General features: G+C 34.2%; 8 protein-coding genes and 1 non-coding gene across 18 annotated transcripts; 4 read left to right on the top strand and 5 right to left on the bottom strand.

The window, feature by feature from the left end:
* The first annotated feature begins 29880 nt into the window (after positions 1 to 29880).
* LOC105763243 (LRR receptor-like serine/threonine-protein kinase FLS2) lies at positions 29881 to 31575 on the top strand. Its single transcript, XM_012581386.2, has one exon. The coding sequence runs from the start codon at positions 30024 to 30026 to the stop codon at positions 31383 to 31385; it is 1362 nt and encodes a 453-aa protein (XP_012436840.1). The 5' UTR covers positions 29881 to 30023; the 3' UTR covers positions 31386 to 31575.
* A 923-nt stretch (positions 31576 to 32498) lies between these two features.
* LOC105763242 (probable leucine-rich repeat receptor-like protein kinase At1g35710) lies at positions 32499 to 34498 on the top strand. Its single transcript, XM_012581384.2, has one exon. The coding sequence runs from the start codon at positions 32515 to 32517 to the stop codon at positions 34420 to 34422; it is 1908 nt and encodes a 635-aa protein (XP_012436838.2). The 5' UTR covers positions 32499 to 32514; the 3' UTR covers positions 34423 to 34498.
* Positions 34499 to 35499: 1001 nt separating this feature from the next.
* On the bottom strand, positions 35500 to 36309 carry LOC105761972 (glycine-rich cell wall structural protein 2). The gene has a single exon (XM_052625185.1). The coding sequence runs from the start codon at positions 36307 to 36309 to the stop codon at positions 35500 to 35502; it is 810 nt and encodes a 269-aa protein (XP_052481145.1).
* A 10700-nt stretch (positions 36310 to 47009) lies between these two features.
* Positions 47010 to 49519, bottom strand: LOC105763240 (protein FMP32, mitochondrial). 3 transcript variants are annotated; one of them, XM_012581382.2, is made up of 8 exons: positions 49010 to 49517; positions 48778 to 48909; positions 48563 to 48622; positions 47835 to 47911; positions 47673 to 47729; positions 47523 to 47589; positions 47359 to 47422; positions 47010 to 47194 (listed from the first exon to the last, which is right to left on the bottom strand). In XM_012581382.2, the coding sequence occupies exons 1-8, from the start codon at positions 49241 to 49243 to the stop codon at positions 47181 to 47183; spliced, it is 705 nt and encodes a 234-aa protein (XP_012436836.1). In that variant the 5' UTR covers positions 49244 to 49517; the 3' UTR covers positions 47010 to 47180. The 3 variants fall into 3 exon arrangements, with proteins under 3 accessions (XP_012436836.1, XP_012436835.1, XP_012436837.1); XM_012581381.2 differs by having other exon boundaries at positions 47010 to 47422; positions 49010 to 49506; XM_012581383.2 differs by lacking the exon at positions 48778 to 48909 and having other exon boundaries at positions 47010 to 47422; positions 49010 to 49519.
* A 5-nt stretch (positions 49520 to 49524) lies between these two features.
* LOC105763239 (probable pectinesterase 53) lies at positions 49525 to 52414 on the bottom strand. 3 transcript variants are annotated; one of them, XM_052625158.1, is made up of 5 exons: positions 51870 to 52414; positions 51589 to 51778; positions 50996 to 51438; positions 50708 to 50896; positions 49525 to 49667 (listed from the first exon to the last, which is right to left on the bottom strand). In XM_052625158.1, the coding sequence occupies exons 1-4, from the start codon at positions 52169 to 52171 to the stop codon at positions 50746 to 50748; spliced, it is 1086 nt and encodes a 361-aa protein (XP_052481118.1). In that variant the 5' UTR covers positions 52172 to 52414; the 3' UTR covers positions 49525 to 49667; positions 50708 to 50745. The 3 variants fall into 3 exon arrangements, with proteins under 3 accessions (XP_052481118.1, XP_052481117.1, XP_012436834.1); XM_052625157.1 differs by lacking the exon at positions 49525 to 49667 and adding an exon at positions 50261 to 50580 and having other exon boundaries at positions 51870 to 52413; XM_012581380.2 differs by lacking the exon at positions 49525 to 49667 and having other exon boundaries at positions 50261 to 50896; positions 51870 to 52411.
* A 2217-nt stretch (positions 52415 to 54631) lies between these two features.
* On the bottom strand, positions 54632 to 54704 carry TRNAE-CUC (transfer RNA glutamic acid (anticodon CUC)). The gene has a single exon. It is a non-coding gene; the product is annotated as a tRNA-Glu (tRNA).
* A 71-nt stretch (positions 54705 to 54775) lies between these two features.
* LOC105763237 (protein CHAPERONE-LIKE PROTEIN OF POR1, chloroplastic) lies at positions 54776 to 57500 on the top strand. Of its 5 annotated transcripts, none has more exons than XM_012581377.2 (5): positions 54776 to 54870; positions 55369 to 55528; positions 55618 to 55712; positions 56338 to 56782; positions 57113 to 57500. In XM_012581377.2, the coding sequence occupies exons 2-5, from the start codon at positions 55383 to 55385 to the stop codon at positions 57267 to 57269; spliced, it is 843 nt and encodes a 280-aa protein (XP_012436831.1). In that variant the 5' UTR covers positions 54776 to 54870; positions 55369 to 55382; the 3' UTR covers positions 57270 to 57500. The 5 variants fall into 5 exon arrangements, with proteins under 5 accessions (XP_012436831.1, XP_012436829.1, XP_012436828.1 ...); XM_012581375.2 differs by having other exon boundaries at positions 56332 to 56782; XM_012581374.2 differs by having other exon boundaries at positions 55618 to 55715; positions 56332 to 56782.
* Positions 57501 to 58567: 1067 nt separating this feature from the next.
* Positions 58568 to 60591, top strand: LOC105763236 (fructose-bisphosphate aldolase 1, chloroplastic). The gene is made up of 6 exons (XM_012581370.2): positions 58568 to 58932; positions 59054 to 59323; positions 59416 to 59525; positions 59696 to 59786; positions 59873 to 60142; positions 60229 to 60591. Exons 1-6 carry the CDS (start codon positions 58762 to 58764, stop codon positions 60505 to 60507), a joined length of 1191 nt encoding a protein of 396 aa, XP_012436824.1. The 5' UTR covers positions 58568 to 58761; the 3' UTR covers positions 60508 to 60591.
* A 152-nt stretch (positions 60592 to 60743) lies between these two features.
* Positions 60744 to 63359, bottom strand: LOC105763238 (B-box zinc finger protein 19). 2 transcript variants are annotated; one of them, XM_012581378.2, is made up of 5 exons: positions 62959 to 63359; positions 62360 to 62456; positions 62125 to 62240; positions 61811 to 62029; positions 60744 to 61116 (listed from the first exon to the last, which is right to left on the bottom strand). In XM_012581378.2, the coding sequence occupies exons 1-5, from the start codon at positions 63049 to 63051 to the stop codon at positions 60970 to 60972; spliced, it is 672 nt and encodes a 223-aa protein (XP_012436832.1). In that variant the 5' UTR covers positions 63052 to 63359; the 3' UTR covers positions 60744 to 60969. The 2 variants fall into 2 exon arrangements, with proteins under 2 accessions (XP_012436832.1, XP_012436833.1); XM_012581379.2 differs by lacking the exon at positions 60744 to 61116 and adding an exon at positions 61157 to 61704 and having other exon boundaries at positions 62959 to 63346.
* Positions 63360 to 70409: the final 7050 nt, after the last annotated feature.

The raw sequence follows: 70409 nt of genomic DNA, 5'->3' as shown, positions 1-70409 counted from the left end.
GAGTTATATAGCTTCTCCTTTCAATTAAAGGCGTTGGGACATAAAATCCTTTGCAAATCAGTGCCCCCACTTGTTAAGTTAAAGTGAAGCACCAAATTCAGTATAGAAGTTATTACCCTTTAAATTCTAGGAGTGGTGATGAATGTGGAAGGTCCATTTTCACTCCCGTGGCCCATGTTTTGTCCACCAATTCCTGTATTTGTAAAAATACAACCGATGTTGATACACAGAATGGGTTGGTTGATGATGGTTTATACGATAACTGTGATTGTGTAGAGGTTGTGAGAGAAGATGGAAGTTCTAGGGAGATTTGGGCAGAGTATCTCCTTGTAGAAGGTCCTTTGCTTGTACAGTCCATAATCTAGGAAGTGAGTCCTTTGGACAGGTGTCTCTGTGAGGAAGCCTGGAGAGTGATATCTTTCCAAGAAAGTAAGAGATATCACTAGAATACTGATAATAAAGAGATTGGGATAGTGAATTTTTAGTGGGGACTAAAATAAATTTTAGTAAAAATATTAGAACTAAGTGCAAATTGACCATACATGAAAAATGGTGGAAAATAATTTAATTATTTCATGTAAAAATAACTTTGAAATTTTATTTATATTTAAAGATGAAAAATTAGATTGGATTTAGACTGTAACTTTACCATTAAGTGAAAAAAAGGACTTAATTCTAATTATACTTTATATAAGTAATAATTACAGTAGGACACATAAGTATGGGTGAATGTACCTATAAGGTCCCTCTATTATAGGTACTAGATCAAACTAGTCCTCTATTATTAAATAGATGATATTGCATCAAATTGGCATGTTTATGTGGTTTATTTTGATAAATATTTGGGCACGATGCTATTAATTTTGGTGTTTATTGTCTAATCTCTATGTAGGTGAAGCTAATGTCTAAATGTAGAGAACAAGTGAAGATATAAAGTCACTAGGAAGATTTGGGCATTGAAATAGTAATTTAATTTTTATTATTTCTATTTAAATATTATTTGTAAAGATATTTATTAGAAATTTATTTAGGATTAAATTTTATCTCTTAAATTTTATTTACATAAATATTTAGTTTTATCTTCAAAAGATCTTTTAGGAGTAAATGACTAAGAAAAAATTCAGCTTAAAAACTGAAATTTAGAAAAACAGTCTTTTACTATGGAAAAATTGCCCTAGTCATATTTTTCTTTTGATTTGGATTTAACGAGAATTAGGGGTGAGTAAAATTTGATTCGATTGAAAAAGCTCAATAAAAATTCAATTTTTGAATTAAATAGTTCGAGCTATCTGAGTTAATCAAGTTATTCGAATTAACTCGAATAAAAAATTAAGTTTTTCAATTTAACTCGAATATGAATTAAACAATTCGAGTTATCCGAAAATCAGAATAAGAAAAGACAAAACTACATCGTTTTGATAAATGTTTACTTTTTTTAAAGTTAAAAGTTAAAACCAGTTAAAAGACAAAACTATGTCATTTTGATAAATGTTTACTCATTAAGTTAAAAGGCAAAACCATTATATTGTTTATGTAGTTAAATAATCTTATATTTCGTCTACTAGTTAAATAATCGGTCCTTGTAAACGCAATATTGAGTATTAATAATAGGATTCGTTAACTCAACTCAACTTGACTCACAATTTTTTGACTCGACTCAATTCGATTCGATTAGAAAAAAATTCAAATTGAGTTCGGTTGCTAAAATAGAATTCATTAACTCGACTATCTCAAAAAATTTTGACTCGATTTGACTCAGCTCGATCGAATACTCACCCCTAACGCCAACATTTTGTTCATTTTATTTTTTTAATATTATTTTGATTTTAGATTATGAGTAATGAAATTATTTATATTCTAGCTAAAGGTGAATCGAATTTTGGTGTTTGAGTTGTGAGATTTGAAATCATACTTAACTCTTTTATTTAGATATTCGTTTTTTCTTCATTTCAAGAGATAGGTAGGATTATTTTATAGTATTATTTTTAACATTGTTTCAAAAAGGATTCCTTAGACAATTTTGGAAATAATATACAATAGATACAAATAATTCGACATCAAATTTTTCTACTGAGAAATAAATAAGCGTGGCTCGATTGGAAGTGTAGTTGGGTGATGCTATGAGATGAGTGATCTAATTTAAATGATCCATGTAGTTGAGATCATTAATTAGAGTTAGATTTTTCTAGTTCGCAAGGCTACCAATCAAATAAATCGTGGAAGCTGCTTTTACGATTGTTCGGTTGGTAAGGGTTAATCGACTGATTTTATGATTAATTTACGATTAAGAAAGAATTGATGGTTGAAGTTGTTCTTGGATTACTATAATCGACTTACCAATGAGTGAAAAGACATCCATAGTTGTGATCAATTATGAAACTGAGGCCCACATAGTATCAAGGCTGGAACATTAATCAATTTGGTTTATTTTATTTAATTTCAGAATTACTATTTATTTATTGTTTTTCGTTTTTATTTATTTAATTTCTTTATACTTTAATCCCCTCTTTGTTTTACACAGGATTGCAAGTTTTGCGGGTGTGAAATTGTCTATGAAGCAAATTGGTTGTGAGAAATTCGAATATTATTAGATCAATTCTTGTGGGATCAATCCTACACTCTATATTCTATTTTTAGGCATAGGATTTATTTTTAGTGGATTCAACACCATCAATAGATCAATTTAATATTTATACTATTAAAAGAATCAAATAAGACCAAATTAAAACAAACTTACTATTTATTCTTAAAAAAGGCATGACAATTATTTTTTCATTTATAGTTCAACTCTAAAAAATATATTTCATATGGGGATTATAAGAAGTTTTCGAACATGATTATGTTATAAAATAAATGGCATTTTAAATAGTAAATGGTAACACTTTTAATTTGGCCTTATTTAATTCTTTTAATACTACAAAGATTAAATTGATCCATTTAATAATAGATAGACTAATTTGATTCAATTTCCATAACAAAGGGACTTGTTGTAACAGCCTGTTTTTCAATGGTGAAAACCCCATTTTTCGATAATCAAGTCCGTAAATATTATATTTAATATTTATGAGGTTGGTATGAAGTTTAACGAGAGGTTGTCCTTTAATTTTGTTAATTTGATAGTTAATTAATTTACAAGTATAAAGACCCTAAAGCCAATGGTGTCGGAATGGTGGTTTTGTAACCCCATTTCCAATAATCGAGTCCATAAATATTAATATTTAATATTTAAAAGGTTAGATTAAAGTTTAATTAAAATTTGACTCATTAATTTTGTCATTTTGATAGTTAATTAAGGTACAAAGACTAAATTGTAAAAGTGGTAAAAGTTAATCGCTATGGAGTTTTAATTAATTGAAGGCTCAACTAAGCAATTGAACCAATTTCTATTATTCCAAGAAGATAGTTGACATACATTAAAATTGATTAAACTTAATTAAGATTAATCATTAAGGTTAATTAAGTTATTTTTAGTTAATTATTAAATTAATCAAAGTATTTAAAGAAAAATAAAGCTTATATTTTTTTATTCTTCCCCCTCCACCGTACAAAACCAAAGAAAGACTTAAGATGCCATTGCTAAGCTTCAAACCATTTGGCCTTTCAAAATTTGGTAGGTATACAAGTTTGTTTTTTTTTTTTTTTTTTGTAATTTTTATGTTTTGAGGTTTCGGAAGTTTGATTTAGTTAATCCGTGTACCAATTTATTAAATTGTTAAAATTCCTAAAAGTTTTCATTGATGTTTTCTTGAAGTTTTTAGTGTTAATTTTTTAGATTTTAATCTTAGATATGAAAAAGGACTAGTTTGTAAAATTTAATTGTTAGTTTTTGAATATAGGGACTAAAGTGTGTAAAATTTAAAATGATGTTAAATTTCTATAATTATAGATAATATAGGGATGTATAATGATTTAATTGAAAATGATTGTAAATCGAAGCTCAAATTTGAAAGTTATAGCTATTTTGATTTTAAGGACTAAATTGAATAAAATGAAAATTGTAGGAGATTTCAAAAATGAAATTTAATTAATATATGATTACATTAGGTTTCTATAAGGTATTTGGAATTGCTAAATTAATTTGAATAATTGTGTAGATCCGGATTTGGATCAAATCGTTGATAATTACGGAAAAGGCAAAGTTGCATATTAGTCCTCAATATATCGTTAATTGCTGGTTTTTCTGATAAGTCCATATGGTATGAGTGTATTTAAATTTTATATAATTTAATTATGAATTTGTGTATGTTAGATAATAATTTTAAATTATTTGCAATTTGATATAAAATATGAGATACTGAGCTAAATCGTAAAGAAATGATAAATTGAATATGATGAATTGGAATCTAATATATTTAATGAATTGATAGATGATTATGACTGATCGAATCATATTGATATTGACTTGATTTTTTAAAGGGATGGAAGATTAAATTGAATATAGTGTAACTTGGTGAAATTATGAAATTGGCTTGGAATTGAGACGAATCATGCTATGCTATGTATGAAATGATATCTTGATTGATGAATTGATAATAATGAGATCAATAGAATGAGAATCAAACTTATAATGAAATTAGATCTCTGTTTAGCACTTCTGTGCTCTATATTTAGCACTTCAATGCCTCTTATTGCACTTTAACGTCTTTGTTCAGCACTACGATGCTTTTTGGTGTGATGCAGTTACCTGTGTATCCGAATTGGTTTACTAGAGTTCATTGGACTAAATGGTTAATGCAAATTATGAATCGATAACAAAATGGTATGAGTTTGTTTACTAAATTTCAGCAGGTAATACGAATAGCACAGAATGAAATCAAATTCACAGTTGTCCATTAAAATTAATGACTTTATTTTTTTCTTTTTTAGTTATCTTTGCCATGTAAAATTATTAAGAATTCATAAAAATTTAGAAAAATATTTTAAATTTATTAAGAGTTTTAGAAAAAAATTTATTTTTTGGTACTTTTCATGTCTGTTTTACGGTTCATATTTGGGGGTTCGTATTTGTCCCTCTATCGTCTCCAAGGATCAAACCTCGTTCTCTGCTTAGAAGTACAATGTGTCTTGCCATTGCACCCAACATTGATGGTTAGAAAAAATAATTAAAATAATAAAATATAAAAATTATTATAATATATAAAAATATAGATAATTCATTAAAAAATATAGAAAAAATTTAAAAAATATTAAACTTTATAAGATATAATCTCCACCACATGTTATGTCGTGGTTATGACACGTGGCAAAAAAAGATAAAATATGATTATAATTAGTAAAAATGATAAAATTTATAAAAAATAAAATTATTAAAATATATAAAAATAAATATTATTAAACTTTTTATAAAAATTTAAAATTACAAAAATATTAAAATATAAAAGCCTGAGTAATTTTGAATTTTCTATATATATGAAGAAAATAAACAAGTAATCATAATTTAAAGAAATAAAATATAAATTGAAATAGTCCACTAAACCTTTTATTCTCATATTTATCCATGGCTGACTCTTTTTTTTCTTTTTTCTTTTTGGTCATTGATTCAATAATGAATTTACTTGTGGGGAGACAGCTATTGATTACAGGACTATTCTCATAAAGTATGCCTATCAGAGAAACATCAGTTTTTATTGATAATACCACCCACTCCCTTGCTTACGCAGGGGATTCATAATATTTTTCAATAATTAATTGTTTTTATTGTTTTCAATTGAATAGTGAAAAAAAAAAATACTAAATCGACTCGCACGTAAACCTATAGATTAAGAGTTTGTTTAACTGTGTTTTTGAAAAACACTTCTAACTTCAAAGCACGGTTAAACAAATATTATTTGTGAGAAAATTTTAACTCCTAAAAGCCCGTTAAATACATTATTTAAAATTTTATAAGAAAATATATTAAATTTGTAATTTTATTTGTAGAATTAAAAAGCTTTAATGGAAATTGATAGGATAATAAATCAAAACAAACAAATAAAATAATGGTAAATTATTAAAATAGTCACTTTTGTTTACCTCAGGTTACATTTTAGTTATTTATATTTGAAATATTACGTTTTAGTCACTCACGTTAACATATTGTAACATTTTAGTCATTGAGCCGTTAATTACCGTTAACGGTGTAGCGGTAAGCTGACGTGGCATGTTAAATAATTATTTCAAACAAAACTTTTAAGTTAAAGTACACAATCGGTCTCCATATATTTTTTTGTATTGAGCAATTTAATTATTTTCTTTTATGTTCTTTTAACTTTTTTTCTTTTCTTTTTATTCTCATCTGCTTCTCCTCTATTTTTTAATGTAGTTTTTCTATATTTTCCATATGTTAAAACTAAAGGGAAGAAGAAAAAGAAAATAAGGAAAAAAATTGTTCAAAAAATAAAAGTATAGGGACTAGTTTTAACAAATGGAAAACATAGAAAAACTACGTGCGTTAAAAGAAATGGAGAAGGGAGGAAAATGGAGGAGAAGTATAAGAGAATGGAAAATAAAGAAATAAAAAGAAAGTTAAAAACATAAAAAAAAATTGCTCAAAACGAAAAATATGAGGACCAATTGTATACTTTAACCTAAATTTTTGTTTAAAATGATGATTTAACGTGTCACGTTAGCTTACCATTACACCATTAACAACAATTAACGGCTCGGTGACTAAAATGTAATATTTCAAACATAAGTCACTAAAATATAACTTGAGATAAATAAAAGTGGCTATTTTAATAGTTTGCCCATAGGTAAATTAAATATGGTTTTGAAAGTAGATGCACAAACAAAATCATTTAAATACTTGATTGAAATAAAATTTAAAATAATTATTTAAAAAATTATGTTATGTCAGCCTTAAATCAATATGCAAGTCAACATTCAAACTAACCACCTTAAATACATTATTTAACAATATAATAAAATGTTCTCTTCATGTAAATTTTATAAAATAAATACATATTATTTTAGAAAAAAAACATGAACACAAATATACAATTTTTTTCATCCTTCTTGTTTATGTGTATTATCCTTTTTAGAAAAATAAATATATCACAATAATTCAAACCCTTCTTGTTTATGTGTATTATCCTTTTTTTCATCACATTCATAAGAGTTAAGTAATATTAAAGAAGGTATTAAATTAGAAGAAAAACGTATAAAGAAATCTTGGACTTTTGGTGTTTTTAACAAATTTTTTATTTATTTTCAATTTTAATAAATTTTGATATTTTATATTTTTATAATTTTTCTATTTTCCTATATTTTTCTATTTTTATTAATTTTAATCATTTTAATCGATTTTTTCACACGTGTCATAATCACGTCATGACATGTGACAGAGATAACAACTTTAAATCTAATTTTTATATTTTTAATAAATTTAAATTTTTATATTTTTCTTTAGTTTTATGAGTTTTTATTTATTTTAATAAAAAATTTATCATTTTCAGTCATGTGTAACAACCATAGCATGACACGTGGGGGAGATAACCGGAAAAAAAAGAAAAAAAAAACCCAAGAGCCACTCAAGTTAAAATTAATGGTCAAAGGGGTTTTTTTTTATGCATTTTGACAGTTCAAATACCTAATTGAGTGCAAAAAAAATGCTTAATTACTTTCTTTTTGAAAAGTTAGAAGGTTTTTTACACCTTTATGTTAGAAAATATAGACATCACATATATTATAATAGTAATTACATATTATTTACTAGCATAAAATATTAGACCAAATTAAAAGTAATCTAATTTAGTTAAGGTTTATTGTGCTTTAGTTATTAAATAAAGTTTGGGACAAATATGTGTAGATGCTCTAGTAACTAATTTCTAATTAATGGTAGGTGATTAGAAATTAAAGTTAATGTGCAAAAGTTGTATATTAGGCTTATGGTTCCCAAATTACACATACGTAACTTTTATAATATCTCATCTTTAGAAAAGAGAGAGTCATATTCTCTGAATTGATTGTGTGCTAATTTGGAAGATTAAAACCATAAGATCGAAATTTTTAATAAATCAATGGATTCAGGTACGGTTTCGCATTTAGTTTTGTTTTTGATAATTTGAAATGATAGATCCTGGTTAATAAAGTTCTATATCAAATCTTGTTTTTACCATTCTTAGAAGTGGTACCCGAGCTTCATTATGTTGAATCATTAAGAATAAATTGATTCTTTATTATTTTTGAATTGATTCGTTTTTCAAATTTTATGGTTATGATATTTCGATTATATACTTTGTTGAATCTTTTGAGATTCTTTATAAAATTTTTAGGTTTTGATCCTTTAAATTAAAGTTTTAGTGTTTTATAAATATAAATTGGTTTAATATTTGTATATGTTATTCAAGGATCAAAGTTTATAATTTATGCGGTTTTTGATTAACTTTTTAATCTGTCGTCCAATTGCTCTGCCTATTTTAATTCATCTTGAATTCATGTCATCTCATATTGGAACTTTAAATTATCGGATATGTGATCAATTTCATGTATATATGACATTTATACAATTCACATATACAACATTAAATTCAAACATATAAATATATATAATTTAGTTACACGAACTTACCTCGACAATGTTCGTGCACACAAAAGTTACTAATCCACTACTTTTTCTTTTCCTCGATTTAACTTCGTATTTTGTTTTTCCGGATCTATACGAGTAAATTTAACTCAATTTAATAAATTTCATATTCAATTCAATCCAATTCACATCTTAGGCAAAATTACCATTTTGCCTCTATACTTTTAATTAATGATGATTTCGTCCCTAGGCTCGGAAAATAAAATTCATGCAATTTAACCCTTATTCCAAGCCTAACCGATTTTTACATATAACAATAACAACCCATGTATTTCATAAAATTCAGAATTTTTTCATGAATTTTACATTACAATTTAGTCCCTAAATCACAATATCATCAAAATTCCCTTAACAAAAACTGTTTATCTACCAACAACCTTTCATTTTTTACCATAAACTTCATAATTCATGCATACTCATCCATGGAAAAACTTAAATACTTTGATAAATTTACAAATTAATCTCCGTGATAGCTAAAGTAAGCTATTACGATTTGAAATATAAAATTACTAAAAAGCGAGACAAGATTACTTACCCAATTAAGCCAAATAAGCTTACTTAAGTTCTTTTCTCTTAGCTAGGGTTTCCATGTATTTTGATTTGGGAAAGATGATAATATGATGATATTTTCATTATTTTAATACTTATCATCTTTTATTATTTTTCTTTACAATTTAATCATTTTCTTTATTTAATTTTTCATAGATGAATCATTATTCTTATCTACTAACTTCACTTAATGGTCTATTTGTTGCGGAAGCGACGATAATATTAATAACAATATTATCAGAAATATTTAGATAATTATTATGCCAACAATTATACTAAGAAAATTCCCAGTTAAATTGGAGGGGTCACAAATGGTCATGCTTAAAACCCAACAACTAGACAGAACTCACTTAGATATTTATAGCAATAATAACTAAATAAATATAACCAACATAAAGCTATTAAATATAAGCAAACAAATAAGAAATAAAATACCAGAGATTTAACGAGGTTCGGCCAATTTAGCTTACGTCCTCGGACACTACCAAATTAATATTTCTTCTAGAAATATTACAAAGGAGAAGATTTTGGGATGATAAAACCAAAGGGGGAGGGGTTCTATATATAACAAACCAAACCCCCTCCCTTTCTATCTTTTCCTAATGTGGGATATTGCCAATATTCAACAAATCTCCACCTTGGCGATATTCCACATCTTCGAACATCTTCTCATAACACAAACTTCAATAGTGTCTTCAAATTTGCGCCAAACGACGCCATATCAAATGTGTCGAACATTGATCAAGTCTAAACAATGTTCAAACTTGGCCCTTGTAACCACCTTAGTCAACATATCTGCAGGATTCCCCGTAGTGTGAATCTTTTGGAGAAATATCTCCTCTTCTTCGAGAATTTCCCGCACAAAGTGATAGCGAACGTCTATGTGCTTCGTTCGTGCATGAAAGACTTGATTCTTTGCTAAATGAATAGCACTCTGACTGTCAGAATATACCTCAAGTTGTTTCTGACTAACTTCCAAGTCTTTAAGCAATCCGTGAAGCCAAATTGCTTCCTTCACAGCCTCTGTAATTGCCATATACTCTGCCTCTGTTGTAGACAAGGCCACCGTGGACTGTAAGGTAGATTTCCAACTAACTGGAGCTTTTGCTAAAGTAAACAAATAGCCAGTTGTAGACCGTCGCTTATCCAAATCACCTGCATAATTAGAATCACAATATCCAACTATGCATTGACCAAGTGATTCATCTCGCTTGAAAGCCAATCCAACATCTATGGTATTTTGGAGATACCGCAGAATCCATTTCACAGCTTGCCAATGACCCCTGCCCGGATCATGCATGTACCTGCTAACAACACTAACAGCCTGTGAAATATCTGGTCTAGTACATACCATTGCATACATCAAGCTTCCAACTGCATTTGCATATGGGACTTTTGCCATGTACTCTCGTTCTTCCTTAGTCGTTGGAGATAACTGGTTACTCAGTTTAAAATGAGGAGCAAGTGGGGTACTTACAGGTTTTGAACCTTCAGACATACCAAAACGTTGTAGTACCTTCTCCAAATACTGTTTTTGTGACAGCCAAAGTTTGCCCCTCTTTCTATTCCGAGTTATTTCCATGCCGAGAATCTTCTTGGCTTCCCTTAAATCCTTTATCTCAAACTCTTTACTCAACTGAGCCTTCAGTCTATCAATCTCCATTTGGCTCTTTGCTGCAATCAGCATATCATCAACATACAAGAGTAAGTAGATGTAGGAACTATCTTGAAGCTTGCGCAAATACACACAATGATCGTATTTGCTTATTCTGTACTTCTGGTCCTTCATGAACCTGTCAAATCGTTTGTACCATTGTCTCGGAGATTGTTTCAATCCGTACAACGATTTGCTAAGTTTACAAACCCAATTTTCTTTACCAGCAACCCTGTATCCATCTGGCTGAGTCATATAGATTTCCTCCTTCAAATCACCGTGTAGAAACGCGGTCTTCACATCAAGTTGAGCTAGCTCCAAATTGAACTGCATTACCAAGGCCAACAAAATTCTAATGGGGGAATGTTTAACAACTGGAGAAAATACCTCATTATAGTCAATTCCCTCCTTCTGAGCATAGCCTTTAGCCACCAACCTTGCCTTGTAACGAACATCTTCTTTGTCAGGAAATCCTTCTTTCTTTGCAAATACCCATTTGCAACCAATCGCCTTTTTCCCTTTTGGTAGTTGTGCCAACTTCCACGTCTTGTTTTTCTCTAGAGATTGCATTTCCTCTTCCATTGCACCTAACCATCTATTATTCTCTAAACCTTGAATGGCTTCAGTGTAAGTGGATGGAATATTATCAACAACTGGAAGTGCATAAGCTACCATGTCAGTGAAACGAGCAGGTTTCTGAATTTCTCGTCTCTGCCTTCTGACTGCAATTGGCTCTGATTGCTGTTGAGGTTCTTGGGTAGAACCCTCTTTCTCATCTGACTCTGCATCTGCCAATGAAGAATCACTAGTGGTACCTTCTGCTGGAATTACCACACTCTGCTCAAACTCCACCTGCTGCGGAGTACACTCCACCTGCTGCGAAGTACTACTCACTCCTTCTGGATTTACCTTATTCAACATGGCAGATTCATGAAAGGTAACATCCCTACTGATTATCGTCTTCTTTGCCTCTAGACACCACAAACGATATCCCTTAACACCAGCATTGAAGCCCATGAATAGAGCCTTCTTTGCTCTTGGATCTAACTTTGATTCTTTCACATGATAATATGCAATAGAACCAAAATGCAAAGGTGTCATAATCGAGAGTGTGTTTTCCATACCATTTCTCCAAAGGAGTCTTGCCATTTATAGCAGATGATGGCAAATGATTGATGAGATGTTGAGCGTACGTCACAGCCTCAGTCCAAAACTTTCTATCTAATCCAGCATTAGATAACATACATCGAACTTTCTCCACAAGCGTTCGATTCATACGCTCTGCCACCCCATTCTGTTGCGGTATTCCACCTACGGTGAAGTGCCTTACTATGCCATAATCTTGGCATATCTTCAGGAATGGATCGCTTTTATATTCTCCACCGTTGTCTGATCAGAGAACCTTAATCTTCCTTCCTATCTGATTTTCAACTTTAGTTTTCCACTTAAGGAAAACTTCAAGCACCTCATCTTTGTTCTTCATAGGAAACACCCAAACTCGTCTGGAAAAATCATCAATAAAGGTGACAAAATAACGTCTTCCTCCAAGTGATGGAGTCTTGGATGGTCCCCATACATCAGAATGCACATAATCCAGAATACCTTTAGTATTGTGAATCCCAGTGCCAAATTTCACCCTTCGTTGTTTTCCCAGAACACAATGCTCGCAAAATTCAAGTTTGCAAGTCTTTGTACCTTTCAATAATCCTTGCTTGGCTAGAGTTTGCAAGGATTTTTCACCAGCATGGCCCAAACGCATATGCCACAGCTGTGTTGCCTCACCGTCCTTCTTGGTACTCAAAATTGCTGCTGCTGTTGTCCCGACCACTGTACTACCTTGGTAGTAATACATATTATTCTTTCTTATGCCTTTCAACATCACCAATGCTCCTGAAGTTGCTTTAAGAACTCCATCTCGTATTGTCACAACTAGGCCTTTAGATTCTAACGACCCCAAAGAGATGAGATTCTTCTTCAACTTTGGGACATATCGTACATCCCGCAAAATTCTAGTAGATCCATCATGACTCCTCAGTTTAATTGAACCTATCCCGGTTATTTTACATGTGTTATCATTACCCACGTAAACAACCCCTTCATCTAGTTTTTGAAATTCAAAGAACCATTCCCGAATGGGACACATATGATAGGAACAACCAGAATCCATGATCCACTCATCTGCATGTAATGTTGAAGATGTCATACTAAGAGAAAAGTCTGACTCTGCTTCATTATTGCATTCTGCAACATTTGCATCTTGCGGAGTCTTCCCTTTTTTCTTCAATTTTGGACAATCTTTCTTCCAATGTCCTTTTTCTTTGCAAAAAGAACATTCATCTTTGGCAACAGCTCGACCTTTGGACTTTCTTCTCTTCCCCTTAGACTGACTTTGCTGACGACCTCTTGTTACAAATGCTTCCACTGCTGCTTCACCTGAACCTTTCAACTTATCCTTTCGGCGTAGTTCATAGCTATACAATGCAGCAGTTACTTCATTGAAAGTTACTTCCGATTTTCCATGAAGTAGAGTAGTTTCAAGGTACTCAAACTCCTCAGGAAACGATCCCAAAAACATTAACGCCAAGTCTTCGTCTTCAAAAGTCACATCCAAATTCAACAAATCAGCCACCAGCTGATTAAAATTGGTAATGTGCTCGTTTATCGTGGTACCAGGAACATAATTGAAACGAAACAGTCTTTTCTTCATATGCAACTTATTTTAACTGTTCTTCTTCAAGAATTTCTCCTCCAATGCTTTCCACAATTTACTTGCAGAAGTCTCTTTACTGAATGTATACTTCTGCTCTCTGGAAAGACATGATCGAATTGTACCACATGCCAATCGGTTGATGGTCTTCCATTCTTTATCATCAACCCTTTCTGGTTTTTCTTCCTCAATGGCAATATCTAGACCCTGTTGAAAGAGGGCATCTAGAAGCTCACTTTGCCACATGCCGAAATGACCTGTTCCATCAAAAATTTCCACTACAAATCTCGTATTTACAGTTCCAATCCTCGGCAAAATGTACGAAGTGGAAGTTGTTGATATGGATGGTTTTTCTTCTGTCATTTTTTCCATAGCTTCTACTTAATAGCCACCAAATGCAGAATACCCACAAGCTTTAGGAAATGTTTCTGATGTGTAAGATCGACTAAGTCGCAAACACGAGCATACTACAAAACCTTGGCTCGGATACCAATTGTTATGAGCGGCGATAATATTAATAACAATATTATCAGAAATATTTAGATAATTATTATGCCAACAATTATACTAAGAAAATTCCCAGTTAAATTGGAGGGGTCACAAATGGTCATGCTTAAAACCCAACAACTAGACAGAACTCACTTAGATATTTATAGCAATAATAACTAAATAAATATAACCAACATAAAGCTATTAAATATAAGCAAACAAATAAGAAATAAAATACCAGAGATTTAACGAGGTTCGGCCAATTTAGCTTACGTCCTCGGACACTACCAAATTAATATTTCTTCTAGAAATATTACAAAGGAGAAGATTTTGGGATGATAAAACCAAAGGGGGAGGGGTTCTATATATAACAAACCAAACCCCCTCCCTTTCTATCTTTTCCTAATGTGGGATATTGCCAATATTCAACACTATTTGCTATATAAGGACCTCTAATTTTGAATTCCATAGCTATTTATACTTATAGCAACTAGAACTCAACTTTTACATTTCATGCAATTTGGTCATTTTATCAATTAAACATGTAATTGGTAAAATTTTCTTAACGAAATTTTTATACGACATTCCTATCATAATACAGACCATGCAAAATTATTAAAATAATTTTCTTTCTGGACTCAGATTTGTGGTCCCGAAACCATTGTTTCGATTTTACTGAAAATGGGTTGTTACAATTCTCCCCCTTAAAAAAATTCCGTCCTCGAAAATCTTACCGGTAAAGAGGTTTAGATATTGCTTCCTCATTGTTTCCTCCGGTTCCCAGGTAGCTTCTTCTATTCCGTGTCGTTGCCGGTGGACTTTTACTAAAGCTACATTTTTATTTCTTAACTCTTTCGTCTCACGTGCCAAAATTTTAATCGGTTCTTCACTATAAGTCATATCAAACTAAATCTCCACCTCTTTCGGGGAGATAACATGTGAAGGGTCTAATCGATACCGTCGTAATATAGACACATGAAAAACATTGTGAATTCTGTCAAGTTCTGGTGGTAGAGCTAATCAGTATGCAACAGGCCCAATTCTCTTAGTGATTTCATATGGCCCGATAAATCGTGGACTCAGTTTTCCTTTATGGCCAAATCGAAAAACTTTCTTCCAAGGTAAAACTTTCAAAAATACCTTGTTGCCAACTTGGAATTCTATTTCTTTTCATTTAAGATCCGCATAAGATTTCTCACGATCAGAGGCTGCTTTTAAGCTATCCCGAATCACTTTAACTTTTTCTTCGATTTCACGAATCAAATCAACTCCATATTTCTTTTTCTCACTGAGTTTAGTCCAATAAAATGGAGTTCTACATTTATGACCATACAGAGCTTCGTACGGTGCCATCTTAATGCTCATTTGATAACTGTTATTATATGCAAGTTCGACTAGCAGTAAATACTTTTTGCAATTACCTTCGAATTCCAAAATACAGCATCGAAGCATATCTTCAAGAATCTAAATTACACGCTCTGACTGCCCATCCGTCTTAGGATGAAATGCAGTACTGAAATGTAATTGCGTACCCAAAGCCTCTTGTAACTTGTTTTAGAATCGGGATGTGAACCGTGGAACTCTATCAGAAATAATAGAGACTGGAACTCCATGTAGTCTGACAATTTCTGAAACGTACAACTCTGTTAATCTATCCAGGGAGAATTCCATATGTACCGGAATAAAATATGCAGACTTTATCAAACGATCAACGATTACCTAGATAACATCTTTCTTTTTTGGAGATAGGGGCAATCCCAACACAAATTCCATAGTAACTCTTTCCCAATTCCACTTCGGTATCATCACTGGCTGTAGCAAACCCGAAGGTACTTGATGTTTAGCTTTAACTTGCTGACATATCAAACATCTAGATACAAATTCAGAGATATCACGTTTCATTCTTGGCCACCAGTACATCTTTTTCAAATCATTATACATTTTATTACTCCCCGGATGCACAGACATAGCACCACTGTGAGCTTCATATAAAATTTTCTGTACAACTTCTGAATTCTTTGGAATACAAACTCTACCTCTGAATAACAGATAGTCATCAAGTCTAATCTGAAATTCTGAATCAGAATTCGGTTCACACTGTACCCGTTTAGCTTGTAAATCATTATCACTTTTCTGAGCTTCATAGATTTGCTGTAGAAATGTCGACTTAGCTTTCAACTCGGCTAAAATTGAACCATCATCTAACAATGATAATCGGGTATTCATTGCTTGCAAAGTAGACAAAGAATTTCTACTCAGAGTATTTGCAACCACATTTGCTTTCCCCAGATGATAATCGAGAATCAGGTCATAATCTTTTAACAATTCAAGCCAGTTATGTTATCTCAGATTTAAATCTTTTTGAGACATCAAATATTTCAAATTTTTATGATTGGTGAATATGTGACACTTTTCACTGAACAAATAGTGTCGCCAAATTTTTAACACAAATACAATAGCTGCCAAATCTAAATCATGTATCGGGTAATTCTTTTCATGTGACTTAAGCTGTCTAGAAGCATAAGCTATTACTTTAACTTCTTGCATCAAAACACAACCTAAGCCATTCAATGATGCATCATTGTAAATCACAAATTCCTTACCCGATTCAGGTTGAACCAGAATGGTGCTTCGGTCAACAGGGCTTTTAATCGATCAAAGCTTTGCTGACATTTATCAGACCATTCAAACTTCACATTTTTTTGTAATAGTCATGTCATTGGCGAAGCTATCATCAAAAACCCTTGTACAAATCTCCGATAATAACTAGCCAATCCCAAAAAACTTTTGACTTCAAACACATTTTTTGGTGGTTTCCAGTTAACAATTGCTGAAATTTTCTTTGGATCCACCCTGATGCCTTCAACAGATACTATATGTCCCAGATACGGTCTGAAAATTCTATTCATTAAATCCATAAATACCATAGGTGCATTTGTTAAGCCAAATGACATCACAAGAAATTCATAATGCCCGTACCTAGTTCTGAAGGCTGTTTTTGGTACATCCGAGTCTTTCTCGTAACTGATAATAATCGGAACGTAGATCAATCTTTGAAAACACTGTGGCACCTTTCAACTGATTCAATATGAGGCAGTGGATACTTTTTCTTGATTGTGACTTATTTGAGCTATTTGTAATCAATACATAACCTCAATGACCCATCTTTATTCTTTACAAATAAAACCGGTGCACCCCAAGGTTATGAACTAGGTCGTGCAAAACCTCTGTCAATTAGTTCTTGCAACTGTGCTTTTAACTCTTTTAATTCTGTAGAGTCATTCAGTACGGTGTTATGGATATCGGTGTTGTCCCCGGAACAAGATCTATAGAAAATTCTGCTTCTCTAATCGGCGGTAATTTGGGTAACTCTTCCGGAAACACATCAGGATATTTACAAACAACTGGCACTGATTTAATCTTCGATTCAGATACTTTAGTGTCCAACACATAGGCAAGATAAAAATCATACCCTTTTCTGACATATTTCTGTGCTGACATGGCTGATATCACATTAGACAACCCAATCGACTTATAAAATTCAATATATAACAATTCACCATTCTGACATTTCAATACAATATGCTTTTGTTTACAATTTACCACGGCATCACGTTAAGTTAACCAATCCATGCCCAAAATCACATCAAACTCATCAAATGGCAATAACATCAAGTCAGCCGAAAAACAGTAACTCTGTATCATTAATGGGCAATTCTTACAAATTTTATCCACCAACACATACTGGCCTAGGGGGTTTGAAACTTTAACCACGAATTCAGTGGACTCGATAGGTAAATTTTTATTATTCACTAAATTTGTAAAAATATATAAATGTGTTAAATCAGAATCAATTAAAGCAATTATATCAGTATCAAGAAGAGCAAAAGTACCACTAATAACATTGGGTGCAAAAGCATCCTAACGTGCACGAATAGCATATGTTCTTGCTGGTGTTCGTGCCTCATATTTGACAGTTGGATCTTTTATTGTACCTCAACTTCCACTCACATTACTAGGGTTACATGGTGGTCTACCTCTTGTAGCTGTATTGCACGACTTTGAAGTTTGAGCAGTATCTTATTCAACTTTCTGCGGACAATCTCTAAAATAGTGGTCATAGGAACCACATCTGAAACAAGCTCCTCTCTTCAAAATATAATTTATTACAATAATTGCATCTGGATTTGGTATTTCTAGCATTGTCTTACTTGCTACAGATGTAGCCTGAGATCTTGGACTAGAGCGTTGAATACCTTTATCTCTTCTAGAATACCCCGCGGAGGTAGTAAAATGATTAATATTTTTTTATTTCTTTGAGGGTAATTGATATGACTTTCTCGTAAGTCTTTTACTTGAAGTTCGGGTTTCAATCTCAGCTTATCTTTTCTCTTTACTAAGCTCTTCAGCTTTATAAGCCCAGTCAACCAGTATAATAAATTCTTTTAGTTCAAGAATCTCAACTAATAGTTTTATGTCTTCATTCAATCCTTCAAACTGCTTACATATTGTGATTTCAATCGGGATACATTCTCTGGCATACTTACTTAGTCTGACAAATTCTTGTTCGTACTCAGATACTGTCATGTAGGCCTGTTTAAGTTCTAGGAATTCTTTTCGCTTCGGATCAAGAAACCTTTGGCTAATATACTTCTTTCAAAATTTTGTTTGGAAAAATTCCTATGTAACCTTTTTTTTGGTACAACAGAAATCAGTGTATTCCACCATTGGTAAGCTGAATCTTTTAATAGTGATACAACACATTTTAGACATTCATCTGGTGTACAAGACAAATCATCCAGAACCTTGTTAGTGTTTTCTAACCAAAACTCAACTCTTTCAGGATCATCTTTGATTGTAGCTCTGAATTTTTCAACACCATATTTATGGATTTTATCAACAGGAGGCTTACCAACCCTAACAAGTTCTGTATCTTGTGGCATATCGGGAACCAGTTGAGAAACAGGAGGGGGTGGAGGTTGTTGCATAATCAGATTGGTTCTTACAAATTTTGTAAACCACTCATTCCTCATTTGGAAGAAGGCTTCTTTTACCTCTCCTCCTCGACCCTCAGATACGGGCATTCTACTACTAGATGTTACCCTTTGTACTGAAGCTTGAGCATTACTCTTAGCTTCTTCGGATTCAGCTCGGTTGGACGATATTACTATATGAAAAACATGTTTAAAATTGTTAGAAGATATCACACTATCATAGGTTATATAATGACATGTATAACTAGACTCGTACATGCTACGTTAGTCCAAGAATTGACTAAACTTGGGTCTGATACCAATATATGTAACATACCTAACCCATATCTGTCGCCAGAACAAGGTTAGGAGCATTACCGGAATAAACAGATCAAATACAGACATTTCATACCATTGAACATTTAAGTCAGATATTATTCATAAAGTCCCTTATATGAGCCCTCGAGGCCCAAAACATAGATTAGAAACAAGTCGGGACTAAACTGGGTACTCAAAGAATTTTTTGCAAAATCTCAAAATTTTTTCAAAGTGCAGGGGACACACGCTCGTGTGGTCAGGCCGTGTGGCTCACACGGCCAAGAGACACGCTCGTGTTTCAGGCCATGTGGATATTCAAATAGGGCACATGGCCGTGTCCCAGCCCGTTTGCATACCCGTGTAACTCTTTGATTGGGTCACACGGCCAAGCCACGCACCCGTGTGCTACGCCGTGTGAACAATTTAATTTGCATTAATTAGATGCAGGGGTCACACAGCTGAGACACATGCCCCGTGTCTCTGCCCGTGTGGACAAAATAAGTTCATTTCTAAGCCTTATTCCTCACCTAAATTTACCTTCCACCTTCATAAACACTTAAATATATTCTCCATCCAATACAATACATCTAAATTAAGCCAATATCAAGTCTTATACATGATATATTACTTCTTAAATCCATATATCCAAACTTACCTATTTGACCAAAAATATATATAGACATACTTATAAACTGTACTATCAATTAACCATACTAAACACTCATTTATGTATATATATCAAAACACATTCATCACAAGCCATTCCAATGGCTAATTACAACCAAAACATTTATATGCCAACATTGGCCAAGTTAACCTATACATGCCATTATAACCAAAGTTAATTTACTAAATGTAACAACCCGTTTTCAATGAAATTGGAACAGTGATTTCGGGACAACAAATTCAAGTCCAGAAGGAAAATTATTTTAATAATATTGCATGGTCTATATTATGATAGGGATGTCGTATGAAAAATTTCGTTAAGAAAATTTTACCGATTACATGTTTAATTGATAAAAGACCAAATTACATGAAATGCAAAAGTTGGGTTCTTGTAGCTATAAGTACAAATAGCTATGAAATTCAAAAATTTGAGGTCCTTATATGGTAATAAAACGTTAAGAGAAGTTGTTAGATAATAATGATGATTCATCCATGGAAAATTAAATAAAGAAAATGACTAAATTGGAAATTATAAATAATAAAAGATGACAAATGATTACAAAAAAAAAATATCATCATATTATCATCTTTCCCAAATCAAAATACATGGAAACCCTAGCTAAGAGAAGAGAACTCAAGCAAGCTTATTTGGCTTAATTGGGTAAGTAATCTTGTCCCATTTTTAGTAATTTTTATGTTTTTGATATCGTAAAAGCTTAATTTAGCTATCTCGAGGATTAATTTGTAAAGATATCAAAGTATTAGGGTTCTGCCATGAATGAATATAGTTGAATTATGAAGTTTTATGGTAGAAAATGGAAGATTGTTGATAGATAAATAACTTTTGTTAAGGGAATTTTGATGAAATTGTGTTTTAGGGACTAAATTGTAAAGATGTAAAATTCATGGGAAAATTTTGAATTTTATGAAATACATGGGCTGTTATTGTTATATGTAAAATTGGCTAGGCTTGGAATAAAGATTAAATTGCATGAATTTCATTTTCCAAGCCTAAGGATGAAATCATCATTAATTAAAAGTTTAGGGCAAAATGGTAATTTTTCCTAATATGTGAATTAGATTGAATTGAATATGAATTTTATTAAATTGATATTAAATTCATTCATATAGATCCGGATAGACCAAATGCGAAATTAAATCGAGGAAAGGAAAAAGTATCAGATTAGTATATTACGATTCATGAACTCTTGTCAAGGTAAGTTCGTGTAAATAATTTATATATATTTTTTATGTTTGAATTTAATGTTGTATATGTAAACTGTATAAATGTTATATATGTATGAAATTGACCACATATCCTACAATACCCGATAAATGATAAAAAGTCCTGCTTGGATAAAGGAGATTGAATGATAAATGGTTCCCGAATTGGTTGTGGTCCTGTATATGTTGCAGACACACCACAGCTTCAAAGAGCGTCCTGATATTAGCAGTCATGAGCATCCCAATATATGACCCTCTCGAGCTTCCCGTTACATGGTTATTGCGAGCTTCTTGTTAATAGTTCTTCATAGCATCCCGATTGGTTGCGATTTTGCATGTGCTGTAGACACACCATAACTCTTATGAGCGTCCCGATATATGGCTCTTCGTGAGCTTCCGCATTAAAGGCTCTTTGTGAGCTTCCTAATTAATGGCTCTCTGGAGCTTCCCGAAATGGCTCGCTTGAACTTCCCGATATATGACTATCCGGAGCTTCACAATAGATGGCTCTTCAGAGCTTCCCGTTATTGGCTCGCATGAGCTTCCTAAATATAGCTCTTATGAGCTTCTTGTCATATTGCTCAGATAAGCTTCCCGTTACATGGCTCACATGAGCTTCCCGTTATATGGCTCGAGAGAGAGCTTCCTGTTTATGTGCTCATATAAGCATTCCCGAATATGAATTGAATGTTTATAGTTTTGTACACTTTATGTGTAGTACCCTTATATCCATCGATAATTTAAATGATTCAATGGGTAAAGTTACAATATGAGAGGATGTGAATTTAAGATGAATTATTATGAGATATACTTGAAATACAAAGACATAGTGTATAAATATTTATGGACACTTGAAGTGGTAAATACATGTATGTGGAAATTGATTATTGATGGGCTCATTCATGTTTCTTGATATTTATGTGAATTACATGACTAACAAGCTCGATGAGGATTTGTGTTTAGGTAATTTAACCAAATTGTTTGGATACATTTTGTATGCTTACCTTAAATGTAAATGAATGGTAAGTTAATTTTCCGTTATACGAACTTACTAAGCATTAAATGCTTACTCTGTTTTATTTCCTCTGTCTTATAGTACTAGGAGGCTTGTTAGGTTGGAAGCTTGGCAGAGATCACTCACACTATCCACTGGCCCATTTCGGTACAAATATGAAACTAATTTTTTGGTTATAATGGCATGTATAGGTTAACTTGGCCAATGTTGGCATATAAATATTTTGGTTGTAATTAGCCATTTGAATGGCCTATGTTTGGTATGTTTTGATATGTCAATAGTTTTAATATGTTTGATGTGTGCTTGAAATGGTTGAATCATGAAAATCATATAAGTATATTGGATATTGGTTCATGAATGTATAGTTGGTAAAATATGCCTAAATGAATTAGGTTATTTGGTAAGTTTCGACACTTGGTTATATGTATTATTATGTCATGCATAAGACTTGATTTAGGTTTGATTGAAGATCTTAAATTGGCCTGTGAATATGATTAAATGTTAATGTAGGTGGAAGACAAATTTGGATGAGAAATATGGCTTGGAAATGGCCCTATTTCGTCTACATGAGCAGTGACACGGGCATATGTCTTAGCCGTGTGTGACGCACGGTCTAGCACATGGGAATGTTTTCTGGCTGTGTGTCTCCTGCATCTTAAAATTTCAAAATAGAATGCTCAGAATTGATAACACAGCCTGGCATACGGGCGTGTGGCTTGGTCGTGTGACCCTTGCACCTAATTAATGAAAATTATTATGTTCACACGGCCTAGCACACGGGCGTGTGACTCCAGTCAGAGAGTTACACGGGTATGGACACGGGCTGGGACACGGCCGTGTGCCTTACTTCGAATGCCCACACGGCCTGACCACACGAGCGTTTGTCCCTTGTAATTTGGAAAAAAATTTGAGATTTTACGAAAAATTCTCTAATTACCTAATTTAGTCCCAACTTGTTTCTGATGTATGTTTTGGGCCTCAAGGGCTCATATAAGGGACTTTATGAATAATATCTGACATGAATGTTAAATAATATGAAATGTCTGTATTTGATTTATTTATTCTGGTAATGCTCTGTAACCTTGTTCCGGCGACGGATATGGGTTAGGGGTATTACACTAAATATATCGAGATGAGCCGATGGATAGTGTGATGATATCTCTGCCAAGCTTCTGACCCAATGAGCTTCCAAATTACTATAGAACAAAGGAAAATAAAACAGAGTAAGCATTTAATGCTTAGTAAGTTCATATAACATGAATTTAACTTACCAACTAATTCACATTTAAGGTAAGCAAATAAACATGCTCAAACCAATTTGGCCAATTGCCTAGCAAATATCGTCATCAAATATGTTAGTCATGTAATTCACATAAATACAAAGAAACATGAATCAACTCATTAATATTCAATTTTCTCATACATGTATTTATCACTTCAAGTGTCCATGAACATATATATATATCATATCTTTGTATTTCAAGTATTTCTCATAGTAATTCATCTTGAATTCATGTCATCTCATATATGAACTTTACCCGTTGAATCATTTAAAAATATCGATGGATACAAGGGAAATACACAAGAAGTGTACAGAACTGTAAACCGTCAATTCATATTCGGGAATGCTCATATGAGCATATAAACGGGAAGCTCTCTCTCGAGCCATATAAGGGGAAGCTTATCCGAGCTGTATAAGGGGAAGCTCATCAGAGCCATATTCAAGAAGCTCATGCAAGCCAATAACGGGTAGCTCCGTAGAGCCATTTATCAGGAAGCTCCGGATAGCCATATATCGGGAAGTTCAAGCGAGCCATATTGGGAAGCTTAGGAGAGCCATTAATTAGGAAGCTCACAAAGAGCCTTTCATCGGAAAGCTCATGAAGAGCCATATAACGAGACGCTTATAAGAGCTGTGGTGTGCCTACAACACATGCAGAATCATAACCAATCGGGATGCTCTGAAGAGCTATTAATTGGAAGCTCGCAAGAACCATATAACGGGAAGCTCGAGAGGGTCATATATCGAGATGCTCATGAGAGCTAATAACTGGACACTCTTTTGAGCTGTGGTGTGTCCACAACATATGTCGGACCACAACCAATTCGGGAACCCTATATCCATCGAATTTCATTTATTCAAACAAGACTTATTATTTATCAGGCATTTTCGGATACGTGATCAATTTCATGTATATATGACATTTATAAAATTCACATATACAACATTAAATTCAAACATATAAATATATATAATTTAGTTACACGAACTTACCTCGACAATGTTCGTGCACACAAAAGTTACTAATCCGCTACTTTCTCTTTTCCTTTATTTAACTCCGTATTTTTCCTTTCCGGATCTAAACGAGTAAATTAAAATCAATTTAATACAATTCATATTCAATTCAATCCAATTCACATCTTAGGCAAAATAACCATTTTACCCCTATACTTTTAATTAATGACGATTTCATCCCTAGGCTCGAAAAATGAAATTCATGCAATTTAACCCTTATTCCAAGCCTAACTGATTTTTACATATAAGAATAACAGCCCATGTATTTCATAAAATTCAAAATTTTTCCATGATTTTTACATCTTTACAATTTAGTCCCTAAATCACAAAATCATCAAAATTCCCTTAACAAAAGTCGTTTATCTATCAAAAACCTTTCATTTTTTACCATAAAACTTCATAATTCATGCATACTCATCAATGTCAAAACTTAAATACTTTGATAACTTTACAAATTAATCCCCGTGATAGCTAAATTAAGCTATTACGATCTCGGAAATATAAAAATTACTAAAAACGAGACAAGATTACTTACCCAATTAAGCCAAATAAGCTTGCTTAAGTTCTCTTCTCTTAGCTAGGATTTCTATGTATTTTTATTTGGGAAAGATGATAATATAATGATATTTTCATTATTTTTATACTTATCATCTTTAATTATTTTTTCTTTCCAATTTAATCATTTTCTTTATTTAATTTTCCATGGATGAATCATCATTCTTAGCTACTAACTTCTCTTAATGGTCTATTTGCCATATAAAGACCTCTAATTTTGAATTCCATAGCTATTTGATACTTATAGCTATTCGAACTTGACTTTTACATTTCATGCAATTTGGTCCTTTTATCAATTAAACATGTAATCAGTAAAATTTCCTTAACGAATTTTTCATACGACATTCCTATCATAATACAAACCATGTAAAATTATTAAAATAATTTTCCTTCTAAACTCGGATTTGTGGTCCCGAAACTACTGTTCTGATTTTACTAAAAATGGGATGTTACATTGATATTCAGAAATGGGGTTCCAAAATCTCCATTTTCGACACCATTGAAAAATAGGCTGTTACAGGATCATTGAATATTTTATGTCTCTACGGAGACCCTGATGTGGTGGAGGGATGCATATATATATAAGTATGTATTTTATGCCTACAGGCTTTGCACTTTGGTGCCCTAGTGTGTTGTAGTTTAAGCTCTTATGAGCTATCTAGTGTGGTGTAGTTTACCCATGTATCCGAGCTAGTTTTACTAGGGTTTCATCGGGCATAACATTATTATTGAATGGGAAAACTTAAAAATGTAACAAAATAGATATATAATAGAATATGGTACTGAAATGAATACAAATTAGTTGATAGATTCCAGAAAAGGGAATTGAATTGTTTGTAAACAGTTAAATGATGCAAAATGGAATTTGGATTGAATGCTATAATATTGAGATTATGAATGTGTAAGTCATGAATTGGTAATGTTAGTTAAGGGTCATTAGATAGGTTTTGATATATGTAATTGAATTTGATCCTTTATAATGCCATAATGGTTGAATTGGTTTACCACTTGATATATGTACACATTCATATAAAATGGTTATGTAGTGTGTTGCAATATGGAGCATGTATTAGTAGATATTAGATTTATATGCATCTTGTTATATTTATATTGTTATATTATGTTACATTACCTTAGATATTATCTAATGACCCCTTAACTAACATTACCAATTCATATAAAATGGTTATGTAGTGTGTTGCAATATGGAGCATGTCTTAGTAGATATTGGATTTATGTGCATCTTGTTATATTTATATTGTTATATTATGTTATATTATCTTAGATCACGAAAGTACCACTGAGCCTTGTTGTTCAACGTACTGTTTATTTTCTCTATGCACATGTTTAGGTACTCCTCGAAGCCATGGAAATTGAAGTTAGCATCTAGACCGTCATTTTCGATTCAACTAAGTTTGTATAACTCATTTCATTTTGGTCAAATGGAATGTACTTAGGTTTTACTTTGTTCAAATGATACAAATGGTCAATTTTTAGAATTGGTAATGTAAATGGATGAAATGGTTGATAGTTATGCTTGAAAATGGTGTTGATGTTTTTGGACATTAGTTGTTAAATAGGTTGAATACATGTTAAATGATCAATTTAGGCATTGAGGGCATCCATCAATGTTATATTCTATTTGGGTAATGTATAAAATTGAACCTTCTGGAAAATAGGGGCCACGTCGCGATGTTATGTGCCGCCACAAAGAAGAACCTCTAACGTCACAATGTCAACCTGACATTTTGCAAACTTTACAATTTGGTCCCAATGCAACCTTGGGTTAGCAAAAGAGCTTTTGTAAGCTCATCTAAGACCCGAAATGATCCTGTAATGTATTATTCTCACATGTCACTCGTATTTAAATGTTTAATAGTTTGAATTGAATATAATTGGTCATGGTTGCTTTGACAACGAATGTGACATTTTGTATCTCAGAGTAGACAATTTAATTAGGTGTGGGGTGTTAGATTTCTTCTTCTTCGACTATAAATAGAGAAGGCGGCAACCTCTATTACATGGAATTATTAGACTAGAGGATGATTTCGAGCGACTCGAAGCTCTTGTTTTACTTGAGAATTTTGTTCGAGTATTACTTATTGTTGTTGGTAAAGTTGTTCTTGTTGTTGCATGCACTCCAAAATTAATTTCATTTGTTGTTACAATTTGATAACTTACTAAGGTTAAATTGGGATTTTGCATAATTTAGTTTTGTACATTTTTATATTTTGGTGTAGGATAAGGGTAAATCCCAGGTGGTGGTGAAAATAGTCGATTTTGGTAGGGTAGTTTGTAGGGATATTCTTATTGGTTTGATCCATGTTAATTCACTTCATCGCATCAATTGCTAATAAATATAATGGATTTGAATAATTGATGACAGTCTACACAATGACTTTGTAGAGAGTCATGTAAGATGATTGTGAGCGATTATAAGGGAATAGGAAGGTTAAGGAATTGTAGGCCTTTAGCACGTTGTTTGTATGTGATAGAGATGCTAAATGTATTTTTCAAGGATTCTCATATAGCATGGATGTGACTTGATGCACGCATAGATGGGTTAAAAATTAATCAATTAACTTTACCAAAGCCGTCATTTTCAAGTATGAAAGATCAATCGATTTGTGATGAATTTTTAGATGGGATCTAAATATTTCTAGGTTGAGATGTCTTCTGGCTGATAAAAGAGTCATCTCTTAGCTTTGAAATGCGCTTTGAATCATATCATTTTGACTTTGAGAGCTCAATATATGGTTGTTTTAGTGAAGATAGCAAAAGCAAAATTTCTATACATGAATAAAACATGAATTTTGAGTTTTATATGATGGATCAACTTTTAAATCATACTGGGTTCAATTTTAAGACTTTATTTTGGTAATTTATAAGCCTAATAATGTATTTATTAAGTCTTATAGTTTTTGGATTCACTTATTTAGAACTTTTAATATTTTAGATTAATAAGAGTTTGACTAGGTCTAAAGAGGTTTATGTTACTTGCATTGCGAGATAATTGATTTTGACTAGGTCTAAAGAGGTTTATGTTACTTGCATTTCGAGATAATTGACTAAGTCTTGGGAGGTTTAGTAATTACTTAAGGTTCAAGTAGAACTTAGACATGCTTATAAAAAACTAAGCATGACCAACCATCTTAATATGTATTATGCTTGATTTTTTATTGATAAAATACTCCAAGGGAGATTTTCTTACAAGACTAGTTTAGGGTTTAGGATTTTGATAGAACTTTTGCTTCAAATTTTCAAGATTGTAGAGAAGGTTTATCGCAACTTCAGCTTAACTAATTCAAGTCAATTGAGAGAGCTGGTAAAAAGCCAATATAATTTTTATTGATGCAAATTCACCAAAGGAGGTTAAGCTATATATTCAACTATTTGTCATCAACACCAATCATATCCTTTCTTCTTCTCATCAATCCATCTATCATCTTTTGTTTATTTTCTTTAATTCTTTAATTCTCTCTAATTCTTATTTGAATCTAAAAATTTAGTGTAGAAGTTACTATTACAAAAAGTTGCAAGAAGCCACTATCGCTTTTTGGTTATTCAGTGTAGTTTTGTCTATGGTAACGTAGTTTAATTGATGATCACGTTTATATTTGCTTTTGCGTAGGCAATCAAATAAGAAGGTGCTATGTTAGTTGTGAGGACTATATAGTAGAGATAAGAACTCTTTATGCTCAAGACTTATCGGAATCGTCTTAAATAATGTTTTTAGATCCATGGAGAAAACTCTTATTTGCCTGTAACGCGGTCACTCTAGTGTTATGTGATGAGATGGAGTCATAATATACCTTACTAGGTGTCAAATAAAGGCTTAAGGTGGCGTAAGAGTGGGATTAGGTGTCATTGTTGGATGAGGACAAATCGTCTCTTCCATGCATAGCCATACACGGGTGGGAAGAGGAAACTCTTAAAAGAAATGAAAAATGGGGCTGCTTTATCTTGCTACCTACTCATCCAAACAGCTGCAACGTGGAAGCTAACTTCTTGGTGCGACCATTGGCTTCAAAACTAGCTGCACTTGTCGAATGATTGTGTTGTTAATTGAGCTTCCTCTACCGTTGCTGGGGTGGTAATCAGCTATATAAAATGGGGACTCCTACTAAAATGCTATCTCATCTTTAAAATCGATTTCAGAGTTTTAAATTTGGACTCTTTTCCAAGTTGACTTACTGCTAAATCGTGTTTCAAAGGATCTATGGACGACTGCTCTTAAAAGCTACTTATGGTTGTTTCGAGAGACGCTGCTCATAAACTCTTTGATGTCGTATGATTATTCAAGGAGTAGTGGATGCGTTAAATGATTTTATAAGGTATAAGAGTATGTGAGAACATCATTAAAATTTTGTAGAAGGATTTGGCAATTAAATTATGAAAGGAATTGTTGATAGTCTAAGCTCTAAAAAATTCTGGACTCAAGGGATTGCATGGTAGCATGCAAATTAATAAAAAAAAAATCTTAATTTTCGGTTTATATGTTTAAATTAAATATTAATTCTTTAAAAAGCATTTAAATTTTATATTTATTTAAATACTATTTAATTTATTTTTACTATTCGTCTAAAATAAATATTTTAATTTCTCCACGATATTCTTTAATAACAATAGAGACCACCATATATAAATATATGATATATGATAATGTAACATTGCAGTAATATATGAACAAATCTGTCGTCAAACCTCACGATTATAATAATTCAAGGCAATATGAAAAGCTTTTCCAAGAAAAAAAAATTCAACAAAAACCCTTTCCGTATATTGAACGAAAACAGGATTAGCTTCCCCGTCTCGTTCTATCAGTTGGCTAAATCATTCAAATGATCCAAATTTAAATACACTCTGACAATTTCCCGTGAATCCACTCACTAAAAGTTACTCTGTTTTTCTTCCCAGAGTGGCAGAAACGTACTCCAAAACCCATCTTTCTCTTGTCTCCTTATTTTCTTCCTCTACTCTCTCTCTGTCTCTCTCAAATCATTTTGCTTTTCTTATGAACGGCCCTCGTTCACTGGGCTTCTCACCCTCTCTTTTGCACTTTGAAATGAACTTCCCTTTCACTTCCCAATCCCATTGTGAAATAAAAATGGCTACTTCAAAATTCTTTCTATCTTCTCTTCTTCTGTTACTTTTTGTTCATGGAGTTTTGCCAAGAGCAGAATCCAAGACGTACTGGGGAGATGTTGATGCCTTGAAACAACTCAAAAATGGAGTCCAGCCTAATTCTGTGAGTCCGGGTTCTTGCTTGGGTTCTTGGGATTTCACATTCGACCCATGTGACAGCCTCTTCAGTGAAAGATTCACCTGCGGTTTCAGGTGCGACCTTACAGTTTCTGGGTTGAGCCGAGTCACGGAGGTTACTCTCGACTCTGCTGCTTATACCGGTTCTCTCTCTTCCATTTCCTGGAACCTCCCTTACTTGCAAACCCTTGACCTCTCCAACAATTTCTTCTCCGGCAGGATTCCAGGCTCACTCTCCAACTTGACTCGGTTAACTCGGCTGGGTCTTTCAAGGAATGCATTTTCCGGTGAGGTACCAGCCTCGATTGGGTCCTTGTCTACTCTTGAAGAACTCTACCTCGATAACAACAACCTACAAGGTCCTATCCCCCCGACTTTTAATGGTCTTGGTAGCTTGAAAAGGCTCGAATTTCAATCAAACAACATCTCTGGTGAGTTACCCGAGTTGGGTTCACTCAAAAACCTGTACTTACTTGATGCAAGCAACAATGTCATTTCTGGGTATTTGCCTACAACGCTGCCACCTTTTTTAGTCCAAATTTCCATGAGGAACAACATGATTGAAGGCACAATCCCTCCAAGTCTTAAATATTTGAACCTTCTGCAAGTATTAGACCTGAGTCACAACAAACTCACCGGCTCAGTCCCTTATTTCCTCTTTAACCACCCATCTCTTCAACAACTCACTCTCGCATTCAACTCCTTTGATTCTTTACAAGCTCCCTCTAATCTAGGCACCCAAAGTGAGCTTATTGCTGTTGACTTGAGCAATAACGAGCTCCAAGGCTGGTTACCTCCTTTCTTGCCATTAATGCCAAAGCTGTCAGCTTTATCCATGGAAAACAACAAGTTTTCGGGTATGATCCCTATCCAATACGCATTGAGAGCGGCTCTGCCTGCCTCCGGAATTGCCCCGTTTGCAAGACTGTTGCTTGGGGGGAACTACTTGTTCGGACCAATTCCAGGGCCATTGCTGGTACTCAAACCAGACACTGCAAATGTCAGCCTTGCTGACAACTGCTTGATCAGGTGCCCATCGCGTTTCTTTTTCTGCCAAGGTGCTGACCAGAAATCTTTAATGGAATGCAAGAGTTTTGGTTCTGTAATCCCTTGAATCATGTTATTTCAGCAATGTTTTTAGTTGCAACATCCATGTGTGTCTTTCTTGGCTAAAATTCTTTCTCTATTGTTCTTAGTTTGGGCTTGTTAGTTTTCAGTTTGTTAGTGGGAAATCTAAAAGAAAATCTTTGTTTTCACATAAATTGTAATAATTTTGTATATTTTCAATATTTTGATTTTGCTCACATGGTCTTGGGCGTGGGGGTATACGCTCGTAAACAATATAGTACTTGGGTCCTACTTGTCCTTTGAGGCTCATCAGATAGGTCCAGATAATTGCCAACCTTATTCGGTTTATTTTAGGTAACGCTTGACCCAATTAAAGGACTTATTGCACCAATTAGTGGCTTGGATTGATAAATTTGATAACTTGAACTCTATGTTTTGTAAGAATAATCTGCCTTTTCGTATGAACAAAGATATGCTTTCTTATCATATCCCATGACTGTAGAGAAATGAATGACCTGAAAGGCACAGTTCAAAGTACATGTCCAGACAATTTTTCCCCCTCGCTTGTATTTACAGCTATGAAATACAGAATCAATGAAGCGGTGGGTATATATCACCTGTTGAAATTTGCATGAGTTGTGATACCATTAATGCTTTACATGAATGGAGCCCGCGAATATTATTACGCTTTCAGGTCCCGCTCCCATGTAAAAATGAGAGTACTGTTAACTATTCATTGGTCGAAAGTGGGATCAAACTTATCATGTCTGCAAACACAGTGCAATAATTTTTACTGGTTCCCTAATTCAAAAGCTAAGCCGATGGTCATCAATCATCATGCTTCACTGCTTCAGTTCATAGACAAATACAAAGGATGCTAAAAAATATAATTAAGTATTTACTTTGATTCATTTGTTGCTTGAACATTAAGATCCAAAATTTTATCACAGCCGCCTCTTCCAGGTTGGCCAATAGGCTTATATTGTATGCAGCTGGCTGGAAATTCCCCATATAGGCTAATATCCGTTAATATTAACTTAATGAAAGCCGGATTAATCACATGGCAGCACTGTTTTCAATATCTGGCAACTTGCCTTCAAATGAATATATAATAAGATTCGACTTTCAGGTTTATGATTTCATAGTCATCAATGGAGATTTCATTTCATAACAATATGTTTTCTCTACTTCTTTTGCTCTTACCGTCACTATCTTTCTCACCATCTGCCTGGGCGGCCTGCAATGCAGTGGACAAAGAAGCATTACTGGGATTCAAGCGCACCATCACAGCTGACCCTTCACGATTATTGCAATCATGGATATCATCAACTGATTGCTGCACATCCTGGAAAGGTGTCGCTTGCAATTCTGTGGGAAGAGTGGTCAATGTCACACGGTCGGGCCTTGTTTCGGATGACGACGACCTTTTGGATACATTCATGAATGGAACTTTGTCTCCCTCCCTTGGGAACCTATCCTATCTTCAACTTCTTGACCTTAGCAATCTCAAAAACTTGAATGGACCAATTCCACCGGAATTCGGCAAGTTAAGGCGTCTTACTCATCTTTTTCTCAATTCAAACCAGCTTACAGGGTCGATACCGGCGACATTCAAGCACTTATCTCGGCTGGAAAGGCTTTTCCTCAACAACAACCATATTTCTGGTATTATACCTTTCTCTGTTATTGGATCCTTAACAGCACTCACCGAACTTGGTCTTTCGGAAAACCAATTGAGAGGATCAATTCCAGCAACAATAGGGAAGTTGGTATTATTGACAAAGCTTGATCTTCATGCTAACAATATTTCTGGCAGTTTGCCTACAACTATAGGCAAGCTTAAGAGCCTCAAATATCTGGACTTATCCCAAAACACGATAAAAGGCAGCATTCCTAAATCCATAGGAGGACTTTCAGCATTAGTACTCCTAGATCTCAATCAAAACCAGATTACAGGAAGCATCCCTTCATCGATTTCGGGGCTCATCTCTCTTCAGTTTTGCCGCATATCAGAAAACAAGATGACAGGAAGTTTACCTCCATCCATTGGCCACCTCCCAAGCATTCAGAGGCTAATCCTTGAGAACAACAAGCTAACTGGGAAATTACCAGCTACAATGGGCCACCTTGTCACTCTTACTGAATTATTCTTATCGAATAATCGTATTACCAGCAAGATTCCTTCTAGTTTCAGCAATTTGCAAAACCTTCAAACATTAGATTTATCTAGAAACCATCTCTCTGGTGAACTTCCTACAGAGCTGGCCAAGTTGCAGAACTTACAGACATTGGATCTGTCGTTTAATCCTCTTGGACTAGTTAGCATACCAAAATGGTTTGCTAAATTGAAACTTTTTCGGCTTATGTTGGCGAAAACTGGGATTAGAGGGTCTCTTCCGAGGTGGTTATCTTCTACATCCATTTCTACGCTAGATTTATCAGATAATGCTCTGACAGGGAAACTACCGCGTTGGATTGGGAATATGACCAGCCTTTCTTTACTTAATTTATCAAATAACGGTCTTCACTCATCAATCCCAGCTGAATTCAAGAATCTTAGGCGTCTAATGGACCTTGATCTTCATTCAAACAAGTTCTCTGGTAACCTGGATACAATTTTCTCCAAAGGAACTGATGACCCTATAGGCCATTACAACTCTATTGATCTATCTGACAATATGTTCGCTGGTCCTATTAATGACTCCGTTCTACAGAGCTCTGCAATGGATTCTATTACATCGCTTGTTCTGTCATATAATCTGCTAAAAGGGTCAATACCAAAATCCATAAGGAAGTTGAGTGAGCTGAGAATCTTGAAGATGGTAAGCAATGGCCTTTCAGGGAAGATACCAGTGGAGCTTGGTGATGCCATGGGATTGACCACAATTTTGCTTTCGAGGAACAATCTCATGGGGAGCATCCCAGGGAAGGTGATCAATTTGAATGAGCTCAAGGAATTTGACGTGTCGCATAATCAATTAAGAGGGGAAATTCCTCCCCATAAAGCCATAATCCCTGTATCTTCATTTATTGGTAATCCTGGATTGTGTGGAGCCCCTCTTCCACCTTGTGAACGTTCATAGTATTTTTCATAAACAAATTTATAATAACATGGATATTTTCAATGGAAGTATTATGGTGTTTCTCAATAATATGGATATTTTCAATGGAAGTATTATTGTTCCTCCATTTCTTTCCTCATCATCTTACACGACTAGACTATCATTACTTTCGGATGTGAATGTTAGAAATCAATACGAGTCTAACATGATTTTTTTCAACTTTTTTCTTTTTTTAATTTGATCCTAGTCCCATTTCCATGTTAAGATATTTATCTAAACTAGATTTTCAAAAGATGAACAATTAGTACAAGAAGACAAGGGAAAGAAAAGTGTTAAGAGTTTTAATTTTATATGGAAGCAGTGCTGTGAAATTGTAATCTCATGCTTGTTTTGTAGGGTCAAAGAATGGAGAAAAGCTGTTTTGTAACGGCTACAGCTCTCACTAAAGACTTTAAAATGGGCAGGTTCATTAGGCATGCTTGGTTCACTAACTGCAGACACTTCAGTCCAGACTATTACCAATAGAGCAACGGACAGATCTTAGGATTTAAACAAATGGTCTGTAATCATAAACATGAAGACAAATGTCTTCTAACGAAGCCAATATAGTCAGAGCTAACATGGCTACTTCTAAAGGCTACATGAAACTGAGATACTGAGTACTGACAGACCACTTTTTAACTGCTCCCACTTGGAGGGCCAACATTTCCACTGACATGGAAATAATATAACAATACAAGGAGATCAAAGTGTTGCAGGGCTTCCCTGTGTTGAATACAGAAATGGGCCAAGGCCATTTGAGAGGCCTAAACAGACCATGTATTGCAGAAAATTTTCATTAAGCTCTAAAATGAATATTGCATCATGGTGCATACTATATCAAAGGATACTGAATACAATTGAAACTTTTTGATCGTCTTTCCTCCCTTGAACACAACTTTTTATTTAGTCTCTACATGTAGAGAGCTTGAACACGGATGAGATTAAGCAGGGAAAAGCATGATTATTTTGATACCTAAAATGCATCACTGATGGAGAAATAATTTAGAAGTTGGGAGAAGCTGAGCGATAGTTGTCAGAATGCAAGGCAAATTCCATTTAATGTGCATGGTTTGGCTTCAGTATGGGAGAACTAGTCCGCCCTCCAAATGATTTTTTTGACCCACCACATCCCCAAATCCAGCATCTACCCTGGTTGCCACCTCCCCAACCCCAGCCTCCTCCTCCACCACCGCCACCTCCTCCTCCTCCATTCCCACCACCTCCCCCCCCACCACCGTTGCCTCCACCCCCTCCTCCTCCTCCTCCTCCACCATTCCCACTCCCTCCCCCGCCTCCTCCACCTCCCCCACCACCATTGCCTCCACCACCTCCTCCTCCTCCACCATTCCCACCCCCTCCCCCGCCTCCTCCCCCTCCATTTCCTCCGCCCCATCCTTGACCATGACCATTGCCGTTTCCTCCGCCACCTCCTCCCCCACTGCCTCCACCACCTCCACCACCTCCACCACCATTTCCGTCACCTCCGCCACCTCCCCCTCCATTGCCCCTACCTTTTCTTTTCCAGTGTGGTTTTCCTTTTCCTCTACCATTGCTATTGCCACTGCCACCTCCAGCATTTCCCCCACCACCGCCGCCGCCACCACCAGTGTCTCCTCCTTTCCCTCCACTGTGAACATTACCGTTGCTTTGGACAAAAATTTCTTGAGAAAAATTCGTGCCTTTTTCTTGTACATTATCAATAAAAGCATGGTTCTCACTTGAGACCATATTGCTGGAACTAGCATTGGACCACCCAGGAACCCCATTGTCTCTCTCAAACCCATCCATTCCATCAACGCTACATGGGCTGATCATCAACACCACCGCAAGTAGAACCAAACCCCTTACTTCTCTGGTTACTTCCATTCTCGGTCTCAACTTGAGAATGCAAGAATTCACCCCCTCCAATCCTTTTATATATTCTTTGATTGTTATGGTAAAACAAGCAAAACTACAGCTTGGAACAGTCCCCACACGAACAAACTTGAAGTTACCAATACCGAACAGCACCTTCAAAAAGGCTGCAAAAGTGGGACAAAGAGATGAAACTATTCCTTGAATCGCAATATGTCCCCACGCTATCCATTTTCCCCTGGCTAATGCAGGCTTTAAGCATACACCGACTCCAATTTAAGCACTCTGCTCTCTTGATCTTGTTTAACAACGCTATGACTCCATATTATTTTAAACTGATACAACAATAAAAAAAAGCATATGTTTTCTTGTCAAGCAACCGTGAACTTCAAGGACATCCTTTGAAATGGTGATTTTAGTTCCCAAAAAGAAACTAAAGACTAGGCATGCACGATAAGCCCTTCTTGAACATTCCAATTCTGAATATGCCGAAACACTATTAAATTGCTTTAGCGACTCTTAACGTATGAGATCATCCAAGTGACTTTATTTAAAATAATCATACGCTCGCAGCCGGCAGGCACTGAAATAGTAGAGAAATTGTTTTCATGGTGACCTACCAGGATTATGGCATAAACCAGCAGACAGCTCAGTTTAACGAGACGAGTTTATATTATAATCTTAAAAGATGAGGATATTTAATTGAAGAATACATCAGAATAGTGGAGGTAGCTTGAGCAATGCCCTAAACATATCCGGTGTGAGGTAGGAAAGGAAGATCATGGCTTTTGCTTGACGAATGAAATTTGGGGTAGTAGTGGTGGCCATGTGCGGCTGAGAAAGATAACATGCAGATTGGAGAGGCCATTCCAAATTTAAGTTTAATTTAGTACTTGTATTCTTGAGGATGTATAAGTGTAAACTTGGTGAAGTGCAATCCAGATAGATAAGGTCCACTAAGGATAATTTATTATTATTATTATTTTGGTCTAAACTAAGTATAATGGTTATGAAACATAGACCCCATGTAATTGAAATTTCCCATTGCTTCAAGTAACTATTTATCATTGTTATTATTAGATCGTTTATGGTTTATATTTAGGGTTTGTAGTATTTTTTTATGATTTTATCTTTAATATTTAAACTCATAATAATAATGTAACTTTTCACCGTACGATATTATTATTATTTAATTCATGCTTAATGTGTTTAAATCAGAGGGAAAAAGTCCCTGTTTAAGAGTAGATGTAGCATAATTGAGCGGAGTTGCATGCAATCCTAAAAATAGGACAACTTAAATCTATCGGATTAGAGTTAAATCGAATAGGGGAATCCATAGATCGAGTTAATGCAATAATAGGGGTTTTAATTAGAAAGAAATTTCAATTAGTCAACCTAGAGTCAGTTGCTCTTAGTCTTGAAAGGTATAGTAGCATAATGTAGGGATTTCTACGGATCAAGATACCAAGTGAATAAATCATTTAATTCAAATTCATAATGATAGATGAAGTCTAGGTGGATTTTGCTTGAGGACAAGCAAACGCTTAAGTGTGGGGATATTTGATAAGTGATAACACTAACATGTTTTAATCTCGCTCTTAATGCATTTTTGGATGATTATCTATGAAAATTGGTGAATTTTATGCTCCTAATACTTTAAATTCATGTTTCTATACTTAAGAGAGCATTTGGGAGCAAAATGAGCGAGAAACGAGCGAAAGTTGGATAATTTGAGCAGATTGCAAGAGCCACACGGGCTGGGCCTTCCCACACGGTTTAGACACACGACCGTATTTCCGAGAACTGACTAAACCTGCTCTGATACCAACAAAATGTAACAACCCTTACCCGAGACCGTTGCCGGAGTCGAGCACGAGGCATTACTTAGCTTATCATACTAATTCGGAGCATAAAAACTTGTTTTGAAAATTAATTTCACTATTTACAGCAAATCTGTCCAATCGCGCAACAGTTACTAAATTGATTATAACTCGAGCTACAGGACTCGAAATTTAATTTTGTAAATTTTCCATGAAACTAGAATCATATATCTTCCTATCATAAAATTTTTAGAATTTTTGGTTCAGCCAATTAGTACAGTTTATTAGTTAAAGTCTCCCCTATTTCACCACTTAACTGTCCTAACCTCTTGCCACTAAAAATAAGTTTTCTCACTGTAGGATTTTCATATGAAGTTCTCACTTGTTTCTACAGAAAATAGACTCAATAAGGAATCTATACATATAAACTATAACTCACAAAAAGTTTTTTACAATTTTTAATGATTTTCTAAACTCAGAACAGGGGACTCCAAAAACAGATCTGACCTTGTCTCACTAAAATTCACATATCTCAAAATATAAAATTCTTTTTGTTAAACCGTTAATTTTCCATGAAAATAGACTCAATAAGCTTTCAATATATATATATATATATCATTTACCTTCTAAATCATTATATACTATCCTAGGTGATTTTTCAAAGACACACATCACTGTGCTGCCTAAATTCTGTTTCTTTGCAAAATTTTACCCCTTTCATGATTTACATGCATAATTTATCTCCTAGACTCTTATAACAACAAACACCTTCATACTTAACCATTTTAATAACCATTCATCATCAAATACTTACACACAATTCTTTAGCAAAATCATAATTACAAACATGCAAAATAACTAAATCCCTATACATGCCATAACTCAAACGTGTTTCATCATAAAATACCAAGCAGTTGTGATTGATAGTGTGGACAATCTCCGACTTCTTTAGGATCCTTGAAGTAGCTTTGCAATACTATAAGAGAAAGAGAAATAAAAGATGTAAGCATAAAGTTTAGTAAGTTTACTAGCAAATATCTCTAGTTTACTCTTTAGTTAATCTCATTCTAGTTCTCTTGCTTGTTTACTTAGTATACTTGTGTGCATAACTTACTCTTCTCTTGCTGCATTGTTGAATATCAATTGTTAATTTAATAAATTCTTAACTCTTATAACTCATCTAAGCTTGCCATTTTTGCTTTTAACTGAACTTCCATGTATATGATTCGTTTACTAGCCCTTGAGCCACATTGGAATAATAAGGATACTTGGGTCTCTTCTGATCATAACATGCCAAAGCTATGTCTCAGACATGGTCTTACATGGGATGTTCTCATATCGGTGCCCATGCCATGCCCCAGACATGGTTTTACGAGGGACCTCTCATCTCGGTGCCAACACCATGTCCCAGACATGGTCTTACATGGGATGTTCTTATATCGGTGCCCATGCCATGTCCCAGACATGGTCTTACGGGGGACCTCTCATCTCGGTGCCAACGCCATGTCTCAGATATGGTCTTACATGGGACCTCTCATCTCGGTACCAACGCCATATCCCAGACATGGTCTTACATGGGACCTCTCATCTCGGTGCCAACGCCATGTCCCAATTCACCAACTTAGTCTTCAACTTTATTCTTCTCTTTGTCTAACCTCGAGTTTCGTTCTTCTTGATCTAAAATAACAAATTTAACTTATTTAATACTCACATTTATCAAAACAGCCCTCGACTCTAACTTTGTCAAAATTACAATTTTGCCTCTAAACTTTTACATAATTACATTTTTGCCCCAAGGCTCGGAAATTAAACTTCATCTCTTATTCTTATGTTTTATAACATGCTGAACATTTTTCTCTTCTATGACAACATCAAATTCCCACTCTAACATGTATTTATGAACATTAGGTATTTTACCGATTATGGGGTTTTACTCGTTTTCGCTTAAATTCGACTAGCAAAAGTTGATTGACATCATTTCTAGCTTCATATTCTATCATAAAACATCAAAATAAACACTTTTCACCTATGGGTATTTTTCCAAATATAAACCTTAGGTTAAATTATTGCTAGAATAAGCTAAATTAAGCTACCGGGATCTCAAAAACGTAAAGAACATTAAAAACGGGACTTAGAATCACTTACTATGAAGATTGAAACATTGAAAAACCCTAAATATGGCTTTCCCTTTTCTGATTTTGTTCACTATGAAGAAGATGATATTTTTGGCCATCTTTTTCCCTTTTTAATTCTTTTTCTTACTAGATTACCAAATTGCCCCTAACTTAAAAATTTCCTATTTCACTTATCTCATGTCCATTTTTGTCTACCAACTTAACCAATGGTCTAATTACCATATAAGGACCTCCAATTTAAAGTTTCATAACAATTGGACACCTCTGACATGTAGAACTCAACTTTTGCACGTTTTACAATTTAGTCCTTTTGACTAAATTGAGTGCCCAAACGTCGAAATTTTCGAACGAAACTTTCACGAAATCATTTTGTGAAATCGTAGACTATAAAATATAAGAAAAATAAAATTTTCTTTATCGAATTTGTGGTCCCGAAACCACTGTTCCGATAACCTTGAATTTGGGCCATTACAATATATCCAAAGAAAGGTAAAAAGGATTAGTAAATGATAAAATTTTACTGAATCTAGATTTTACTGATCTTGGTGTATGTGTGGATTGCTTTAAAGGAAAGCAAACCGAATATACTAAGAAAGGCGCCATAAGAAGTACCTAGCTTCTTGAAATAATACACGTTGATATATGTGGACCTTTTAATATTCCATCTTTTAATAGAGAAAAATAGGTTATCACCCTTATTGATGATTTTTCAATATAATGTTACTTGTATTTTCTTGATGAAAAACCTCAATCAGTAAATGCTCTTGGGATATACATTAATAAGGTTGAAAGACAATTAGATAGAAAAGTGAAAATAGTAAGATCTGATAGAAGTGGTGAATTTTAAGGGAAATTTATTGAATCTGGACAACATCCAAGTTCATTTGCAAAATTCCTCGAAAGTCGTGGCATATGTGCACAGTATTCTATGCCAAACACACCTCAACAAAATGGTGTGGCAGGAAAGCGTAATCAAACTTTTGATGCGTCGCAAAACTAACTAATAATTTGACTAATGCAAGTGCACCTATTAATTAATAGTATATCTATGGTGAGAAAAGATATTGTTCTCACGAAGACTAAAAGTACTAATAATTATCGTATTTCTATTATTTAACCAAATAATTCGAGTGATTGATTAAAACTAAAAATAACTAAATTAATTAACTAACGAACACGACAAAGAACAAATTACGAAAATAATCAAGTAACAACCAAGAAGCGAAACAATATCCAGGAAAGAATTCACCTAGATTTCATTTGTCACTATCAATCTAAATTACGCAATTTCTTTACTTAGTAACTTGATCCATAAAAATCCCTAAATTATACAAATATCTCTTTCGAGCATAAGAGCAATTGACTCTAAGTTGGTTAATTGAAATTTATTTCTAATTAAAACTCTTATTATCGCATTAACTCATTCTATGGATTCCCCTATTAGATTTGACTCTAATCTGGTAGATTTATGTCGTCCTATTTCTAGGATTGCATCCAACTCCACTCAATTATGCAAGATCTATTTTTAAATAGGGTTTATTTAACCATCAATTTAAGCATAAAAAACATGGATCAATAATCTAAAAATATTAAACCAAGAATTAAACACACACAATTGAGAATAAGAAACTAAGTATTTATTACGTAAAATAAAATCAAAAGACAAAATCCATTATAGGATTTATCTCCCTAGGTATTTAGAAAATTAGTTCTAGATTGAAAAGAAAATCTAAGATACAATATAACCAAAAACAAAGAAACTCATGATAATCTCCTACGAAATCAAATAGGAATTTTCAATCTTGATGAAAATCTGCTTCAAAACTAGCTTCAATGGTGTTTTTTTAGTTGTTTTCTTAAATATTCTATGACGGCTCATTCCTATCTTTTTATTTTTGTCATATATGTCTTAGAATGTTCGAAAAACCTAAAAATCGTAATTTTTCGCAGTTCAGTGTGTAATCTCACAAAATTGACATAACATACAACATGACCATGCGGGTCACATGGCTATGTTGTCTGGCCATGTGAAATGGTTCAACCAGTGTGGTCTGGTCGTATGTAATGGTTCAACCCGTGTAGCTCATGCAGCTTGCTCCGACACTCCGATTTTCACTATTTTTGCTCTCAAGTGCTTTATTAAGCATTAAAACATGAATTTAAAGGATTAAAAGTATAAAATTTACAATTAACATCAAATAATCACCCAAAAACGCATTAATAATGGGGTTAAAACATGTTACTTTTAGCACTTATCAACTTCATTAAATATGTTTGGGAGTATGATGATTAACTCCTCATTACCTATATCATTGAGGATGCATACACTTAAATTTGTTATATGCTTATTAAATAGGGTTCCTAGTAAGGCAGTTCCATAAACTCCTTTTGAGTTAAGGGCTAAAAGAAAACTTAGTCTTAGGCACCTACATGTTTGGAGTTGCTAAGCAGAAACAAGAAAATATAATCCACATGAAAGAAAATTTGATTCTCGTACGATAAGTGGATACTTTATTAGTTATCTAGAGAAACCTAAATGATGTAGGTTTTACATACCAATCATAGTTCGAGAACCGTAGAAACTAGTAATGCTAAATTCTTTAAAAATGGTGAAGTTAGTGAGAGTGTTTCAAAATAAGTTGTGGATATAAAAGAAATTGGAGTAGAATTTCCCACACTTATAATTTTCCTTTATCCACAACTACCACAAATGTTGTTCCAACAATTAATCAATGTTCTAAAAAAGTTGAACAACATTTAAATGATGAAACACATCTAGAAGAAACTAACTCACAAAAATTTGATGAAAATGAACCACAAATAATGTCAATAAAAAGATCTCAAATAGAGAAAATAGGTCATTCTTGATGATTTTGAGGTTTATTTGCAATAGTCAAATTTTGATATTGAAATCAATAAAGATCCAGTTTCATTTTCATAGGTCATAAATAGTGATGAATCTAATAAATGGCTAAGTGCCATGAAAGATGACATGAAATCTATGGAATAAAACAAAGTCTGGAACATTGTTGAATTGTCAAAAGGTTCAAAATGAGTTGAATGTAAATGAGTTTTTTAAAACCAACCATGACTCAAATGACAATATCGAATAATATAAAGCTAAAATTTTTGCCAAAAGTTACACTCAGAAGGATGATATTGATTATTAAAAAAAAAGAAGCTTTCTTACCAGTCTCTAAGAAAAACTCCTTAAAAATGATTGTGGTGTTGGTGGCTTATTATGATTTAGAGGTACATCAAATGAATGTGAAAATAAAATTTTTAAATGGAGATCTTGAGGAAGAAGTTTATATGGACCAACCTAAAGGTTTTACAGTTGAATGAAAAGTTCATATGGTGTGTAAACTTAAGAAGTCATATATGGACTTAAAAAAACTTCACGGTAATGGTACATCAAGTTTAAGATACTATAGTCTTTTGGATTTCAAGTAAACATTGTTGATCGATGTATATACCAAAAGATCAATGGGAGCAAGTTTATTCTTAGTTCTATATTTTGACGATATTTTGCTTGCTACAAATGATTTCGGTATATTGCATGAGACAAAATTTTTTCTCTCGAATAATTTTGAAATGAAAGACATGGGAGAGACATCCTATGTGATAGGAATTGAAATATTCCATGATAGGTCACAAGGATTGTTAAGATTGTCTCAGAAAAACTATATTAGAAGATTTCAAAGAGATTAAATATGTATAACTATTCAGTAGGAATTGTTCCTATATATGTATAACTATTCAGTAGAGATTAAATAAAATCAATTCTTTATGATTATGTTGTGGGTTGTTTGAATAAAGAATCACATGCTCATGTATAGAAGATCTAATTGGTTGAAAATGATTGGATATTAGGATTCAGATTTTACTAGATGTCTTGATAGCAAGAGATACACTTTTAGCTATTTATTTATATAATTGATGAAGCCCATCATCTATGATCAAAGTAGAATTTGTGGCATGTTTTAAGGTTAAAATTCATGCATTATGGTTGCGGAATTCTATTTCGGGACTTGGGGTGGTCGACACCTTTACCAAGCTGCCGAAAATTTATTGTGATAATTCTGCAACAATATTTTTCTCCAAAAAACGACAAATATTCCAAATGTGCAAAACATATGGAATTAAAATATTTTATTGTTAAGGAGGAAGGTCAAAACAAAGAGTATCGATAGAGCATATTAGTATTGATCTTATGATAGCAGATTCATTAACTAAAGGTTTACAACCAAAGACATTTAAAAAAATATATGTATATAGAATAGGTCTTGGTTGTATTGATGAATGAAATATTGTGACACATATTTCTTATTTATTATGATTGTGTGCACATAATTTTTAAAATGATTTAAAACGGGAATATATTTATGATTACTTAAAGACCTTTTATATTGAGTTGTAATGTTGTGGTATATGAAAAAAAGTATGTGGCTTAAACGAGTGAGCATTCGATCGAATCGAATCGAAAATTTTCGAGTTAATCGAGTTTTCGAATCTCATTTTATCATCCTAACTTTATTTGAAGTTTTCTCGAATCGAGTCGAGTGAGATGGAATTCGAATCGAATATATTCGTTCAAGTGAAATTTTAAAAAATAATTTTGGGTCCTTGTAACCACTGTCACCCATCGTAATAAATTTTGTCCACCTTAATCAAATTTTTTATTAACTTTCATCACCTCATAATTTATTTATTAATTTTTTATATACTGGTTAGCTTATATGCTTGCTTAGTTGTTTCAATTATCTTCAGATTCTTGTCACTATGTATTTTGGAATTAAAAATATATTAAATGTAAAAATATGATTTTTTAATAAAAGTTGTTTTAAAATAAAATGTGAAATTGATACCAATATAAAATTTTAACAAGAATATTTTATGGCATAATTAATAATTCAATTTTAATATAAATATTCAATATAACTAAACAATTCAATAATATAAATAATATAAAATGTGAAATTTAATTTAATAATATAAATAGTAGATATAAATAAAATTATTACTATTTATGTTTAGTGATTTTTTTTGAAGAATTTTGATTTTTTATTTTAGAGTAAAAGGTGAGAAGTAAAAATTTAGGGGAAAATAAAAAGTTTTGGGAAATAAAAATTTGAGGGAAAGTAAATAGGGGGAGTAAAATTTTGGAGGGAAAATATTAAAAAAAAATGGAGGGGGGAGGGTTTGGGGTAGATGAGAGGTGGGATGGGAAGGGAATAAAAGTTTTAGGGGAAAAGTGGGAGAGAGTAAAATTTTTGGGGGAAAATAAAAGGTTTTGAGGGTTTTTGGGAGTAAAATTTTGAGAAAAAATAAATGGGAGAGTAAAATTTTGGTGGGAAATGGATTTTGAGTAGATTGGGGGGTTGGGAGGGGTAGGGGTGTGCATAATTCGGGTAAAACCGAAAAAATTCGGTTAACCGACCGAATTCGGTTAATCGGTCGGTTAACCGAATTTTTTCGATCGGGGGTCGGTTAAATTTTTATGATTTTTCGTTAACGGTTAATTCGGTTCGAAACCGGTCGGTTAACCGAAAATTTTCGGTTAACGGAAAAAATTAATAAATAAAATTATCTAACCCAACCCAAACTCAATTACCCAACCCAATTACTCAACCCAATAAAACTAAAACTAAAGTTTACCCAATTACCCAATCCAATAAAACTAAAACTAAAAGACAACTCAATTTACTAAAGTCTAAAACCCATTTACTTTAATAATTTATAAATTTTTAAATTTTAAAAATAAAAATAAAAAAATTCGGTAATTCGGTATTTTTCGGTAATTCGTTAATTCGTTAATTCGCTAATTCGGTAATTCGGTAATTGGGTAATTTTAACCAAAAATAAAAATACATAATTTTCGTTAATTCGGTTAATCGACCTTATTAACCGAAAAATTTCGTTCGGTTAATTTTAAAAAAATCGGTTCGGTTAACGGTTAAAATTTTTGGAAGGTCGGTTAATTCGGTTATAGTAATTTCGGGTCGGTTAACCGAATGAACACCCCTAGGGAGGGGAGTAAAAGTTTTGGAGGGAAAGTGGGAAGGAGTAAAAATTTTGAGGAAAAAGTAAAAAAGTTTGAGAGTTTGAGGTAAAAATGTAAAATATTATAGTTTGATATTCGAATTATTCGAATTATTCAAATTTGAAAACTCAACTCGATTCGAACTCGAAATTTGAAAAAAAATTCAAGTTGATTCGAATAATTCGATTAACTCGAATAACTCAATTTGTTTAACTCGAAATTAGAATTTTTTTTCAATTTTTTCGAGTCGAATCAAGTTTTGCTCACCCCTAATTTAAACTATATACAACTGCCATAACTGACATTTACATTTCACAATAATTTGATAATGATGATGAGTGTTAGATTTTTTTTATGTCCGCCATAACTCACATTTGCATTTCACAATAATTTGATAATGATGACGAGTGTTAGATTTTTTTATGTGCGCTCAACGTTTGCTCTATTAAAGTTTTGTTTTATTTCATTGGCTAAGTGGGAGAATGTAAGATTTTAACCCAATTCAATCTAAAATAACTGATCAAATTTAAAGGAGATAAAGTTTTAGTTTTAATAAAAGCAAAAGTCTATTCATTCATTCGGTTATTTGATGGAAGTACCGGATTAAAAGTTGATAATTATAAATTGATCCCCCTCCACCACATAAAATTATAGATAAAATTATAGCCGCCATCACTTAGGTTTTATGTGATAAAGTTGAACAGGAGTTCAAAGTAGCTAGTAAAATCATATTGGACTTCTCATTTCTTTTCAAAAAAATTTGAACAAAGAACACCCAATATATGTATTCTTCCTTTTGCAAAAGGAGAGTTAAGGCTCAAACTTGATGTCTCTCTCTACCCAAACCCTCACCCATTCCAATCCTAATGGCACAAAAGAACAGCTTCACAAGAAATGAGCTGTTTTCCATTGTAAAGAAAAAATTAGAAAATAAATAAATGAAATATAAAAAGAGCTACGGTTTCTTCCCCTTTTGAGGTTATACTGAGTATGCTAACATTGCAGGTTTACATCAGTATACGAACTACAGCAAGACCAACAGCAGTTATGGAAACAAGTGTACCTATGCAGTATTTTATCAAGTCATATTTTGCACCTTCCAATTGAGCCTCTAATGCGTGAATTTCCTGAAAAAAAGGTTTTATAATAGGACTAAAGAAAACAAAAAATGTCATGAATTCAATTAAATAAACCAAAACCATTTCTGGTTCACGGAAAAACACTAACCCGATCAAGTTTGTTAGTGAGGTTAGATGTTACAGCATTCTGATTTGTAAGCTCATCCCTTATTCTCCTGCAGTTGTTAGAGAACACACATGCATTATACTGTTTCGAGTGGATTTTATGGGAACATAAACGTATCTTTCACTTTCTTACCCTCTTTCAAGATTCAAATCCAATCTATGTTCAGCAGTGACTTTGTCGATTTCATGTCTGCGTCATAACCAATACCCTATCAGGGGATGGTCGTAATAGGGAATATGCACATTCAGATTGTTACAGGCAAATGGAGATGCATGTTAGACTCAAAAGCCAGACCTTAATTCACTGCGCATCTTCTCTATATCATGTCGAAGCTTCTCGTTCTCATGTTGCAACAAAGAAAAATGGTGCTCCTGCATAACTTAGTGTTCAGAAAGATCACTCATTTGAACAGACAAAGGGGCATCAACTCAGATCCAACCCTTGGTCAGCATCACAAGAATTGTTTAATATTCAACACTTACCTGTTTTTCCTCTTTCCCTAAAAAGTAGTTCTCAAGAGATGCTCCCATCAATAATACAGAAAACATCGGGTCTAATACCAATGATGTTTCAAATTTGATTTCAATAGTAGAGCTTTACAGAAGTGTAAATATAAAGAAACCCATGTTGTTGGCAGAGCAGAGCATCAGTTGACTAATTTGAAATCTCACAATAATCCTTGGTGTTTGGCCACTGTTAATCAACTTACTGAAGCAATTTCATCTAATCTAAAACCATCATTCTATACTGTTTCTCCCATTCAAGCAATCAAATGTTAATAGTTGGAAACAAGTTTCAAAGTCCCAAAGCAAGTTATTACAGAATGAAGAGGAGCCTAAACATGTTAACACTTTGGATAGCAATTTGCTAGGTGCCAAGAATTCAGCTTTCATCCATCAATAAGAAACAATTCAACCTAAAGGGATTCAATTAATACAAAACATATAGATACATAAAAGCACTAACATCAATAAGTTCTTAGATTCCACTTACAGTAATCAATGTACAGAAGTGGTACATACCTGAGAACTTTGAACTTCTGACTTTAGCTTGGAAAGATTGGCTTCTTGAGTCATTTCACTCTACCAAAGGACAACCTTTTACGAGTTAATACAAGAAAATAGGAATAAAATTTGGGAAAAGCAAGTAAACAGATAAGATTTATTCCATATAAACCGCCTTGCATTGTAACAAAAAAGTGAAGTTTTGCAAAGTGAATAAGAGAAAAAGCCCATACTTTCTGCATCTCAGACTTGGAAACAACAGAAAGAGACAGATTTTCCAAGCTGCCATTCAGAACTTCAGTTATGGCAGCTGTTATGGCCTCAGCTTGCTTCGAAGGCAGACCTTCAGCCTCTAATCTCCTAACCTAAGGATAATTCACCCTTTCATTTTTCTCAACATTGAAATTTCCCAGTATCATCTTTTCAACATCTTTAAAAAAACAAAAAAGAAATCTTTGAAATTACCAAAGCTAATGTGTCGATGAGAAACAATCTCTTTCCATTTGATTTTACGAGCTGCTGAGAAACCTGTCTCCGTTGTGAGAAGGGAGAAGGAGAAAGTGACAATCGAATGGCTGAGGGAGGAAACGTCGAGGCATCAAGAGGGGAAAGCACTCCTTTGAATCTGCTAACTCCCCCTATCGTCCAGGAATTGGGTCCGATTTGACCCACCCGTTTACAAGCGGCCACGGCGGCCATTAAATGGGAAATTTGAATAGAATAAAAGAAATGCAAACTGAAAATCCCAAGGAAGAACCCACCAATCTCGTACAGATTGTGAAGAGAAAGCTTTAAGAAGAAAAGGAAAAGATGGGTGAGTATCTGCTGCCGCAGAGCTTGAGGAAGAAGATAAAAATGGGGATGGGATTTTGAGCAGCCAAAGAAACTTTTAGTAATGGGGCATTGCTAATGCTAGCTAAAAGGGGGGATGCCATTGGTGGCTCTTGTCTCGGGAAATGGAAGATATTTCGCGGTCAAGGAAAGAAATCCTTTTTGACTTTTCAAGACCACAAAGGCTCAAAATTAGTAACTTCTAAATCATGGGATCTGCTTGTTTTTCTGTTTTTCCGACAGTAATACTATTTTTGTACCAACTTTGAATTTGGATGAGTAGTGCGTTTACCTGCAGTTAATATAAAAATAATGATGACGGTAAAATTAGATATTCTAGCGTGAGACAAAAATTAAGCTAAATGCACCACACCGTACCCAATCGACTATCCAAACCAACCCTAAATAAAATTAAGAGTAAAAATCAAATTTAAGAAAATTCAAATTTCATTTTTGATAAATTACATATATCTGTCACTTTAAAACTAAAATAGGGTTTGTATTTTCATCATTATAATTTTTTATTTAATCATTTTAATTAAAATAATTATTCGAATTAATTACTATCATTAAAAATTTTATTAATTTATTAATAGATTATTGATGTGCACATTAATTCATCGAGTGATTGACACGAAATATTTGAACTTTTAACTAAAGATAGAGATCTCTCTGTTGAGATTTTCGATATCCAACATGTTGAGTCTCGTATATTGTATTTGTAAGTTTTAGGAGTGAAACTGGTTTCTACATAGGTCACAGGACTGAATTTTAGTCTAACAAAGCATAAACAGAAGCCAATTTGAACCCTTGAAAACATACATTGACGCTTAAAAACAGTAAGTGAAGCAAGCAAGAAACTCAAGAAAGAAAGCACAAGCAAAATGAAGTAAATGCTGTGTGTGTTATTAATGAATGAAGGAAGGATTACAAATAAAACAAGAAAAGTTTATATTTATAGTTGAGTTTAGCTGCATCTCACAGTAGAGACCAAATTATTCCAACAAATCAAATTCAAATCTATCTACAAACAAATTTAAACTTTTTTATAATCCAACAGGTTGACTGCATCTGATCCTCCTCCACCACCAACTCTTTCTGCTCATTATTTCTACAATTACTTTATTTTATGGCCAGCTACATATTCCAGATAAAACCCCAACACTCCAAATTAACATGAACCATCTCCCTGTCTTCCTCTGCATCTAAAGCACACGGATTTGTTGCACACACAGTATGGGAAATCAATGGTAAATAAATATTTATTTGTTCTTGTAATTATTCTTCCGTTTTAAGAGGATAAATACATTGTCGGTTGACTTGAAGAACTACCTGGTTTATAAACTAGAGCTCGAAGAATATACGTATCCTCATAAAACCGAAAGCCAACTATGCCCATCAATGAAATCAACTGAAATAAACGGTTTTGCCTCCTGTCGTGTAAGTTCTCTCGCCCATGAAACTCGCCCACCAAATTCAGCTCCAGGTCCTGAGCACTTATACTGTCCGTAAAACACAGTCCTGCAATTTAATTCGACACATTAATCGAACTTGTCAGCTACCTAAATTGACGAGTTAATCAAATGAGGGAAAGAAGGTTTTTTTTTTCTTCTTCTTTACATTTCTCTATTTTTGTCTCCCCAATCATACCATCCTCTAGGGGTGATGATCTTGTCCATGTAAGTATAAACAAAGACCACCCTAGAGAAAACGCCCCAAGCCCGGCCGAGGTAGAGGGCGCCCGACCCCGTGACCTTGCATTTAACGAAGGAAAAGCCTGTTTCCTCAAGCATGCTTTCCCTTTTCTGGGCTGTCAAGGCTCCATAGCTGTTGGTTACGGCATGCAAGTGGCAGTGTTTATAGAGGGAAAGCCCATTTCCGAATATGAAATCTACTGAACCTTGGATGTAGCAGTGTTTGAAGTAGTGCCTGCCAATGTGATCGTAAAGAGTATCTTGTGCTCCAATAAACTTGCAACCGATAAAGGCTGCTGCATCTGCTGATATCCTCAGTGCCACTGCTTGCTTTCCTAATGCACCTGACGGCGGTAATGGTGCTTTGTTCTACCAAACACAATCTACAACTTAACATAAAGATTATGGCTGAAAAAGAACTAAGAAAAACGACATTGATGATTAACATAAATATAGGATGAAAGAACTGCTTCAAATTGGAAGTTGACATAAGACTGTAATCTAAAGATAATGGCTGACCTTGAAGGTGATGTTCTTTGCAATGAAATATGGAGAATTAATGGCAAATGTTGCAGAACCATAGGTGCCCAGTGAATGGCCTGACTGCCCCATTTTGTCAGCTGTGTCATCCCACTCAATCACGGTTTTGTCTGCACCAGCACCTACTATTGTAATGTAAGCCATGGTTGCAGGGATTTCAATCTTCTCTCTGCATTTGCATTACAAATTCCTAATTAGAAACTAAATGGCTATCTGCCACCTGTTAGTAACAAAGCTATAGAACAAACTCTAGATTTTACCTGTAAATTCCTGCTCCAATGGAGATTACAACCCTACAGTGATTAACGACTGGAATCGAACTAATAGCCTTTTTCACTGTGGCAAACTCCGCAAGACTTGGTTTTTTGTTTACTCTTATGGTTAAGCAGGGCTTTAATTTGTTCTTGGGTTTTCCGAAGAGAGAGTGCTTGAACGAAGACTTTTGTTTAACCCAGTTCATATAGTCTTTTTCAATCACCTCATATTGGCTAAGCCTGTTTGAGGTTACTTCAAAACTTGCACCACCCAAGACTAAGATAAACATGAATAGCCTCATTATCATTTTTCAATTGCCAGTAAAGCTACCAGGACTGCTTGAAGGACATTGATTGATTCTGGGTTTTATAGTTAAATGAGAATGGAGCTCATTGCATGGGTATTGAACTTAAAAATTTTTGGGTTGCTATAGAATATTTAACGACCCCAAAAACCCAAAGAGGATGATGGAGTTGTAATTTAATGACTGGCAAGGGTTGGCTTGTATCTTGATGGGCTCTCCCTACCTGCCATTCCCTTTAGACCAAGCGGTGACTTCCAGTCGGTTCTTTTTGTCAGTTCATGGTTTTGCCAGGCATTTGCAAGAATCCCAACACAGGTCATTTGCTAGGGGTATTCCGTGAATGTATCATGGATGTACTCACCCTTCATTTTTCACTTTCAGCTTAAACATACATTACAAGATTGAAAGCAACAAGAGGTCCAATACCAAAAATGAAGATGATGGACCCCCTTCCAATTCCCTTCTTTTCCTCCCAAACAGAAGTAACCCACGTTAGTCCATCCTGGTGTGAAGTTACTAACACACAATAGAATTTACTTTTGATATAATAATTGCTGACAAGTTTTGTCATGGGAATTTCTTGGGGTTTTCACTTTTCACTGCGCTTTGACATTTTGGGTATGAATGGAAAGTGGTGCAGAAAGTAGACAACATAAATAATGGAGGTGGACCATATTTAATGTCTCTTCCTATTTGTAGGTTGCTAATGAGCTAACAGAAAGAACCAATGCAAACGATATTGTTACCGGGCACAGGCGTGGAACAGTAAGACAAAAGGATACCCCTTTCATGATTGAGAGTAGGGTGAGCATTCTATCGAAACGAATCGAATTAAATTAAATAAAAAAATTTAAATTAATCGAGTTGATGAATCATATTTTATTATCCTAACTTGTTTTGTAATTTTCTGGAATGAATCGAGTCGAATGAGTTGGAATTCGAATCGAATCGACTATATTTATTCGAGTTAAATTAAGAAAAATATTTTAGGAATCACTGTCATCCACCGTAATCAAATTTGCCCATCGTAATCAAATTTGTTATTAACTTTAATCTCCTTATAATTTATTTATTAATATTTTATATACAAGTTAACTTCTTTGCTTGCTTAGTTGTTTTCAATTATTTTCTGATTCTTGTCATTATGTATTTTGAAATTAAAAATATATTAAATGTAAAAAATGTGATTTTTAATAAAATCATCTTGAAGAGAAATGTGAAATTGATACCAATATAAAATTTTAACACGAATATTTATGACATCATTAATAATTCAATTTTAGTAAAAAATTATAAATATCCAATATGATAAAACAATTCAATAATATAAATAGTACAAAATGTGGAATTTAATTTAATAATATAAATAGTAGATATAAATAAAATTATTATTATTTAGGTTTAGAAAAATTTTTTTGGATGATTTTTGGGGTAGAAGGGGGTAGGATGGGAGGGGAACAAAAGTTATGAGGGAAAGTGGGAGGGAGTAAAAGTTTTGAGAGGAAAGCGAAGAGGTTTAGCAGTTTGGAGTAATAATGTAAATTATTATAGTTGATATTCGGTTTATTCGAATTATTCGAGTTATTCGAATTCAAAAACCAAACTCGATTCAAATCCGAAATTTAAAAAAAATTCGAGTTAACTCGAATAACTCGATTAATTTGAATAACTCGATTCGTTTAACTTGAAATTCAAATTTTTTTTTTAATTTTTTTCGAGTCAAATCGAATTTTGCTCACCCTAATTGAAATACTATCTAAAACTTGATGAAAATTTTACCTCTTTTCTCGTCTCAAACTATTACCAAGTTTTGCTTCAATTCATACAATCTAGAGATTCGTACAAATATATATTAACATTATAATTATGAATGATAATAACAGTAATAATCCGGAAAAGTCCGGGTTTGGATCTTTGGTTTCATTGTTATATCAAATATGCTTAAAGCAAACATGAAACAAATTTTTTTTGTTTTGAAACATCTGAATAGGGACTGGAAACTCGAAAATAAGCAGAGAAAACATGGATAGATAAACAAAGACAAATTGCAGGTTTTGAGCCAACTTTTGATTTGGTCATGTGTCTTAGAGGCTTTGAATTGTGTGCTGCATCTTTCTAGTTTATTGTTGTAGGACTTCCCTGCTGCCTTATTTCCAATTACTTACCTTTACTGAGACAGTGGCAGAATTTAAACCTTCGCATACTCTTGTGTGGCGAAAAGAGAAACACAATTCAGCCATATCTATATCTTAGCAGCAATCAAACATCCAATAGAATGATGAGTAACAAAAACCCGTACCAGTAGTTACAAAGTAAGCAAGCAAAAAGAACAAATAAAAGCAAGCAAGCAGTAACAAAAACCCATACCAGTAACAAAGTAAGCAAGTAAAATGAAAAAAACAAACAAACAAACAAAAATAAAAGCAAGCAAAATGGGGAAAAGAACAAAAATAAGCAAAATATTTCCGTTGCCGGGACTTGAACCCGGGTCTCTCGGGTGAGAGCCGAGTATCCTAACCAACTAGACTACAACGGATTGATGATGTAGGACTATTTTTGTCTTTATGTATTTATTAATTATTTGTCAGAGGGTGGTAAGCAGGGTTTAGTTTGTTTCCCCATGTTTCTCACACTCTGCTTCCCTATCCATTACAACACTTTCTAGCTCGACCCGACTTTGTATTTTCAGTCATCTCAACAAGGTATGTTTTTTCTCCTCAATATCTTTCCCAAGCACTTTGATTTCGGCTTCTGAATGCTTACTGTGTAACACCGAATAATCTGTGAGCCATGGGTTGAATTATTCTTACATTCATGCGGCCGTTGGCCTTTAGTTCTCAATTGATGTGGAAAAGTTAATTGCTTTCTAGCCCTTCGTTCCTGCGATTTTAGCTAAAGTATAGTTGAGTTGATAATGGGTCGTTTCTCTGATTAGCGTTTTGATTGTATATTCTTAAGGATTTTCAAGCTACACTATTGATTGAGTCGTAGGAAAAGAAACGAAATGTTCCTTTTGGATGTTGTCAAGGAGGATGAATGAATGAATTCATATTAGATTCAATGTAATGGAGTATACTGCTTAAGTTTACAGAGGATGTAAAATAGGCATTCTGGCATTCTACCTTTTGTTTTTAACCTTTTATTCAATTCAAGTTGCCATATAATGTGGCTAATTAAGGCTTTTTTTTCATGGAAAACAGCGAGTATTATAAAAATGAGTGTCTCTGGACTCATTGCCAGTCCCTCAAGATGTTGCCTTCGGCTACCTGACTGCAATCAAGGGTTGGTGTGCAGGCAAGTTCCATCTACTCCAATTGCCAGCAAACCTAAGGAAAAATTTGGCAAGCTTCATCTTGAAAGGTAGTGCTTTAGTAACATGAACTAGTAAACTTTGGGTTTGGTTATGTGATGCCATGATCTTTTTTTTTTGTTTTATGGTGCAGAAGTAGGTTGACAGTTTCTTTCAGAAGGTGGAAGATGCAGAAAACTCATCTGATCAAATGTGCAATGGATGCTTCCTACGGCGATATGGCTAGTGAATCAGGTGGTAATATTCATTACAAGGACTGAACCTTTTTCTTTTTTTTCCTTTTTTTCATTTTGGATTTATTGTTTTGATTAGCTTTGAATAAGTACACATGCTATGTTAATAACCTTACGTTGGAAGCTGAAACAATTTGAAAAACCTTTTTTACTTGCTAGTTTCTGCCTTGAAGAGATGTTGCACATGGTGTAAAGTTTAAACTAGCAACTATGTTGCATTGATGTATATTTAATCGTTTCTTTGGATCGATGATTGAGGGGAAATTATCTTAGTAAGTGTATATCCTTTCATAAGTCGGTGACAGCTGATTCTGAGTTCAAGATTGAATAATTTCTTTGTGATTCTGATATACTGTAAGCTCAGCTGTCGCATAGCTTTTGTTCTTTGAGCATGAAGGTAGTTTAACCCTGACATTGTTGGTTTCTTAATCAACTTGGATATACCTCTTATTTCTGTGTTTGCCGGGAGCCTACAAATTGCTCTTTGCTTATGGAGAATTGTTCCACTGAATTGTACTTTTTTCCTGATTTATTGTTGCTGACCCCATTTTATTGAACTTTGATATGTATTGTTAAAAGGCATTTACCTTATGGAATTTATTCAATAACTGCCTTTGCAGGAGCAGCTATGTTTCCTAGAATTAATGTTCGGGACCCATACAAACGGCTAGGAATAAGCAGGGAGGCTTCAGAAGACGAAATTCAAGCTGCACGGAACTTCCTTATTAGTAAATATGGGGGGCATAAACCAAGTGTGGATGCAATTGAAGCAGCCCATGACAAAATAATTATGCAGAAGTTCTATGAAAGGAAGAACCCAAAAATTGACATCAAGAAAAAGGTCAGGGAAGTCAAACAATCCCGAGTTGTACAGGCTGTGACAAGCAGATTCCAAACTCCAGCCACTAAGTTCATTGTAAAAACATCCATAGCATTTATAGTGCTCGGAGTTCTCACTGTTCTATTCCCAACTGAAGAAGGCCCAACCCTGCAAGTAGCTATATCACTGATAGCTACCTTCTATTTCATACATGATCGGTTGAAGAGCAAAATCCGAACTCTACTTTATGGGTATGTGATAACTTTATGGTGTTAACCTAAAATGTAACATGGTACCCTTGATATTTCTTTTCAAGGCATTTTCTCCTTTCTTCTTTTCTCTTTAACCCTCATCATAATACTGATTTTAGTCGGCTATGAGATTAACATCACTGCTTAATACTTGTCAAGAAGATGAATGTTCCTTAGAGATCCTTCCATCTATGATCTATGGTTAGCAAACAGCTTCATTTCATGTTGTCTCGCCTCTTCTAAACGCATTCCTCAAACATCTTTGCTATTGAACCCTAAATTGTTGGAACGTTAACATGCTTTAGTAATCAATTTGTTGCTGCATTGCAGGGCTGGAGCTTTTATATTCTCCTGGTTTCTGGGAACCTTCTTGATGGTATCAGTGATTCCACCTATTCCTATTCTTAAGGGCCCAAGGAGTTTTGAAGTGCTGACATCATTGATAACCTATGTGCTACTCTGGGTTTCATCTACATATCTTAAGTAGTGCTAAAGCACCAGGTTTTTCTTATTATAGACTCCCAATTTTGAAGTAATGGATAACCAAAGATTTTCTTGGTAGTAGCTCATTGATCATGTTATATTAGCTTATGAGAGCTGTGTCATATTTCTACTTTGGGCATTGATACTAAAGCATAGTTTGTGGATAAATTTTTTTTGTTGACTGGTAAAAAATGTAAAACCAGTTCAAAGTAAAGATAGGTTGTTGATTTTCTGACTTGTGGTTTCTTACATGCTTTTACTTCATGTTCTTTTCCCATCTTTGTGACTAAGATTCTAAATTGCCGTGGAATCTTTCTCTAGATTTTCTTTTTTTTAAATGAACTGAGAATTTGTTTGTGGGGTTGAGAATTGGTTAGACAGAAGTTTATACATGCTTAATTTGAATAACCTGAGCTCTAAGATGCCCCAGAGATTTAGCGGCTGAGAATAGCCGTGCGATTGTTCGTAAGTGTTTTGAGGATTTTTAGTTGCATGGTGTCTGAATCTGTTCCACAATGATTCCTTGATGTCCTTTTGAGGAGCTTTTCTCTTCTCCACAATCAATGGTGTCTGCTTATTTGTTTTATTAGTTGCATTTTCCATATGCATACAGTTTCCAGATCTTTTGATTATGGGGCCTTTGATGTCTACAAGAAAATTGCGTGGTCATTAGCTCACTTCTGCAGCTTGAGGTAACCAATGAGGCTACCGCTGATTCTTTACCTCTTCCCCTTACAATTGTTAGAGAATTGATTGAAACTGTCCATGTCAGACAAGTTTGCACCTTGTCGTAAGGCTGCAGAATTAGTGGTCACTGGCCACCTGTTGCTTCGAAATACTATACTATACTATACTATACGTGTTTTTGGTGCATGCAGAAGAGGTGCTTGAAGCATTGAGACTATTGTCATTTATTTATGTTCATCTTCACTTCCCATCGGCATGTTTGTAACCAGGAGACTCTACAACTTGATTTCTTTATTTGAAAGATAATGAATGCATCAAATTGGTTTCGAGCAGGAAGTTAATTTGCTGGTTAATCAGAAGAAAAATATAAATATTCCAAAGGTGTTTACAACCCTTTTAGTAGGTTGTCTGCATCTTGCCTTTTGGGTGATTTTAAGAAAGAAAAAAACACAAAATAATAACAAACAAAAATCAAACAGCTACAAAAAAGATCAGGGTTTTGGCATTGATTTCATTTTTATTTTCCTGGTTTTACAAATTTGAGAAATTTCAACCTTTTATTTCAAGACACAAATTCCACAAGATATGTATGTCTTAAACCCCTACCCCATATCAGCCACACCTCTGCCATACCAAGTTGCCAAGTAAGCATCCATCATATCAGTTGATGATTGGCCCATGTATAACAGCCTCATACAAGATATCTCTTGGCAGGGGCTATCAACTATAATTTAGAGAATTGGAGCCTAAACGTTGTGTCAAAAAAGCTTGAGCTGAGAGATAAGAGAAAGCACTGAAAACGCAAAACCATGGCCTCTGCTTCTCTCCTCAAGACTTCACCAGTTTTAGACAAGTCTGAGTGGGTTAAGGGTCACACCCTTCGCCAACCTTCCACTTCTGCGGTGAGGTGCCACCCTGTTGCACCCTCTGGACTAACTGTGCGTGCAAGCTCATATGCCGATGAGCTTGTCAAGACTGCTGTAAGTGTTCATATAGTTCTAACCTCTTCCACGACTTGCTTAAGATATATGCTAATACTAAGAAACTGAGCATTTGCTGAAAGAAAGAACAACGATTTTACTAATTGTTGGATGTTTGTAGAAAGCTATTGCTTCTCCTGGCCGTGGAATTTTGGCCATGGATGAGTCCAACGCTACCTGTGGGAAACGTTTGGCCTCAATCGGGCTAGAAAACACAGAGGCTAACCGCCAAGCCTACAGGACGTTGCTTGTTTCAGCTCCTGGCCTTGGTCAGTACATCTCAGGTGCCATCCTCTTTGAGGAAACCCTCTATCAAACCACAATTGATGGCAAGAAGATGGTTGATGTTCTTGTTGAGCAGAACATAGTCCCCGGTATCAAGGTCGACAAGGTAAATCTCATGCCCCATTTTGTGGAGGAACATCTGTTTTTTAATTCTAAGTTGTATATGTTACTAGGAGCATGATAATATAAACCCTACAGGGTCTTGTTCCACTGGCTGGCTCAAACAACGAGTCATGGTGCCAAGGTCTTGATGGCCTCGCTCCACGTTCAGCTGCATACTACCAACAAGGAGCTCGTTTTGCAAAATGGTGAGGTTTTTCTTCATATGGCCCTCCGTTCGAAATTTTTTCAGTTTAACGTTAGCGTTTCCCTTGTGTTATCCATACAGACAAGTGACATAAGGATTGCATACATATATTCTCATTCATTCGTTATGTTTATGCTATTAGTAAAGACATGCTTCCAAATGTTATTATAGGCGTACTGTGGTAAGCATTCCCAATGGACCAACTGAACTTGCTGTGAAGGAAGCAGCCTGGGGACTCGCTCGCTATGCCGCCATCTCCCAGGTAAGATAAACTAAATTTTATCACAGTACTGTCTCAATTGCATTTTCTTTGGCACTAGATAATCTTTTGGATGTTTGGTCATGCAGGACAATGGATTGGTTCCAATTGTTGAGCCAGAGATCTTGCTTGATGGTGATCACGGAATTGACAGGACTTTCGAAGTAGCCAAAAAGGTATGGGCTGAGGTTTTCTTCTATCTTGCCCAGAACAATGTGATGTTTGAAGGTATCCTCCTCAAGCCAAGTATGGTCACTCCCGGTGCGGAGTGCAAGGACAGGGCTACTCCTCAACAAGTTGCTGATTACACCCTCAGCCTCCTCCGCCAAAGAATCCCTCCAGCTGTCCCTGGAATCATGGTAATTGGCTACTATAATATAAGTAATTTAACATGCCTAGAGGAAACTTAGCAGCTAATGGTTGTTTGGTTGCATTTTTTTGGCAGTTTTTGTCTGGTGGGCAGTCTGAAGTTGAGGCTACCTTGAACTTGAATGCAATGAACCAAGCTCCAAACCCATGGCATGTGTCATTCTCATATGCAAGAGCCCTTCAAAACACTTGCCTGAAGAAGTGGGGAGGCAGACCTGAGAATGTGAAGGATGCTCAGGAAGTGCTGCTCATCCGAGCAAAGGCCAACTCTCTTGCTCAACTCGGAAAGTACACCGGCGAAGGAGAGTCAGAGGAGGCCAAGCAAGGAATGTTTGTCAAGGGTTATGTCTATTAGCATATTTGTATCTTCAACAACTCTATGAATTTCCTGCACTGAAAATTTAATTGAAAGAGCAGAACACTGATCTTTCATTATAAACTCCTTGGTTTTCCCCTTTTTTTCCCTCTTAATAATTATGTTAAAGCATAAGAATTAGACCAATCCATACAAAAACTAATGTGAGCTCTGTGATCTTGCACGTGGAATGCTAATCTAACTGCAAAATGTGACTTCAACCATAACTTTGCTCATCCTCAGGAAAATAAGACAAGTGCATTAACAGCCATATCAGATACAGACAAGGTTTTGAATATTTAGGAAGAATGCTCACATGACATAACTCAGGCCCAACCTGGCTACTATGAGAAGATATTCTGTTATACTGAAATTGTCCACGCCCTTATTTCAAACTGTAACGAAGAGTCTTACATGTCTAGACGTTGCTTCAACATGTGTTGTTGGCCTCCATCCCTTCTGCTACCATTTGTCATCATCAGTGCTCCATCTGCTTCTCCTTATCCTTATCAGTTTCTTGGCCCATCTATAGGCTGAAATGGGAATCCCACATCTGTAATGTTTTCCATACATAACTTGCATCAGGGTCTGGTTATTTGGGCCGTCCTCCTATACAAGTATGGCATTACTCAAGTATTAATCACAGGCATTCTCAAATAGTCCTATTTGCTTTATGAAGTCAAACAAAAAAAAAATTTACAAGACTGTTTAATAACATTATGGAATCCACAAATGTACCATTCATCAATGAATTCTATCAGTTGGACTTAAAAACCAAGCAGATGTTTGTCAACAATGAAACTGTCAATACTTCCAAGAACTAAAACAACTCAACTAGCACTGAGATCATTATCTTCTGGAGAAATTCCAAAAATATTATCTCAGTCTTTGTTAATACAAGCCAATTATTCTTTAAGGTACAACATTTTCTGTTTTAAATTCTATCATCCTCCATTTGACCTCATGAACTTTATGAAGATCTCCAACACCCTTTTATGAATTTTACATATCTATCCTCTCAGCCCGATTCTGCAATCTGATTGAGAAGTCATACAATCCTCATACATAGTTTTGAATCTTTCCATGGATATTGAAACAACCGCATCGCCGTTGCAAATGAAAAGCAGAGGGCTTCCAAGTTCCAACCAAGACAGCCTCTTAGTCACACTCCTTAACAAATAATTGCAGATATTACCCCTAAACATGTTGAAAGAACAATTACATCATGTGTTTCAAATGCAGTGAAAGAAAAAGATAAGCATGTTTATATAGGTATAGAAAATAGTCAAAGAGTAGTTCTAACCTGATTGTTTGAGGCTTGCCCATGTATTCGATGAGGCTTCATATTTAAATCTATCATTTTAGTATCGGTTTCAAGATGGCCAACAGCAGCAGCAGCAGCATCTGCCCCATGAACAGGAGAGACCTTGTGATTTTGTTGCTTCTCTCCAACAGGTGTTTTACGTGGATGATTTTGGCCTCTTCTGGTCTCATCTATATGAGCAGGTTTATCCCCTGGAAACTATATAAAGGACGAGAAATCAAATTCCAATGGCACATTAAAACTCCAGGAGGGAATTTATGACCCAAAATCTTTACAGAGATTAAGTAACAAACCTCTACTCTCTGCCTTAATAGAAGATTTCTTCCATGAGTTCTTTTACCTCCAACATGTACAACCATATCACATTGCAAACAAAGGGAACTTCCATCTATCTCGCAGTAAAAGAAAGCTACATTGGTAGCCAAGAGATGATGAACGTAAGTTTAAGAAACTTGAAACTTCTAATGGAGCTGATATAGCAACAAAGCACTATAATGAAAGGAAAAGACAAAAAAGACACCTGCATACCAGGTGCATTTTCACATATGTCACAGCGAGGAACATCACTGGGATTTGCCAAACCAACCCGGACATGTCGACTAGCAAGTTTATTGCACATGTGCACCTGTTTAAAGCAAGGGTTAAGTTTTTCACCTGCAATCTATAACAACGAAAGAATTGAAAATCTAATCCATAACAAGTTTGAAGAAGCATCCTTTTGCTAACAATGCAAACGAGGTTTTTGAGATGAATAAAATCAAAAGATATAGCAATATATTTTTATCAATATTTGCAATTCCAGCTGAGAGTTTATAGAAAGAATAATCTGAACAGTTGCTTGCTTATGCTAGAAGTAAGTAGTACAGAAGAAAGCGCTTAAAAGACTCAATTTTGAAGAAGAAAAGAGGGACCTTTAGTTGGGTTTAATGGAAAACCAGATTCTGCCAAGTATCTAGAAATAAACAATTGGACTTTCATGCAACCATGTCAAAATCCTGCCTCCTAAACAGAAGAACAACAGACTACAAAATCCCACATGGGGTGGGGGGTCCATTTAACAGGTAAAACAGACCCCCCCCGGATGTATATTTACATGAAAACTAGAATCAATTGAAGAAAGAACCAACCTTTTCATCACAGGCACGGCAAAGAGCAGCTTCATCCGCAGCACAGAAGACAATAGCAGGAGCACTTTCACAAGCATCGCAAAGGATTCGCATAATTCTCTCTCACTCTCATTCTCTCCCAATCCACCAGCAAAACTATTCCTCTCTCTTTTTTACAGAAAATAATAACAAGACACCCCAGAAACAAAAGAACCACCCCAAGTAAAAAGCAAATGAAAACAAGCCAGTTTTATAATCAAATGAATATGATAAGTAGAGGCCGCTGTTGTTGGGGTTGGTTGGTGATAATGATGATGATGGCAGGCAAAGACTAGGACTGGTGATAAGGGAGAAAAAATAATATATGTTTTTCTTTTCTTTTATAATACTGGGAAAAGATTAGAGGTGGCAACAAAGACAACAAATGAAATAATGATAGAGGTGTTATTAAAGTTTGGTTTGATTGATTTGGGTATTTGCTTTGATCCCTTGATGAGATGAGCACCACAAGTTTTCAAGAGAGGCTTGGCTTTTATTAGTTTTGAGTGGTTGAGCGCGTCTCTTGCTCACCACTCACGTATCTGCAATGGGACCCTGTTTTTTCTCTTCTTTCCAGTTTAACTTACGTGTAGACACCCATGGTGAGATGGTGGTGTGAGCAGGGAATTTTGTTAAGTTGTCATAAAGCACTCAAACCATCTTCTCTTATAAAGTGGGCTGTCTGGCTGATGATACCTTGTAAGGAAGCATATCTCGTTTCTATGATTGTTATACAATTCCCAAATCCTTTGGTAGGATGGTTGTATCCCATTTAATACTATCTAGATTTTTTTTTATGACAAATGTACTTTTCATGTGTCTTTTATATTTTATGAAAATTAATTATTTCAACTTTATAATTATCCTTTTCAATAATGTAATCTCAAAGAGTTATTTTTGAAAACTTTTTCTTTTTACTTTTTTTTTGAAAATTTATGGTCTAATAATAAATATCAATTATCTAAGTTTATGTATTAAAGCAATAACAAAAGGATAAAATTTTACATATTTCACCCTGCACAATGAAGGTTCAACTACAATCATGGTAAAATTGAAGTTACCAAAATTATTTAGTATTGGTCCATTGCTATGATTGATTGGCTAAGGCTAAGGTGGATAAGGATGGGATTTAAAACAGAATGAATGATTAATTTTAATAATAATAATAAAAGTCAGAGGTGGCAAACAATTGCATTTCGAACCCCAATATTTCTCTTTATATTAAAGTAGATGCCTTATTGTCAACTTCTATCCTTCTATTAGTTAAACAAGACTTATTATTCTTTGCCCACCTACAAAAGCACCTATGAACTTCAGAAAATGGAATCTTTTTATTAAAAATATGTAATTTTCAAACTTTTTTCAATTCTTTGGAGGATTATTTTAATATTCATATTATGATATATAAATTCTTCATGCAATTCATATTCCTAACTGTAATACACATGTAGTTGGGGCCACAAGCAATAATTCTTGAGTCATTGTCGATACTCATAAGTTGCAAGGCAGTGTTTTTATAAATACTTCACTCTATTCTCTTTTATTTTCACTAAAGATTCTCTAAAAAACTAAATTCTCCCGCCTAGAAAAAATTCTTAAATTTTTCTACTTTCACTTTCCATAAAAATACAATATTTTTAGAATTAGATCAATGGTCGAGCCAGTTAGACTATCGGTTCTCAGTTCAATAGATCCAGATAATTCAAAGAAAATAAATTATTAAAAGATTTACAAAAATAAAAATATTAAAAACATATAAGCCCAATTCAATCGATCCACACCACGGGTCAACCGATTTTATACCTTTTACTGAACCGATACCCCCAATTGATTCCTAATTTAGTCTGATTCAGACAACATTGTAAAAATTGTTGTTTTAAGGTTTCAAGAAGAACATATAACTTATCATACTATAAATGTGATAAATTTGTTCACTCAATTTTTTTTAATGTTCTTAGTATAACATTTTGTTACATTTATATTCTATCATTATGAAACTTTTTTAGATTCTAGTAAATTTTTTTTTACATTTTGAACAACAAGATCGAACAATTTTGTGCTTGACATAATCTTAGGTTCCCCAAATTTGATGGATGTATTGAAGACCACTTAAGGAGCGTTGATTTATTAATGACTTTTAGAATAGCCAAGTTTGAAATTATGCTGAAGTTGCTTGGCGTTTTACTAGAAAGATGGAGGCCGAAAATGCATGCATTTCACTTTCCATACTAGAAAGCAAATATAATGTTGGAAGATGACACTTTAATAACCAACCTTCTAATTGGTGAATAACAGTAATCAAAGAGAGCAACATTGGCCTATTGCAGTTTTGTTATCAATTATTGAGTGTTTGGCCAGATGAGGACCAAAATGAATATGATGAGAATAGTATAAAATTCACATGGTTGAAGACACTTGTCAAACTGACCCCTCTAGGTAATGCAACTATCGAGGTGATAAATCAATATACTAGTGTCACAAGGCTAGACTTAAGTCTATTAAACCGCACGACCTTAGGTGATTACTTTGCTTCGAATCTACCTGAGTCAACCTAACTCTTACAAAAGTGAGAATTCTCATAGAAAATTTCCAAGGCACCAAAATATAGTGGAAGCAAACTTGAAACGAAAGAGCAACGAATAGCAAAAAAGCCAAAGGAAAAAACACACACCAAATGTTTAAGTAAATTCTCTCAAATATATTCACAACTATGAATGGAATGATTACAAATGAGGGGGAAGGCCTCTATTTATAGTTGAGCTCCCCTAAAACCAACGGTATAGATTGAGTTACATCGACGGTTGAGATTAGAGTTTATCTATAATTGAGAGTCCCAAGAGATTTAAACTCTATACAATATTATCCTTTTAAGATTTACATTGTTTGCCCTGGTAACTCTGGTTTTACTAGAGTGTTTCACTGAGCCACCAAGACTTCAAGTAGATGAGCTTCTCCATGGATTCCACAAGTGAGGCCATTTCAATTTGGTTAAATGAGCCCTATTTCATCAATTTACCTCTATAGGACACTCTTTGCACAATCGTCACGGGCTTTGATCCACGGCCCGTGACATTCTCCTCCACTCATTCTCACAATGCCCTCATTGTATCCTCGAATGGCACTAGTTTAACTCGCCTCGAAACTTTCTCAATGCCTCGTTTGATTCTTGACTAGCCTATTTGTCAGTAGCTCTGCCCCTTAGAATACTTGCCTTGGCTTCCGTCGTCCCCTAACTCGAATCGTTTCTCTCCTTTTTGGTTTATTTCGTTCGTAAGAGCTCGCCACTTTTACTTGCCCACATTATGACCTCCCTCAATTGGGATCCCCTTAATTCACGCAAATAGGCGTCGCATTCCCACATTGAACACCAAGTTAACCTTGAGTGTTCTGGCAAACTCAGGTTTATAAGCCCCTCGGCTTAGCCGCTTCAGAACTTTGAAAGGGCTCTTATGTCCTTGCTAAGCCAATAAGTCAAAATGAAAAACACTGCAAAAGTGCTTGAGATTTACCTCACTTGTTGCATTTACTCGTCTCAGTTTCCCATTTGTCATTGGCATTTTTCCCTCAAAGTCCAATGCACGACTTACTTTTCTTTCAGGTGGTAGCCCAACTGATAACTCAATAGGCTTCATATAGTTTGTTGCCTCTCTAGAATTTACACGGAGGTCTTCATAGCACTCATTCGACTACCGAGCCAATGTTCTTTCCCCCATGATATCCTCGGATAGTTGGATTTTTGAAAATATCTTCATTCTACCCCTCATGTCTCGACTCACCAACACAACACATTGTTGTTTTTGAGTATCCAGAGGCATATATAGTCGAAAAAATGAACTTAAAAAGCAATAATCTTGTCAAAGAAATTTAAGCCAAGAACAAAGTCGTAATCATCTAAGTGAATTATCTCAAAGTCTTACTTATCTTTCTATTAACCAATCTGCATCTCAACTCCTTGTGCTACTCCTACAGTTGGGACATCTTTGGAATTAACAATATTGATCTTCTTAGTTGATTCACTGATTGAGAGATCAAGTTTACCCATAGCTTTTTCTGATATGAATAGTTCTGATGAGCTTGTATCAATAAGAGCACTCTTCCTCTAACCTGCGATGTTGATGTCCACATACATCAACTCTTTCTACTTGCGATCCCTCTTCACTTTCGCAGAATTGAGTATCATTAACCCAAACTTCAAAGCCTCACTCTCTGGTTTCGCTTCCACTTCTTTACTGATCACGAAAGTCTTAAATCGCTCTAGAAATTCTTGCATCCTATGCAGACCACAGCATAAGAAGGACTTCACTGGCTTCTTTTCATTCTTTTTTCCCTCTTAGCTTCGATCCCACACACAATTGAACCAAGCCTCATTGGTACTTTTTTTGGCTCATTATCCTTTTTTATGGTAGAAAACATGAACCACTTCAAAAAATCCCTTACCATATGCAGACCTTCACAAATGAAGCATTTCAATGGCCCTAAAATAGCCCGTTTTTTAGTGGTGTCAAAAATGATGGTTTCGGGACCAAAATTCCAAATAGTAAATCGATAAATATTATTTATCTAATATTTTTGAGGCTATTAGAGTGTCGTATTAAAGTTTGATTTAGTGATTTTGATGTTTGGTTGGTTAATTAGGTAAAAAGACTAAATCGTAAAAGTTAAAAAAGTCAATCGCTATTAGTTTAAATGTGTTAATTTACTAAAGAAGCATGATTGGATGGCCTTATTTAGTAATCAAATCATAAGAAATTATAATGGATGCTTAAGGGCTATTTTTAATGAAATTTAAAAGTTTGACTTAAGGTTAATTTGGTAATTAGGTAAATATTAACTTAAACAAAATAGGAAAAAAAAAACTCTTCTTCTTCTTCATCTTATAATTTTTATTGAAACACCAAGTAAAAGAAAACCTGAGAGTTTTTGGTTTATGTCTTTCCTTGCATGTAAGTGATTTTGGCTTCCGTTTTTAGTGAATTTTATGTTTTTGATATCATTGTAGCTTAATCTAGCTAACCTAAGGACTAATTTGTAAAATTTTTAAAGGTTTTGGTACTTTCCATTTATGATTTTTAAGTGTTCTTGAGGTTGGTGGATAGATTCATAAGTTTGGTTGTTAAATAAGATTATTTTGTAAAGTAATTTTGTTAGTTTTGAACTTAAGAACTAAATTGATAAAAATATAAAATTTAAGAAAGAGTTATTGTGAAATTTAGTCATTTAAGGACTTTTAAGGGACTACATTGAATTTAGAATTAGGATTTTAAAATAAATTGTGAAAAAATATGTAAGTTTTAGTTTTAGGGACTAAATTGCATAAAAGGTAAAAGTTTAGAGTAATATTGTAAAATTTTAATAAAGGGGTCATATGCATGAATCTAAAATTTTTAAGGTATTTAAATGGTTATTGAATTAAATTATCATATAGATCAAGAAACGGATCAACCGGTAAACAAACGTGGAAAAGGAAAAATTGTTAGTAGTCCTTGGTGTCGTGGTTGTTGTTGATTCAGTTCAGGTAAGTTCATATAGTCAATAAAATGATTTAATTGTTGCCTTTGTGATTTAGTGAGTTATGTATGTTTGTGAACGAATTTCCTTGTATAATAATCTTAAACATTAGATTGATAAAAATGCAATGAACCTGTATTTGAGGTATGTGATTGAAAATGTAAATTATATGATTGATTTCATGTGAATGTGATAATGTTTAAATAACTAAATGATAAGGTTATGAATCAAATGACATGTCATTAAGTTTGTTACCATTTCGGGTGTTGGTCTTGGATGTCCTACTGATGGCTAAGATCCTGCATTTGTTGCAGATTCTTCACAGCTCATGTGAAAAGCATTGTGTAGCTTATCATCTTAACCCACAACTCGTGTAAGCAAACCCATTTCACAACTCATGTGAGCATTGTTATCTCGCGTATCCAATGTTATTTCGTTGTGGTTCATCGAGTATAAACCAGATATGTGAAATGAATATATGAATTGGTAAATGATTATATGATATGACAACTAATGATATGTAATGGCAAGTTGTTATATGAAAAATAATATGCATACCAAGTATGGTTACTTGTATATGGTTTATAAGCATGAAATAATTATATGTTTCTTATGTGAATGTCATTAACCTTGTGAGATTTGTGATTTGCACAGGCCATCAATTAACATATGCTCTTGTCTGTGTGATTGTATAGTCAATGTTTAAGTTGTATTAAACTCGATAAGTTGAGTAAATTTTCGTATGAACTTACTAAGCACTATGTTGCTTACGTTCATTATGTTTGGTTTCTTGTAGATCATAGGAAGTTGTTGTCGGTTGGAAGTCAAGTCGGAGCTCACACTATCCATTCATTGACTCGGTAGATTTTTGATAATTTTGTGTTAGGTTATAAGTGGCATGTAAATAAGTATTTTGGGTTACAAGTGTGAAAGTACAAGTTTGTGTTTTGAAATGGTACTTAATGTTAAGTTCAAGTTGTATTTGAGATAAGGTGATATATATATTGGTAATTTGGTTAATTGTTCTTAAGGTTTGTATTGATGAGGATAGTTGAATGTGTACAATTGTATATGGTATTTGAATGATGTGTGAATGGTGTTGAGTGTTAGATAACAAATGTTTGAATTGAGATACCAATTGTTGCATTTTGGTTAGACACTTAGGATGTATAAAATATGTGTTGTTTTGGGTATGTTTTGATGATTTTTGGACAAGTTTGAATGTTGGCATATTGTGACTTGTGACACAAGTGTACTAGGAATAGGTAACTTTTTTTAAAAAAAGGTCCTTTAGGTGTACACGGACTGATACAAGACTTGACACATGGTCGTATGCCATACACGGTTATATGGCACGGTCGTGTGGTCTGGGTAATTTAGGTGTCATTTCGTCACACGGTCACAGTCTGTTACACGGTCTAAAAACACGACCAAGTCACTCCACCTATACAGTTTTAGCCGTTGCACATGGTTGGACAATACAGACATGTCCTATAACTTCACATGGCCTCAACCTGTCACACGATTTGGCCACATGATTGCATGACCCCTGTTTTGTAATTTTTTATTTCGTTTTTCTGAAATGTTTCAAATAAGTCTCTACTTTGTTTTAAATTGTTTTATAGCTTCTATAAGCACGATTTAAAATCGATAGTATATGAATAACATGTTTTTGGTTATATGTTCAATGGTTTACAATCGTTTAGGGATATTTTTGCGTCAATATAATAGGATTCTATTTTGTTTTGTATAGTAGCATACTGTAACCCTAATTCTACGACAGAGACGAGTGAGGGGTGGTATAGGCCCTCTCAGTTTACTGTTGGGTTTCTTCTTCTTATTTTGTGGTTTCTCATTGTCAGCACTATCATTGTAATTCACAACTTGTCCTTCTTTATTTTCCTTACCATTACCCTTCCCTTTGG

This window comes from Gossypium raimondii, chromosome 12 (assembly GCF_025698545.1).
Source record: "Gossypium raimondii isolate GPD5lz chromosome 12, ASM2569854v1, whole genome shotgun sequence".
In the NCBI taxonomy this organism is placed as follows: Eukaryota; Viridiplantae; Streptophyta; class Magnoliopsida; order Malvales; family Malvaceae; genus Gossypium; species Gossypium raimondii.
The sequence above is the reverse complement of the archived record's forward strand: the minus strand, read 5'-3'. Positions and strand labels throughout refer to the sequence as shown.

Bases quoted from the DNA above. Each gene is read 5' to 3' on its own strand.
- LOC105763243 (XM_012581386.2), top strand. From the start codon at position 30,024: ATGAACGGCCCTCGTTCACTGGGCTTCTCACCCTCTCTTTTGCACTTT.
- LOC105763242 (XM_012581384.2), top strand. From the start codon at position 32,515: ATGTTTTCTCTACTTCTTTTGCTCTTACCGTCACTATCTTTCTCACCA.
- LOC105761972 (XM_052625185.1), bottom strand. From the start codon at position 36,309: ATGGAAGTAACCAGAGAAGTAAGGGGTTTGGTTCTACTTGCGGTGGTG.
- LOC105763240 (XM_012581381.2), bottom strand. From the start codon at position 49,243: ATGGCCGCCGTGGCCGCTTGTAAACGGGTGGGTCAAATCGGACCCAAT. The intron at 48,910-49,009 runs GTAATTTCAAAG...AATTATCCTTAG, and splicing joins TCATCGACACATTAGCTTTG to GTTAGGAGATTAGAGGCTGA. The intron at 47,590-47,672 runs GTAAGAAAGTGA...TAACAACTGCAG, and splicing joins GATTTGAATCTTGAAAGAGG to GAGAATAAGGGATGAGCTTA.
- LOC105763239 (XM_052625158.1), bottom strand. From the start codon at position 52,171: ATGATAATGAGGCTATTCATGTTTATCTTAGTCTTGGGTGGTGCAAGT. The intron at 51,779-51,869 runs GTAAAATCTAGA...ATGCAAATGCAG, and splicing joins ATTGGAGCAGGAATTTACAG to AGAGAAGATTGAAATCCCTG. The intron at 51,439-51,588 runs GTCAGCCATTAT...TGTGTTTGGTAG, and splicing joins CAAAGAACATCACCTTCAAG to AACAAAGCACCATTACCGCC.
- LOC105763237 (XM_012581371.2), top strand. From the start codon at position 55,383: ATGAGTGTCTCTGGACTCATTGCCAGTCCCTCAAGATGTTGCCTTCGG. The intron at 55,529-55,611 runs GTAGTGCTTTAG...TTTATGGTGCAG, and splicing joins GGCAAGCTTCATCTTGAAAG to AAGTAGGTTGACAGTTTCTT. The intron at 56,783-57,112 runs GTATGTGATAAC...GCTGCATTGCAG, and splicing joins ATCCGAACTCTACTTTATGG to GGCTGGAGCTTTTATATTCT.
- LOC105763236 (XM_012581370.2), top strand. From the start codon at position 58,762: ATGGCCTCTGCTTCTCTCCTCAAGACTTCACCAGTTTTAGACAAGTCT. The intron at 58,933-59,053 runs GTAAGTGTTCAT...GGATGTTTGTAG, and splicing joins ATGAGCTTGTCAAGACTGCT to AAAGCTATTGCTTCTCCTGG. The intron at 59,324-59,415 runs GTAAATCTCATG...TAAACCCTACAG, and splicing joins CCGGTATCAAGGTCGACAAG to GGTCTTGTTCCACTGGCTGG.
- LOC105763238 (XM_012581378.2), bottom strand. From the start codon at position 63,051: ATGCGAATCCTTTGCGATGCTTGTGAAAGTGCTCCTGCTATTGTCTTC. The intron at 62,030-62,124 runs GTTTGTTACTTA...TCCTTTATATAG, and splicing joins TATTAAGGCAGAGAGTAGAG to TTTCCAGGGGATAAACCTGC. The intron at 61,117-61,810 runs GTTAGAACTACT...ATACTTGTATAG, and splicing joins GGCAAGCCTCAAACAATCAG to GAGGACGGCCCAAATAACCA.